This window comes from Anoplopoma fimbria, chromosome 24 (genome assembly GCF_027596085.1).
Source record: "Anoplopoma fimbria isolate UVic2021 breed Golden Eagle Sablefish chromosome 24, Afim_UVic_2022, whole genome shotgun sequence".
In the NCBI taxonomy this organism is placed as follows: domain Eukaryota; kingdom Metazoa; phylum Chordata; class Actinopteri; order Perciformes; family Anoplopomatidae; genus Anoplopoma; species Anoplopoma fimbria.
This window is the reverse complement of record NC_072472.1, coordinates 14,186,441-14,245,733: the sequence shown is the minus strand read 5'-3', so window position 1 is coordinate 14,245,733 and position 59,293 is coordinate 14,186,441. Positions and strand designations below refer to the sequence as shown.

General features: G+C 39.5%; 2 protein-coding genes across 3 annotated transcripts; one reads left to right on the top strand and one right to left on the bottom strand.

Moving 5' to 3' along the window:
• Positions 1 to 8,301: 8,301 nt before the first annotated feature.
• Positions 8,302 to 45,703, bottom strand: LOC129113382 (replication protein A 70 kDa DNA-binding subunit-like). Its single transcript, XM_054625634.1, has 17 exons — positions 45,591 to 45,703; positions 44,991 to 45,041; positions 44,501 to 44,579; positions 44,275 to 44,383; positions 44,084 to 44,175; positions 43,892 to 43,993; positions 37,720 to 37,936; positions 35,456 to 35,558; positions 35,257 to 35,325; positions 32,437 to 32,629; positions 26,983 to 27,119; positions 26,250 to 26,398; positions 24,000 to 24,129; positions 16,716 to 16,892; positions 16,447 to 16,554; positions 16,114 to 16,200; positions 8,302 to 9,059 (listed from the first exon to the last, which is right to left on the bottom strand). Exons 1-17 carry the CDS (start codon positions 45,669 to 45,671, stop codon positions 8,958 to 8,960), a joined length of 1,986 nt encoding a protein of 661 aa, XP_054481609.1. The 5' UTR covers positions 45,672 to 45,703; the 3' UTR covers positions 8,302 to 8,957.
• Positions 45,704 to 45,783: 80 nt separating this feature from the next.
• On the top strand, positions 45,784 to 53,207 carry smyd4 (SET and MYND domain containing 4). Of its 2 annotated transcripts, XM_054626001.1 has the most exons (11): positions 45,784 to 45,838; positions 46,016 to 46,155; positions 46,437 to 46,581; positions 46,893 to 46,982; positions 48,010 to 49,045; positions 50,129 to 50,374; positions 50,965 to 51,173; positions 51,297 to 51,444; positions 51,570 to 51,686; positions 52,441 to 52,564; positions 52,723 to 53,207. In XM_054626001.1, exons 2-11 carry the CDS (start codon positions 46,019 to 46,021, stop codon positions 52,844 to 52,846), a joined length of 2,376 nt encoding a protein of 791 aa, XP_054481976.1. In that variant the 5' UTR covers positions 45,784 to 45,838; positions 46,016 to 46,018; the 3' UTR covers positions 52,847 to 53,207. The 2 variants fall into 2 exon arrangements, with proteins under 2 accessions (XP_054481976.1, XP_054481975.1); XM_054626000.1 differs by lacking the exon at positions 45,784 to 45,838 and having other exon boundaries at positions 45,882 to 46,155.
• Positions 53,208 to 59,293: the final 6,086 nt, after the last annotated feature.

Genomic DNA, 59,293 nt, shown 5'->3' with positions numbered 1-59,293 from the left:
ATGATTCTGTGGATGATATACAAAATTATTTTGTGGGATACATACATACAGTGCTTTGTTTTAAGTAGAAATAGATGCTGGATAAGACCAGCCTGAGCAATCATAAGAAGCAGTGCTATTTGGATGTATTATACACTGTGTATTTGTGACACAGCATGCAGTTTTGTTCTGTGGCATCTTTATTATTTTAACAAGTAATATGTGCATGAACATTAAGATTGGTTAAAGGACCAACATACAGCCACTAAAACAACTCTAATGCTCCTTAGCATATTCTTTATACAAAAGAGAAAAACTATCTTTGCTATCTTAAAACTGTTTCTTGCATTGGATCATCAATGTCCTACAACAATGCATTAACGTATTATATAAGCTAATTTAATTTAAGGTTCCACATATTCACTCGCGGCAACACTGCACCTCCCACACAAGGACATGAGTTTCCTCCTGAGAGAAGCTGTTGTGGTGAATCCACTTCCAACTTCTCTGTGTATCACAGATTGAGCTCCATGAAGCAGAGACACAATTTGATGGATAATGACTGATGCAAGCCCCTACCGCATTCTGATAATATATTTCTCATAATCGCACCCTGTTTCCAACTTCAATTGTGCCACATGCCTCCAGCGATGAAATATCTAAAAGTCAGCTGCCACAGCATGAGCGCAGGCCTCTGCACCATTGATTCTTTACAACAGAGCCCAGAGACATCAATTTGTCCGTCGACCGCAGCCACAATAGACAAAAGCATAATACACTGCTTTGACTAATGCCTGCTGCTATTCAGACAGTTTTCTCATTCTGTTTCTTTTAAATTTATGATTCTCCTGCTCTCTTAATAATTGCCATTGCTCCATTCACTGACATCATAAGAGCAACAAGTTATCCTATTCTATCACTTAGGGACACTGGAAGGCCTTCTGGGAAATCATTAACCAAAATGGAGGTAGTCCACACTGTCCCAATTCAACACTAAAAACATGTTATTGCACACTGTATTCACCAATACATTACATGACTCTGGTTTTTAGATTAGTTGAAAATAAAATAAATAATTTTGATGTATTTGACCATTTGCTACAGTGTGGGATTGTCTGGGTAAAAATCATGCTGCAAAATTAGTGATTGGTCCATGCAAATGTGGCGTTGTTTTCACTGAAAAGAAAAAACTAACCAAAAAACTAAACTTCAACAAGATTGTGATTTGTCTAGCTCGTCAACCCAGCCGTGGACTTTACAGAACCCCTCGCTGCTTCATGTGTCTGCGGACTTAATACTCGCTGCACCCTCTCTCCCTGTGAGGAGGGACCCTCTGCTCTACCGACTCATCCTGAAACACAAACCCTGTCACCATGTCTCGTTTATCATGCTTTGTGGATGTGACTTTTTTGCCTTGTTATCAACATTCATATCCATACAACCAATGTGTCTATGATTCTTTTTTTTTTTTTTTTTACCAGAGCACAACATTGTTAACAAGACCACAAAGGTCTTCATAGATCTGGCTGTTTAAGTTTGCTTTCAAACTGCACTAGTTTGATGCATTCAACTTTAAATTGTACAAAATTTTCACCTAGAGGGTCCAAGGTCCCCCAACCAAAGTACCACAAAATCTGTGGGGAAGCACTGGGTCAAATCAGAGTCGGACTGGACATCAGGAGCATTGCTGGGCTAACTTACTAACTTCCCATGATTCCCCAGTGCCACCTATGATCCATGCCCTCCAGAACGACACATTACTTACAGAAGGTTTCTCATCAGATCTCACTATTGACAGGACAAAATCAGTTTTCTAATGTGACACCTCTGTAGTAAATGTTCGGTTGGCTTTAGGCACAAAAACAATTGTGGTTGGGTACTACATTGTTAAGGTATTGGGATCTTCGTTGCATGGTTACAATAATAAAATGCTTGGTAATGGGTATAATTAGAAATGTTGACTGTCAGTTGGAAACAGGAAACAAACGGTGGTTTACTATGTTAAAGTCTGGTTTGTTTGTTGAACCATCCAAACCCTTGGCCTCTGAGGAGTTTCTAATACAACATTACAAATTCTAAATGAATACGGCCCCTGGAGGGATGTGTCCCTTGAATGTAATCATTGTGTTGTTTTGGGGCATTTGTTGTTGCTCTGGTTTTTTAAAGGGAAGAAATTCTCATATAGCACCGTCGTTCACTTTTATGTAACTTTCGAAAAGGCAGTGAGAAGCTTTCTGGATAGTTCTTCTGAGAATGGCAGCAAAAATAACTGCCCCCTTAAAATCAAATCAAAATATTTCAATGTGCATTTTTAAAATCCCCCTCCGACCATGTGTTGAAGAATAATTTTTATGGAAAAAAACACATCAGACATAGAAATTGCAGAGCAATGTTGTCTGGAGGGGATCTTTAATTGCGGATGAACTCAAAACATAGTACGAATTCTTTTTTTTGCACTAGTCTGTAACCAGGACTTTTTTAAAATCATGTCAGGTTTACGCAACAATCATATACAAATGGCACAGATGATGGCTGATGACTAAAATACCCAAATCAATATCAAGTTAAACCTGATGGATTCATATCTGTGGTTAATATTCAGTCTATGATAATACTTCTTGTATCTAATGGTGTCAATATATATTTTTATTTTCACTAAAATAAATCGCTATTGTGACATTTAATGTTACAGTCCAGCTCCCTCTGACGCCACTCAAAACATTCCTGGGAGTGTTCTTTGATCTAATTATCCATTTATTATGTATGCATGCCATACTTATTGTATCCGTATTAGTTTGTTTCTGCACTATACTTTTGCTCTGGTTTATGCTCTTAGATGCTTGTTTAAGAAAGGAGATGCACTTATGACTTCTAGTGACTAGTAGTTCTCTTGAATACCTATGTTGAATACACTTCCTGTAAGTCGCTTTGGATAAAAGCGTCTGCTAAATGACTGTAATGTAATGTAATGTAATATTAACATGCCATATGCCAGTTATCCCGTTCCTACTGGGATAGACCACTAACATGCAGCTTGAACATCAAATGTCATAACTGCATCCAATCATTTCACCATTCAAGTTATGATCCATCATGTGCATTGATTAATGTTGTACACAGCTTTATAAACTTGCAATTCAAAATCGTTCCATCTCTGGGGCGTTTTTGTACATAGTTACAGGCACATAACGTGCTCAGTGCATGCTGGCCTTGGTGTTGGCATGGCCTCTGGCTCTCCTAGTGGAGCAGGAAAAAAAAAAAAGAACATACATAGATGCCCTCAGGCCAAATCTGCTTGTGGTGGAGGGAGAAAGAGGGAGAGCAGTAGGGGAGGTTTATTTAACTGGTGGTGGGAAGGAGAGAAACAAAGACAAAAGATGAGAGGCAGCGCCGAGTGGAGAAAAGAAATCGATGACCTGAGAGAGAATGATGATGATGATGATGCTGGTAGAAACAATGTGTGAAAAAACATCTGATACTGTAGGTGGACAGCAAAAGACAGATGAGGAGAATAATGTAATAATTAGGGAGTTAAAGGAGGATTGGGTAATTTATGTAAAGAAGGGGGGGCTGTACAGAAGAATGGCCGCCTACAAGAGAGAGAAGTTGAGAGAGAGGAATCTTCCTTTTAGGCTCACTGCCATGAACATGTAACATGAAAACTCCTGAAGAATACCTGTGCTGCTGCCTCTGGAACCCTTTAAACTGGGATGACTGAGATCATACAGACTCTCACACACAGGAAACAGAACCTATAAATACCCTTAAGAGAGTCAAGTGTCCTTGATATCACTGAGAAATCTTTGAGCAGAAACAGGCAGTCAAAATGTTCTGGAAGACTTGCAGAAATGAAGTTTGCAGTCTTTGCCGAGCTTTGAGGCAAGCACATGTTCTTCCTCCTGCCAGTGGATGAATGTGTTAGATGAAACAAGACTTCTCACGTTGTGCACATCAAAGCACAACATGTAGATAGTTGGTTGGATGCAATGTTCACTGGCTTAGTTTATTTTTTCCCCCACAAACTTTCTTCACATATTTGTTCAAGTCTGAGGCTATAATCCATACTTACATCAATGTATCAAAGGACATAATAAAAAGGGGTCGCACATGAATATATAAACATTTCCCTCAGAAGTTGGTAAAGTTTCAAAACAGAGCTAAAAGAGAGTGCATACTGGCCACATACACGACTCCAAATGAATGCTAACGTTGCTCTGTAACTGCTGGATGTGTAAACCAGCAACTGTTAGCAAAAAGTTTGCAAAATCAACTTAAAAGGTCAATGTTGTGTTCACAACTTGTTTCTGCTACCCCCAAGTAGCCAATAAATCAGTTATTACGGCTTTATGAATATATTAGGTAACTTAATTGAATAACATTTTTTATTTATCAGATAACTAATTTGACTTTAGCTAATAAGAGAATAAAAACAATTAAATATATCTTTGTTTGCTTCCGAGGCTCAAACATATTCAGATTTGTGTCCTGTATTAATACAAATAATATTTCCTCATAAACTAGATTATATTCATTTGTTCAAGAGGGGTATTTGTTTCCACAGCCAATACACAGAAACATAAAGATATACATGCAGCACAGCAACATACTCATCAAATATAAACACTATTGAAATTCTTTACCTATGCAGTCATCCATTCCAGCCCATAACAGTGTCAGCAGGCGGATTGTTCATAAAATTGATGAAGCAAGCGCTTCTCCATCTAAGTGTTCTGCATAACTCTGCTGCAACTGCCCATCTTCAAATAACAAGTATTCAAAAGTAACCCATAAGTGGTTTTACTTTCCTCAGATTAAGAGTGGAAAGAGCCAAGGAATAATTCATCTTAATGATGATTGCTCTAGATTCATATAAGGCAACTGAGGCAAAATGCATTATGAAAACACACAAAGGGTAATCTTTACATGGGCGCTTATTGCCACTCAAAATCCAGGTATTTTGCAGTGAAGGAGAACTGCATTAGTCTCTATCAATTTCCTTTGTTTATAGTTTAAGCTTTGTTACCTTAGCGATCATATTGTTATAATTATCTGACACAAGCATAAGTCACACGTTTTATTCTCTACTCTAAACACCAATAGTCTTCATTCACTCTAAGACTCATCATGTGTTTTGGGCGGATCAGATAACAATGTGTAAATGCATCAAAGATTGAAATCTGATGGGTGCATTCCAGCCAGATGAAAATGTATAACTTCAACCGTCGTCCAAAACGAAATCTATACTCCTCCAAAGTTTAACTACGTCAGGAAGCGGTCTGTGGAAGTCTGTCCTGTGGTAACAACAGGTGAAAGTAGGCTGAAATTTGACAACTTTCTCCTAATTTTATTATGTGACATCTTTTGTCACATAATCAGCATATTTTGATTTTAACACATACAATCATACAAAAGAGTTGTTGTAGCATGTATCTGACCTTTAATCTGTTCAACCACTGAATGATCTAGACGAGGGAGCATTAATCTGTATCGGCATTGAAGCGGCAAGAAATAAGATTTGAAAAAAAGAGCTTTTAAGTTAACTGCTAAAGTGCAAAAAAATGTCTTCTTTGAGCAGGTTTTGGACAGTTATCAAACAGCTTTAGGTGCATTTCATCCACAACTTGAATAAGGAGTGTAACTGGGGGCGCAGTCCACCATGCAGGTGTTTTCTATCATGCATTAAATAAAACAATTACACAGAAAATCAGGATTTTCTACAAAACATGGTGTCAAAGCTAAGAACCAGTCAGCTCTTTCGGTCAGACAACAGCCAGCGTTTCCCATCATACTCTGCTTGCAGTTGATAAAGAGCAACTGCGGCGCCTGGCTCTAAACTCAGGTTATCGTTACCCACAAGTCAGGATCAAGTCAGACAGAAACCTAACCGGCATGCATTATGCGGTTATCTCCATTTACCTCTACTGGTGACATTCAGATTCCCTGTCTATTCCAATGGGCGTATCTTTTTTTTAAACATCCAGAGAAAAAGCTATGATTCTTTCATATGATGTTTTGACATGTATAAGTAATATAACAACTCATGTTTACTTAAAACACAGTTTAAACACAAATTAAGTACCACAGCATATGATTAATAGATTAAAATGTGCCTTACTCTTCCTCCTTTCCTCACAGTCGGCCATACTGGATAAAAAAAATGGGTGTGGCTATACCTGCAGTCCACTTTAGATGAAGTGAGACACTGTGATTGGTTTATAGACATCCAATCAAATACGTTTGTGCATTTGGGTGGAGTCAGATGACATCAATCATAAATCTAGACATACTAGAGTAGTACTGTTCTTTGTCATAGTCTTGAGATCTGAATAGGTAAGGTTTTGAATGAAGGACTTTAACTTGATGTGTAGAGTAGTATAGAGTATTTCCACAGTGTTGTATTAGTACTTTTGTTTACTTAAAGGATTTGAATTCTTCTTCCACTGCAGCAATTTAAAGGGTCATTTTTGTTATTAGGTCATAGAGGTTGGTAATATCATGTTATTCCCAGCATAGCTCCACCCAACGCCAACCTGTTTAGAGGTCTAAACAAAGGGGAAAACACCTGTGTGGGTTTTCAGGGCATTTGAATGTGGTCATATTTGACCATGTAACCAAATGTGAATGCCATATGTAAACAATACCTCAAGGAAAGGCTTCTTTCATGTGTGGAAGGCCTGTGTCTCCGCTGTAAATGTTACACAATGTAGGTGTTGCATGTACTGGTTCTTTAGAATGGTGGTCTCTTGCAAAGTCTCTCACACACACAGAGCAGGGCTTGACTGAACTACAGTGTGTTTAAAGATTAGACTGCAGTCATATAGACTGTGATCAGGGCTACGACCTCTGTGATAACCGCAGCTCATTTCCATTCGCTGTCCTTGTAGCCTCACATTCTGCAGATAGAGACAAAACTGCATATTCAACGGACTGAAGGTCCCGCATTCCCAGAAAGAAGATACGACAACCTCACCAGCAGCTCAGTTCACCACTGCTTAGCATGTCACATTCAGATAAAGGTCTCTAGGAGTAATACAAAAAAATGTATTTCTCTTAATCTCTTCACTGTGTCCTCCTCTGTCCCATAATGCCTTGGGGCTGCAGACTGACATGTCTCCATCTTAAGTCTCAATCACCAGCAAGGCTTTAAGTTGGAAATGACTTTCTGATCTCACAGACTCCTTTTAAGATTTTGCTGAACAGAACACAGATTTACACCAGCTGTAGCTGCTTACGCAAGAAAATTTATTTTAAAAAATGTCCTGGCAAGGTTTCAGAGTGAAGCGAACTTCATAAGTTGTTGTCATGTGAACTGTTATTGTTTCGAATTGTGTGGGACCATTCCCTTTTGTTTATCGGTAAGACATAAATCAAAAGCAACCCTTTATCATTCACTTAATTCCTTTTATACTTTTCACTTTGGGTTTGAAATGCAGTCTGTATTATACGTTATTGCCACTAAGTTGCACGCATTAAGTCTTATTGTGTTGTTGTTAAAAAGAGATGATGAGAGACTTAGAAACACTGAACAAAAGAAAAGAAGGAAGACAGAGATAATAGAAAAAGTTAAGGGAAAGGTGACACTGGGATGAAAGGATCAGTGTGTGTGTGTGTGTGTGTTTAATCTCCCAAACCTCCACACACTCAGCATGGCAGGAGATGCTACTGATGGTGCTCTGAGTGAGTGGAGTAGACGGCTTGCTGCCGACATAAATCAGTGCCATGCCCTTGAGCCACACCATAAGCAGAGGCATCGTCAGAAAAGCACTGTCCTTGTTTTCAATGTCTGAACGTATACTAACAGTGAACAAAACGTAGTTTGAAATGTCAATACATAAAATTTGACAGTGATTTTAACTACAGTGTAAAACAGCTACGAGTGGTAAAAATAGGTGTAATTTTTAAACAGGATTCCTGCTTGGTTTAACAGGAGGACAAAATAATCTAATATTATTTAGCATTATATCACATTAATCAGTACTTTCAAGCAGTATATATGAATTATTCCTGATGATAAAAAATTAATTAAATTTGATGGATAAATCAATAAAATATGAATTGATTGAAATAAATTAAGGTATTTTCTAAAAATCCACACTGGGTTGTCTGTGTTCAGTTACTGATGCTAAAGTAGCTGATGGGTGGTCAGTAAATCCCTCGGACTGCTTGCTAAACCTCAATGCCTTATTTTCTATTCCTACACTTAAAAAAAAAAAAAAAGATGTGAAGTGTGTGTGTGTGTGTGTGTGTGTGGAGGATTGGGGAAATCAAATGTATTGCTTTTCAAGAGTTGTGATTTTGTAACAGCATGAAGACAAACACTCATTTTATTCTGACATCCTTTTAATCACTCGTTTCTTTTTTGACATTTTTTGGAAGTCCAGAAACAAACATGAATTTTTCATAAATTCAAAGAATAATTTTAACAAGCTGTAGACACTGTGAGTAAAACAGTTAAAACAAATGCCAACACGTGAATATCCCACGCACTTTGGCCACATTTTCCATTTAAAATGGTACAATAAAAATGTAATCAAAACTGACTCATCTATGTCTTACTCAACTAACACTGAGCATCACCACCACAGATTTGAAACAAAGACATGAATCATTTGTTTAAATAAGAGAAAACCCTGTGAGCATGTGCGATACATGAAATACAATAAAAATATGTGCAGATCTCAAACACAGTTATGTGAAATCAAATAGTTAAAGCTCTTTGTTAAAATGCCAATAAATTAAAAAGGTAAAAGTAATTTCCATCATGTTCCACAGTTTCACAAATGGCCTGTTGAAGGAAGTGGACAGTTAAATATCAGTCCTTTGTCTGGCTGTCTTTTCATCAGATGAATCACTGGCTGCCCCGCTGCCTCTGTCAGATATGCTGTTATCTTGATGGTGGAAAAAGTCGGACACCAGTCAGGGACCAGTAGAAGACACGTGTAATCACATGGCAGCTGTTTGGATGACTGGGACTGCATTCAGCTGGCCAATTTGCGGATGTTGCTGAGGAGTCTCCTGCTGTATTCCCTGTGGTCGATTGGCTGGGCTTCAATGACGGTTACCTTCACTCGACTCTCATCCTGAGGAGGGAAGGAAAATCTTGAGCTAAGTGCAGCAACTTATGATGAAGAGACATTTCAAGCCTCTATGATTAGCATCACTCAAGAAATAAATGCTATGCGAGAATGCGATGAAACCAAAAGGTCTCTGTAAGTGGATGTGTGTAAATGGTTTAAATGGCTCGAGTCAAGTCTGTCGCCCAAAGACTAAACACTACTGAACAGTCCATCTGCTGCTGGCTGGTCTTTGGTGCCAGCTGACGTGACTTTCTGCTCCTGAATAGGTATTTTCCTAAGCGAGGAGAGAGCGAAAACACGTAGTCTGACTCCAGTGGCTAGCAAGTCCCTGTCTTGTTTTTAATTTATATCAGGTTTGAGAAAGCACGTATGCCAATCTCCCAACATCTGTGCCAAACGCTGTTAATCAAGTAATTGCAAAGATACAATCTAAATTCTATTCCTTTGGCATGTTCGGTCATCTCAGACTGATTCAGTATGTCTCTGAGCTATTTTTATAGTCTTTCTATGGCTTGCTTGGATGGTCACCATTTGTCACTGCACACCTGGAAAACTGACGAGCATGTTGCATTACTATGACCATCATGAAAGTTCCTCTGCATTTTATTTTGTTATTTTTTATTGATTTTGTTATGTATTGCTTAGTTCTTCTGTTTTTGTACGTTTTGTGAATATAAAAAAATGTAGTTAATGGAAGAGTTGTTAAATTTTCATGTGGTGAAACTTAATTATGTTTGCATAATAAAACTATGAAATGAATAAATCTTGCAGAGTCCTTCGCTTGTCATCAAGGCACTCACTTAGGGAACCACTGATGTCGACTACAGATCCCTCTGTGGATACAAATTAGGAATTCAAGGATTTTTCGACAAACTTGGGTCTATGTCGGCCTCCAACTCGGAAACCTTGAAAACCTCTGTGGTGACTGCAATTAGTGAGCGAACAGTGTGTAGGAGGTGGAAATGCCACTTCTAAAAGTCATCAAAAACTGCTTAATTAGTCTGTGTATTTAATTAATAAAAAAGAGATAAAATAAAAACATGTTCTAATTGAACTTATTGCACATTATTGTTTAAGAAGAAAATGCCACATGGGAATCAATTATTATAATGTGCGTGCAGATTTACCATTAGAAAGCTAAAGCCCAACAATTCGGTGTCATTCAGTCACATCAATTTGTAGTAACAGCCACCATCAGCGGGATGTTAATCACATCATATATCATCAAATAATGCAGGGGCTTCTCATGAAGACAGGAAGCCAAAAGCTCATTTCCATTATAATCGCACTATAAGAAGGATTAATCCCACGACATATCATAAATTAATTAGCAATTCAGCCAGCATAACCAACATCAAGGTCTTAACATTTAACCATTATCTAATATATGGTTCAACACCTCTATTAGCATTATCAATTTGCATATATACCTGAGGATAGCAGGAAAATACGGATACGAAAGGACAATACGGGGGGGGGGCCGTCGAGACAAAAGGTTTCACTTGACAAAAGGTGACAAGTTATTTTAAAATAATGGTCTTCCAAAGGACGGGAAACTGTGAGAACGACGGTTTGTTAATTTAATGTGTGTATACTAATATTCCAATCACATCTGGAGAAAACGATTACCCAGGGGCCTAACATTCAACCTCTTTTCAATGACTCAATTTCAGTCGCTGGGGTTTTTTTCCCTGAAGAATTAACGCAACGCAACTTCTGAATGTTGGCACACTGACAAACTATAAAAACACACACCTTCAAACACATTCAACAGAAGTCGAATTGACACACACCTCTTAGTGCTTCACAGAGAATTAATGATATACTGTAATGAACAACAAAATCACATGGAACTGAGGATCTTTGCAGAGAAATTCTACGTAGCTGTAGACTCAGTGTCTTACTTCATTCGTTTGTTTTACAGTCAAATAATTTTATTTTTATTTTATCAACTTTAAAAGTTGGCACCATCGCTAGATGTGACATAACAATCAATCAATAAAATACAGAAACAGTGCCGATTACAATACAGCAGCCCTATTTTTATTTTTTTTTACTTTTTAAGAGTTACATGAACTATCTTCTGTCAAGTTAAATTAACATTTCTGCTTCAATAAAAAACAAACACAATGAGCTTCATCAAAAGTATTCTGAAAGGCTGCTGTATCGTTAAGTGTTGTTAATTTGTTTACCCATCTCCGTCATAATTGCTCATAGTAAGATAAGAGTTATAGAAGAAAGTAACAGAACCAATTATGTTAATGTCATATCCATAAGGCTTTGAGTTGCAGCCTCAAGGAATGTTTCTCTGCATCATTTACACCGGTGGCGTTCACTTTCAGCCATATAAGAATCTTCTCAAACCCTTTTCACATGCACAAGGACGGGTGGTTTGTCGATGACATAAAAAGATGGCCTGCCTCTGACACTAATGTATTTATTGACACAAAATCACTTCTGACACATTCCCACGCACATAAAACCTTAAACCTCTGCATACATTTAAAACGAACAACCATCCAGCTTGGAATAGACTCAAACACACGCCAAGAATGGGACTCAATACATTGTATCTCATCTGAGCTCAATAAATCCAAACCTTCAGGCCAAATCTGATCTTTACATCATCTGAATTCCATTAACTCCACTATGAGCTGAGATGGACCTCTACTACACTAAAGTGTCTGATTCACTGCCTGATCTCGAACTTCTGTGGGGCTCCAACTTAATTAAACATGACACACGTCAAGATTTCATTTTATTTAAATACTCGATTGCATTTTTGTTTATTGGTTCAGACTCTAATTTCCATCCTCCTGAAAGTTATTTGGATATTTATCAGTTTAAGGTTTAAACCAGATGTTGTCATAATACACAATACAGTTCTGCAGCTGTATTAATATCATAAACTATCAAGGTGGAAAATGTGACATTTTTTCTTTTTCTGGCAAATTTACTGGTAATTAGCGGTCACCACAGTGGTGATTGTACTGTGCGGTTTCAGAGATCACTTGACGTGGATATCATGCTACAGCAACTATCAAAATATATTCTTTATGAACAGAAGGATGGAGCTGCTGCTTAAACATACAAAACAACCACTTCCTGTGTGGAACATCAAACGTTCCAATCTTCAAAGCTCCGGACTCACACGGACTACAACAGCGATCAGGGGCCAGTATGCTTCAACAGGAGGGCTTGTCAGATGGCCGAACAGCGTCTGAAATCCTCCTACTGCACGCCTTTCTGACGCCTGACTTAGGGGCTGGCTGTTTCTAACCATTTTGGTAACTTTTCACAACCGACAAAATGACCATCAACACCACTTCACGCAGGGTTGGACAGGAGGGCAACGGTGAGAAAAGTAGGCAGGGAACTTTTTTTTCCATTCGAACAGCTGAGTGCAACTGTTTGCCTGAGGGTGCCTTTATTTATATATGTATTATATAAAAAAATAAAGAATAATAAATAAAGAATAAAAAAAGAATATATATATATATAAATAAAAATCAATCAATAATATATAAAAAACCTTATTGCCTGTGCCAAACACCTCCAGATAATCATTATTATAAAAAAAAAAGCTATATTAGGTCAAAACGTAGAGTGGGGGGGGGGGGGGGGGGGGGGGGGGACTGTGGCTCAGTGGAGAGAGCAGATTATACTTTAACCACAAGGTTGATGGTTTAGTCACTATTTTCGACTGTCCATGTGCTGAAGTGTCCTTGAGCACTGACTGAACGCCATGTTGCTTCTCGGCCGCTTTATAGCAGCCCACTGCTCTTTAGTGTTTAGGATGGTCACATGTGGAGATCAGATTTCCCATATGCACATGTATGTATATCACAATCACAATTGTAATGAAGTTCAAGTCTTATAATATCACTAACTGTGTAACATTAAGCTATAGGCTTGTGCAGTTTCATTTTATAGTTGATTGCCCACAACTTAAGGGGATTTGAGTGCATTGTGCTTGTTAAGTCAAAACATTGGTAGTTTATCATCTTTGCTCTTTTCTAAAATAATTCAAACTTGAGTTTCTATGTAAGGGAACAAACAGCAAATGAGCACAGCGTTTCTTTTTCTGCCTCATTTTTATGAAAAATGACAAGTCACACGTTTGTTACTTCATTAATCTTGTTAAGCTCTGACATTTCATTACATTGTTCTATTTTTATGAAGACACTGTGGAAGATGTCGGATCTTTTTTTGTCCTGTGTTACACTCAAAAGTCTATGGGAAAGAACTGAAGCTCAGGTAGACAGACGCTCTGAACAAGTGAATCACATCCTCTCTCTCTCTCTCTCTCCTTCTGTTCTGTGCTCGTCTTTTTGAATCAGAAGCTTTGAAACAAAAACAGTAAACTTTGACTAACATCCACTGAAAATAGAATCTGAATACAACGATAAGCCCTGTGTAGAACATGTATCTGCTCAAACCTCATTATCTCTACTTTGTGGCGTTCTGAAATTATCAATTTTTATGTTGTTCCCGTTGGGCTTAGGATCAACACGATGAAAATATGCCAATTAATGAAAAAATGCAGGAAACTAACAGATTTTAATTTGTAACCAGATGTGTTAATTATGTTGTGCTATTGGCATCCAATCCAATGTCGCCAACACTTATTCAGCACTTTTCTGGTGTTTTGCACACTTATGCGATTAGCGGTTTCATCATTTAGAGCAGCAGCATCAATTCGACACCTAGAACACGTTACATATTTTTACAGTTCTAGCTGTAGATTGGGGGGTGGGGGTGTCTAGCGTTAAACTTTTGTTAAATAACGCATCTGTCTCACTTTCTCTGCCTCAAATACTGGCATGCACTGCAAAATACAGACTCTAGTGACAAGTGCTTATTGTGCCTTGTTGTGCAATTCATTTAACGCCCAGAAGAGTGTAGAATTTCTGGGGATTCACAGGCAGAAATTAAATATGATATTCATAACAATGTATTCATCGGTGTATAATATCCTGAAACAAAGTTTAGAATGAGCCTTTCTTTACTACATGGGGAGAGGTTCCCCTTCACGCAGTCCGGTGTGCTGCACCGCCATGTTTCTACAGTGGCCCAGAACGGACAATAAGTGGCTCTAAGTAGGAATGAGTGGAGGGGTATTTACTTGGTGGAAATCTTCAACCACACCGCTAGATGCCACCAAATCCTTCCCATTGTGCCTTTAATGTGTTATGTTAAATTGATTCTTACTTAATGATTTTGTAGACATGTTCTAAATTTTCATTTCTATTTTTCTGCTCTTTTTCATCTATGGATTTGCATTTCTATGTCCAGATATTCACTGAAATTTGCTGTGGATGTTCTTGGTTCTCAGAGGACGGTTTACAGAGAACATCCAGACATGTATCCTGTGACTCTTCCTGTAGCGTAGCCCTGAAGACAAATTGTATTTTGAGCTCTACTACTGGTAAGGCTGTAAAAAAAAATATCAAAACCATCGGTATGTTGTTTTATGTTATGACCAACACTTAATGAAAATTGCAGCCTCCAGCATCTGCTGAGGCTTCAGGCTTTTTTCTTGTTCAATGGTGAGTAGCAGTTGTGTGCTGACATTTACTGTAAATGGACAGTCAACACTGTTTCATTATGTGAGTGAACATTCCTCCTCATGGCAACAAATATTACCATATGTTAAATTCACCAGCAGCGACAGAAAATGTGCCTTTGTGGATATAAAAACTGAATGTCAATACTTTCCGTAGACTTTGTGTAACTCCTCCTCAAAAAGGGTTTTCATTATACCCCAGACTATAAAGAACGGTTTATGAACTTTGCATAGCTTTCCTTGTAGGTTCTCTTAGGGTCGGGACACACACCGTTCAGAGCTCATCCTACATTTCAATCATTCCACTCAGACACTCGGCATGTGCCCCCAGTATCAAATTAGCCACTGAATAACTAAGCTAATTAGGCTTAGACAGACAATAGCTAAATGCTAATTAGTGCCTAATTAAGAGAAATGAATCCACAGCTGTATTTGTTTTCTGTTACCCAAAGTGCATTGGTGGCTACATAATAACTCCCTTGTCACTGTGATACTAATTGAAATGATTTTGGATTCATGTTGTGTGACTGACAGTGCGTTGTGATTGTGCTGCATTTTGCGCATCTTGTTTTGTGGCTTTACATGCTTGGGACTGCAGTTCAACCGAAGATAATAATCAACGAGTCTGGTTGTTACAAATTCATGAATGGTGCAGGCAGCCTATTAATTAAAACAGCATACCACAAGGTATCATGCTCAACACAAAGTTATGCATCGCATAAAACAGTAAATGTTCACTTTTTCTTTGTAGTATTTGTTGTGAATATTTCATCAAGCAAGTTCCTTGTTCCCCTTTATGCTTTTCACTATTTGGAAAGAGTCCCTCCCATCTCTGCTTGCAGCCACTGCTGATCCATAAAAACACTGTGCCAATCAAAATACTAAATTAGCAATCACTGCAAGCTTTGCCTCATCATGTTGTTACCATATTCCTTTATCAGTCACCAGAAATATTCAGGAAGTTCTACTTTTACATCCAAAAACAGAATCTTGTGTGGTTAACAAATATTAAGTACTGCAATTTCCAATTACAATTTCATGACTGAAACAAGGCAACTGTAAAAAAACAAAACTGTTTTAACACACAGACTTACACACAAACAGAGCTTAAGTCTTCATACTGTAGCTGGTCCAACTTTTGGGTTTGATTGTGAAATTGACCCTAAATAAGACCATTTACTGTTTTTACAACAATGGCACTTGTTGTAAAAACATCCTGGTTATTTTGAAAGCCCATTTTCCCAGAACCATTATTAGTGCACTGCTGTTGTTTTTGTTCAGAACAGCGATAAGACAGCTGTTTGTGACGGACATACACTAACCAATGAGGGTCGAGTATTCCTGCAAGCAGAGATCATTGGAACATTTTTCACAGCTTGCAGGACAATGACAACCACTGAACGTTATTTTATTCTGCTCTTTCATTCCCGGGAAACTAAATTGCATTGCATTGTATCAAATTCTATTGTGCTCGTGTTTAACGCAACTTACATTGTACGTTTCCAGCTTGACTCTGTTTCTGAAGATGCGAGTTGTGAAGTTGGTTTTCTGAAAGACTTCATCGAATGCAGCTTCGTCCTAGCGGACACACACACACACACACACACACACACACACACACACACACACACACACACACACACACACACACACACACACACACACACACACACACACACACACACACACACACACACACACACACACACACACACACACAACAAGGTAAATACAAAGTCAGGGCAAATGGTTTACAGGAAACAGTGTGTGGTAGCATATCCTTTTGTGTGTGTGTGTGTGTGTGTGTGTGTGTGTGTGTCTCACTGTGTCTCTGAGCTGTCCCAGTGTTTCTGCACTGTGACCTAACAGGACCTCAGCTGTCTCCTGGAAGCATGTCACCCACTGGTTATCCCCAAAGTCTGCTAAGTTGGCCTGAGAGTCAGACAGAGAGAGACGATGAAAGGGCGAGAGATTATTCATGTGTGTACGTTTGAGTGTGCATGTGTGATCACATGAGTTACGATATTCCTCAAAGTCGCTGGCACAGCATGTGTGACAAACAAGCATAAATGATGTGCACTGGATGTACTTACAGAAAGTAGGAGTCTGTATTTGAAGTTGGGGAACTCTCTGTTACACTTTTCGCAGCGGTACAGTCCGTTCTGTTGGTCGATGACCTTCTTGTTGCAGTCTGCAGACGGGCAGGCCTGGTACAGACAATTCTCCTTACGGATGTACAGCACTGTCGCCACACAGCTGAAATAGTCCGCCTGAGAGGAGAGAACAAAAATCGGAGAGGAAACAAATGTTATTACGGGAATTAGAGCTGCGAGATCAATAAAAAATAACAAATTACATCAAACTGCTGCAATTTGAACGTCTAAGAAGCTGAAGGTAATTTGCAGGTGCTGCTCCTTTAGACAATATTGTGCTGAGGGGAAATTGAACCAGCAAATCAAGTTACATAATGGAAAATCTACCGTAGCAGACCTTAAACGCTTATTATAATTATTTAAACGTAATTATAGAAAATGTTTGTGCTGCAATATCATGCATTGTATTGTATTATAGGTTATTCTAAACCCGGTTGCACCTGCTTTGAGAATGTGAAAGTAGTTGTCTGGTCAAATGACGTGCCTTAACCAAATCCTGACTAGACATATTTCAAGAACATTGCATTAAATGCAACAGTAGCAAGGCGAGAAGACAATTTAGCAGCATGATTTACCAGCTCCACATTGACTTTCAAAAGCGGGAGGAAGGAAGTGATGATATAGGAAGAATTAGGGTACCAGTGTTTTGGATCATCTAGTCTCCCTGTTTAACTATCAGCCTTTGAATGTGTTGCCGGTTGCTTGTAGTACTGGCCGATGTTAAAAACAGAAGATATCTGTAGCAGTCCTTGTGAATGCCTTATAGTTGCCTTGTTTCCTAAAAATTTCAGAACATAACCAATTGATTCCTTTTTTCAAAATTTTAGAGAATTCAAGCCTAAACCACTGATATAAACAGCGTTTCCTTTCTGACTGTATGTGAGAGGCCACATGACTAATACACTGTAAACTATGCAGCAAAATGGCCCTGTGACTAATCCACTTGTGCAATCGCAACAGATAATAGTCAATGTATTATTATTTTCTAATTATGTTAAGCTACCTGGCACATCTTTAATAACTATTAAATAAATTATTTACAGAATCAGTAGGTACTGGCCCACATTATGAGGGACATAAACAGGTGAGATTGTACAGACATAAACAAATCATGTTTATGTGTGGCAGGAGAACAAGGCTGTGCATTGCAAAAGATGCCGACAAGTTTCTGAAAAGCACAAATCTTAAAAGGGTGTACAATGAATTGACCGGAACAAGAAACCCCATCAAAGTGTTCGTTATGCAGGAGGCTGCTTCTTGCTAAATGAAAAGAACACAATGAGGTTTCACTAGTTAAAATCACAAACAATGGTCAGGTACGATTGTAAATTTCAGAACACTCAATGCTTTTAACCTCTTTTCTGCAGAGGTACAACAGCAGACGAGCTCAAAGTGTCGCTCTCCTGCCCACTAAAACACATTTCCAGTGGGCGAAGAAACATCAGTAAAAAACTGTCAATAACTGGAAAAAACTTTCTCTGGTCTGATGAACTCCAGTTCCAACAAGTTCAGTCAACCACATGAGGCAATACATGGCATGGTAATAATACATATATTGTGCAGGAATGGTTCATAATAATGCTGTGGTATCAGTCCCATTAAACAGCTCTGTGATAAAGTCAAACCCAGCACAACATTAGAGAGAAACATTAACTCGGGGGAAAAAAAAACTTTTTGTGGAGGCTCTGTTCTCAACAAAATGGTATGAATATTTTCTTGTTATTTTCTTGAATAACTATTGGTGCTTTTATATTAGAACTTTGCAGCACACAGCAAACCAAATCCCATCAAACTGAAGTTAAAAAAGGAAGAGATGAAGTTGAGGAAAAGTGATCCTTCTAGTGCAGGCAGGACATCCTTCAACCGTTTTAATAATGTGAATAAACAAGCTGCTTAGAGTGAAAAGAGAGACATTAAATAAAATAAAAAAAACTTGGTATCATCAGTAAAACGGTTGCCAACAAGTCAGTCCAGCTGGTAGATGTCGATGTTTACACATCTCTATTTGACTTCCAAACAATCTTGGAACAGTTTAAAAAGAGAGCAGAGGGAGTTTGAGAGTTTTATGCATAATAGATGCAAGATGAGACGAATCCCTTTCTCCCTCTCTAACACATAAATTGTGCTAATGCGCACACACACGTGCACACACACACACACACACACACACACCAGCACACAGACACAGACACATGACTATGCAAGGTTATATGCAAAGACCCAAACTTACACGTTGGCAAAACAGCTACAATGGGCTAAAATTATTTCAGTTATGAATATAAATTTAAGTGTAAACAGTCAAACAGAATCAAATTAAAATGCAGCGATGTTGCTGTAATTTAAGCAGATATTAGCACCTAAAGCAGCAGAACTCACACTGTGTAAAATCAACAGCTAGAAAGGAAAGAAATTCTAATTCTTGGGGGGGAAAATATGCTGTTCTCTCATCCTGTGGAGAGGCACAGCATTCAATTACCATAAATATAAATAAAAAGAATGCACACAGCAGATGAACTGTGTCTCGTTGTGTGGAGGCACGCACGTGTACACGCCTGCATGCAAACGCACTCACATGGATATAAACAGGCACAGCGCAGTAAATACGATACACATGCACATGTAAGAAACCACATCAAAAAAATCATTTTTCTGAGCTTCACCGGAGGGTTTTTCTTCTCCCAGGAGAGCAGGCCTTGAACAAGATGTTGGAATTACAGCCAGCATTTAAAATGCATTCTAAACAACAACTACAAGGAAGCGCTGGGCCAGACTCATTACTAATGTTGGCCCAAATGAGTCTATCAAAGACTCTCTCTAGGACGCTGGCCAAATTCACACACACCGACTGAGCAATGCTGCCACCGTTATACAACCCACACTTTCTGCAAAGTGTTCAGTAAGAGCATTGAATTTGAAAAAAGGCCATTGTGTTCTCTGCATCCCCTGTGAGATGGTTGATGTTGTCCTGTGTCCCCACGACCTCTACCGATACTGTCAGTCAGACTTAGAGCTCTCCGACACTTTCTTCCCGCTAGCTAACGTTGACTCACATCCTCATAATCTGTCCACCCATCTATCCACCCAGTGCCCATGCCACACAGCAAGAACCCCCGGAAACACTTACTAAGAAGGTTCTTTTAATTAGGAGAGTTTTTTCCCCCGTTAGCAACAGCCATCTTCCCCCTCAATCCCCGACGACGCTCCACTCCCATGTTTCCGCCCGCGTGCCTGCCTCATCACATTTTTCAGACTTGGGCAGATGGGAGCGCTCAGAGGCTGAAGAGGTGGGAAAGCAATGGGTGGGGAAGGTGTTTGGAGGGTGGACGTGGCAGGAAGAAAATAAAAGAACAGGACACTTTCTGTGGGGGCTTGTTGAAGGATCGTGATGTTGGCAGATGCTACACAGAATGTGAGGATAGAGGTCAGCAGGATCTGGACCATAGCGCTTCCATCACACCACTCAAAATGAACCCCCCTGCATTTGTCATCATCTCTGCCCTTCAACTTCTTCTTCTTCTCCTGTGTCTTTTTTGTCACCCTCTGTATTCCGGTGCTTACACAGAAGCCTTAGGGCAAAGTCTTAAACTTAAGCACACTGAGGAGAACCTAGAAGAGCAGCATGAAGAACGCTGCACACAAAGAACGCTCACAGACAAAAACACTAAAATATGTGCGAGACTAACCAAAAGATTCATACACATGCACACATAAAACACACACAGACTGAACAGTCTGAAAATAGTTTTCATTTTTATCACACCAAATCCCCTTGTCACCTTCTGGCACCTAAACGCAATTAAAATTTGTATGTGGAAGGGCAACCAAGTGAAAATCTACTTCACATAATTGACGTGGCTGCACATGCCAACTTAAATGCTTGTCCCAAAACCCCAACACACAGACACAGAGACAGACACAGACACAGACACACACACACACACACACACAAATTGCTACATTAATTAGAAATGGCTTGTACACATACACACACACAGTCAAGCACATACATAGAGGCAAACAGGTAGAATGTCAAATTAGATTCCTTCAAAGTACAAGCCAATGATTTTGGATTCCATTATTATTAATGAAGCTTCAGCCTCAGTGTTTGATAAACAACCTCTTCCTCAAAGCCGTTCAGTTACAGGAACGGTGAGGGGTACACAGGGCAGGGAGAGAAAAAAGAGGAGAGGACAAAGAAAATAAGTGAAGGTAAAAAAAATAAAAAGGAGAAAAAAATATCAGAGCCTGAACTAGTAACATATTCTTATTTTTAAACACTCTTTTCTTGATGTCTGCGGGTTAACCGTTCCTATTTGCATCACTTTCTATATAACCCTTGTCACTTCTCTTTCTTAGTCAAGAAACTCTTCACTCTGTTTTAACCTTTTTTTTGTTGTTGTTCCCTTCCATCCATGAAGTCTAAGTGTCTGGATTTTCTTCCCATCTCTCACTCTCTAACACTCTCAGTCTGCAGAACTTGCCTTCTGGTAATGTTATGCCCTATAGGCTTCCTCAACTCCATCACATAATTAGAAATTTTCATTAGAAACGACATTGATCTTGAAGCTACCCGTAAGTGGCTTCTAATTAAACGTGAGGGATGAGGGAGACTAGTCAGAGATAAACCTAATTAATTAGATAGAAAGTTTATGAGTGGCACACACCACCTACACTCAGTCTACTTTTAGTTGAAATCATTACATTATTCTGTGCTATGACACTTCTTAAAATGGCACAAGGTTCAATCTGAGCATGGCGTATGGTAGTTCAACCAGTCCTGCTAATATGTGAGCATCATGATCTCTCTCCCGCAGCTAAAACAAGAGAAGCATGACTCTAATCCATGAAGTCAAAGAAAAGCGCAGCCTGAAACAGCTCTATTTACAAATGAATGGAAGACTGACTGTGGATTTATGTTTGACTAAACGCTTACATTCAAATGAGACAGACAAAATCCGTGTCTGTTCACACAAAATCTTCTCTGGTTTTAAGTAAGAAGCCATCAGTGTAATCTCTATATGGCTAAACAAAGATTTAAAACTGTTGTGTTATGACCCCGTATAATGTTCAGTAGCAGGGGTTGTTCTTAGCATGACTGATGTCCATATGTGTGATTTCCTACATTTTTGCTTGAAAATGAATTCAGCTGTGGGTTAAAATGTATGTGTGGCAAGAGGAAGCATAAGCCATAGTAAGGGCATGTAAATGAAATGTGTCAAGAAAATACGAGTCACGCTCTTGATGTTGTTCCAGTGTGACTGCAAAACTTTGGTTTTAAACAGTAAAGCTCTAACTCTTTGATTCTCAAAACCCTGTGTTTACTGTGCTCGTCTTACAACACTGAACAACTTTCTGCTATCAAACACTCCTCTGCTTTAGCTATGCTGGTGTTACATAAGCTGAAGTTTTGTTTTTTTCACTCGTCCTCAAACAGTAGCCAGCTGCCCAAGTGATAGAAGGATTTTATGAGTCACATATCAATCTGCTTCCAGAAAACGTTTTCATAAAGAACCGGCTAAGAGATCCAAATGCAAATTCATTGCAAATGGGTTCATTTCTACCTGATCTACTATAGATCCCTGTTCTGAGACTCAAATGCTAGGCAGTATACCAAACTAAACCTCAAAACTTAAGTTACAGACATATAAAATCAGGTTAAATTGTTAGTATCAAAGTTTTTTCTGTGACATACACTTTAGTTTTTATTATGGACCTTTTTTGTTGATTGCACTGAATCTTGCAAGTATGTAAATCAATCTTCAACCAAAGCCAAAGAAAGAAATAATGTAAATGCAACACATTCAGGGAAATGAAGACATTAACCCTTAATTTACGTCTTCATTGCCTGCAATTTACAGCACTGGAAGTTATGTTTTTTGAAGTTCATTCAAAGTATGAATTCCAAATCCATGAATAAAAACGACATCTGATTTATAAACATCCATAATTCCATTTTAGGGCTGGATTGACAAAAGTAATTATCAAAATGATAATAAAGATAACTTATTAGTTGCAGCTCTTATCTTTTTTGAAGCCATTTACGTTGACAATACAGCATCTGATATTAAGAGGGCCTGGGAATTAATAAGACATCACCAAAAACTGTTTTATGCAGTGCTTGGAGCGGGCCGGTTCTCACGAGTATGCATTACCGGCACTTCTACATTTGGCTCTTTGGCGTACAATGACTTTTCCCTGAGCACCGACAATTCTCACAAGCTGCCGGTACTCTTTTCTGCCATCTCCGTATCAGGAAAGACCACCTCCATATCAGGTTCTCTGGGCGATTCATAACTGCGACTCATAACGAGGTTTTATAACAGCGCAGCACCAGTGTTATAAAAAACAATGTTGAGAGCATCTGGACGAGCCGACGCACGGCAGGGCACAATATTAGAGTCCTTTTTGTAAAATAACTGTTTGTCATTACTTTTTTTTTCTATTTGAAAAATGTATATATAATTATTGAAAGTGCTCTTTTTATTTAAAGAATATGATTTTACAGGGCAAACATTTTCAGAAGAATTAAATGTTCAGAAGATGGTTGTGTTATCAATAAATATTAAGATAATTATTCAACTATAGAAAGTTTATCTTAAATGGTGAAAAATTGCATAGTTTTAAGTTAAAACCCAATTTATCTTTTAATCACTGTATTAATTCAGATCGTGTCTCTTTATCGTGCTTGTGTTGAAGCATCCTCACTGGGACACTGCTCCTAAAACCTGAATGAATAGCTCTCTGGTGCTGCAGCTCTGCATGCATACCTATCTGTCATGTTTGCTGAAATCAGCCTAAATAGAAGATTTATATCCCAAGTATAATAATGATAATTAATAAAATTACAACTGATTGTGACTGAATCAGTGTAACATTCTTCAAGAAATAATAAATAAATAAGAATAAGTAAGAGAGGGATGGCTTATAGATCAGCCAATATACACGCCAACATGTGATTAAGGTGAGTACTGACACTTATTTTTTTTCCCACTGGCTTAATGGTACATCTTTCTTTAAAAGGTCAATTAATCAAAATTACCAACACAATTGTGTCTAGCTACTTCTTTAGATGGTTACCCTGCTATGTTGTTGTGTGAGGCTTCATATGTATGTATGTATGTATGTATGTATGTATGTATGTATGTATGTATGTATGTATGTATGTATGTATGTATGTATGTATGTATGTATGTATGTATGTATGTATGTATGTTTGCACTGCACCTTCTCTCCTTGTCCCAACTGTTCATTCTTGACGTCGCTCAGTGTTTTCCAGTTCATCTTTGCTCCGCTGCCCACTGACCTCGTCTCTGTCAGGGATTGGCTGTCCGTCGCATAGCCTCCCTGGTCATACCTATAGTGTGGACATTAAAACAAACAGCACATGTGTGCTTATAAATGTATGCGCAAACACTCTTTCACACCTTACAAAGACACAAATAAGCGTGAAATATGGCATGTACTATTAATGTGGAGGGAGACAGAAATAAAAAAGAAAGGAGGGTTTGTTGAGTCAAATTAAAAACACAGAGCATGCATGAGAACGCGATCCTTGGAGACTGAGGTGTTTAAAACACACAAGATATAAACCATCAATATTAACACCATGTTAACGTGTTCATGTGTATGAAGGTGCGTTACATTAACAGTTTTGTTATTAGATACTGCACTGCACACTTCAGATCTTTCCTGTGAAGGAGATTCTGCACTGTATCTGCTATTATCTAAAGAAACCGCCTTCAGCCATGACAGAATGACTCCCTTAATCCCTTAACTGATTTACAGCTACTGCATCTGTACCCTGCTATCTATTTTATCAGACACATGGCTGTCTATCATGGACAGATGCATTCATACTTCAATCAGCTTTTTACATTTACATAATGGATTGTCCATAAACACTGTTTCTTTTCTTCTTGTGTACCCACTCCATCTATTCATCCATCTTTTTAATATTCCATTTAAAATCTTAATGCAACAGTGTGACTCCTGCTCTGTATTCTAGCCACGCAGAGCAATCTAATCAAGGCATCATCCAAATCCATCAGTTTCCTTCAATTATGCAAGCAAGCCTTGTCAAAACAATCCTACAAAGCACCACATCGCCACAGGAACTGGAGTCAGACGGATACTTTTTGTCTTTTATAGTGCAGACCAACATAACATTCATTGTCATCGCTTCACCGCTGTCAGCGTGTAAATTGGAGAGGTCTAAACAGCAACAGATATGAAGGGTAAAAGTCAGGGATTAGAGAACAATGGAAGGAGGAATGAAAAGGAAGGAGGGGCACTGTTTTTTTTTTGGAACGTCAGGATGCGATGGTGTATTGACCAGAGACTAATAAGATCAAGATTAAAGCTGGCGCAAAGGAGCCTGTCCCTCCACTCTCTCCCTCTCTAACACAAACATACAACCGCTAGAACTAATGCAACACACACAAAAATGTCTAATGAATATAATGGAGCAGTTATCCAAATATTCATAAACCAGAGATTAAACACTAAAAGAGACAACAAATGAATGCCCAAAGGTGCCAACCAACCTTAACCTATATTTACTGCATTTGTACTTTGAAGCTATGGGTGCACTGATGTACTTTTCTGCTAAAGAATAGCTTCAATGTAACATGCAAGCAATTAAATGCACACTGAAGCATTGATATGTACACACACAGCGGATAAAAGGAAAAAAAGCATTTATATTTCAGCGGTGGCCAGACTTGGGAACAGCCTTAATGAGTGAATGAGTCATAATTTAAAATCCCTCCACAGGAACTGCTAATAAGAATCCAGTTTGATGCGGCTCACCGTATCCCCGTCTTTCTGTGCTCGTACAGCAGCAGTTCAGAGCGGGAATCCAGAAATATCTGTGTTCTGCTTTTCTGTTATTCCTTCCATCCAATCCTGCCTACCACCTGTCTAGAGTCCTGCTGGGACTGAGGAGGCACATGGCACCAGTCTCATGACACGTGATCATCAGGGCTTTTCACTTCGGTTTGTTCATCAGTGTGTGTGTGTGTGTGTGTGTGTGTGTGTGTGTGTGTGTGTGTGTGTGTGTGTGTGTGTGTGTGTGTGTGTGTGTGTGTGTGTGTGTGTGTGTGTGTGTGTGTGTGTGTGTGTGTGTGTGTGTGTGTGTGTGTGTGTGTGTGAGCATAAATAAACCCTGTGTTAAGTATTCCCTCTACTATATTTAACATAAAATAAGCATCACAGCAACAAGAGGAAACAATCTCTCTATTTGTAGTGATTCGTCCTTCTGTTGACACATTATGTTTCTTGTGGTGGCGCTAGAGATAAAGCGACTGGATGTTGGTGCACACACTATGCATACCAGCATGTGTTACCTCTCTGTATATAATTATGAATGTGTGTGTGTGTGTGTGTGTGTGTGTGTGTGTGTGTGTGTGTGTGTGTGTGTGTGTGTGTGTGTGTGTGTGTGTGTGTGTGTGAGCATTGGGCACCAGTGTGACTCACCAGGCCCGCAGACTAAACGCCTCTGGTAAGTCTGGGTTGACCATGACTGTTGAACTGAACAAAGCAGAGAGAGATCTGCCTCCGAAATCGGACAAGCGCGCTCCTTTGATGGCGACCACTGGCTGCCGAGAGCCGTCAAACTTCTCGGCCTGGAGAAAGAACAAACTGTGTCAAAGACGGTGATTGAGGGGAGAAATACGGAGAACAAGAGATGGAAATAAGTTGTGTTATTGTCTCTTATATGTTCAGGCTGTTTCTGCAGTTTACAGACACCAGCAACTAATACGTGGTATAGTTTGCTTTTATAATTGGACAACCTACAAGTTAATTTGAAAGTCATTTCGGGATTTTGGCAAAGAGGAGGGATTAGCTCTTGCAGATTGAATGAGCTTAGCGAATAATAGTGCCATTTCATGCACATTCGAGAATTATTTAGCCTTCCGTCTCAAAGCAGGGACTCTGGTCCAAAACACTCCTGAAGGTCACGGGAATGATTTGACCGATCCAAATTTAACAGCCCAGAAAAACCCAATCAAACGGCTCTGCATGCAAGTGCAAACACACACACACACACACACACACACACACACAGATATGTTGAGCATATAGATGGATAGGCACCTTCATAAACGCACGATTAATTACAGGATATCCCTGAATACAGAGTGAGGAGGGGGAAGAGAGAAAAAGAGTAAAAGAGAGTGAGAAAAAGCGGTGAGATTATAGTTATTACCTCCTCTCCCCACAGTGTGACCATAACAACTTTGCCAGTTGTGTCTATTAGGTTGAGGGCCCTCTTGGAGACCTCTCTGCTGGTCTTGGTGGTGATACGGGATACATCCTCCGCACTCTTACACACTCCAATCACATCTACGGGCAGACAGAGTCATTTAACATCTCCATCCATAGATAGCTTGTGAATACAGGGAGACAAATATTCTTAAGAAAGAGAAATATGCTGTGTTATGTGAGGGGATCATTTTGAAATGTCTCTTTATGGTGTTAAGTGTAAAAATGCCTCCTCGATTCTACATAAACATGAAGTGGTACCACATCATAAAGTAGTAAAGAACCTACACAGCAGAGTTTACACTCTTCTGATATTGCAAAGTCACAGCAGACTGACATAAATGTCATAACAGGCTGGCTAACACCCAGGCCCACACTGCAGATCACAACAAACACACTCATTCCTCATTCATGTTTCCTGTCACGCTCAAGGCCTAAAAACTTCATTCAGGATTACTGCACTGAAGAGCAGCCACTGCTGAGCTCTGAGAAGGTGTAGAGCCCGGTCTACCATGACTCAAATAAAAAAACTAAAAACAAGTCCCAATAATTTATAAAGTGCTCATGTACAACAAACAGGCTTATCACAAGGTTACTGAAAATAATTAAAATAAAGGATTAAATCAAGAAATTGTGTGACAGGATTAATGCATCTGAATGATATGGCATAGTTTAGATAGCCTGAGTGTACAATTTTATTTCTATGATTGAACCTTTAGTCTATAAAATGTAAAAAAAACTAAACAAAAAATACAATGATAAATGACCATGACTTAAAGCGTCTCCTTTTTTATGACTAAAAACATTTACAAACCGTTTTCATTAATTTGAACCACGAGAAAAAGCGGCCAAGTTTAAGAAGCTGTAAGCAGCAGGGGTTTGTCATTTCACTTGATGAATAACTTAAAGTTGCCCTCTGGAGTTTTCTTGTAAACAAACAAAGTTGTGTCAACACTCAGTGTTACTTTCCATAACACACAGTTTGGGACCTGACAAATGTGTTGAATGCATTTCCTTAATAATGAAACATTTGCAAAGTGATTTCTTTAATATTGCATTGTTTACGTTTATGTTTACAAGCTCACAGTCTGGTTCCTTGCCTTTGTGGCCGTATGGCAAAGTTCCTTTGCTGCCATCTGCCGAACACAGAATACTGTGAAACCTGCGGCAGCTACAAATGTATTGAATTGTGTATTGAACACAGTCAAAACAAAGACCCACCCACTACTAGTTGTCACAAATTCAACAGGGCCTCTCTGAATGGCTCAACAATGATCACATTTGTGTTGGTTCATTTTCTGTCCATCATCTCATGGCATCAGACCTTGAGCCCATGTGTTATAGAAAATGACGGGACGGAATTATAATAAAGAGTTTGCAAACCAGTCATTCTCTGAAAATCATCCTTCTGCCTGCTACTTCTACTAACCTTCCTCTAAACTCTCTCTCTCCCCCTCCTTCCCCGTTACTCTCTTGCTCTGTCTGCGCTTTTAATTCCATTATGATTGAGACGATGTCACCCACCTCTGAACTCCATTATCACCAGAGGAACAGGCTGACAGTTCTCATTACCATGCCATAATCCCCTATTTAACAAAGGAGCGAGGAGAGCACCAGTGGAGAGAGAGTGAATGTAGAGACAACAGATGACACACAGGACATGTAACGCTGCCCCTCTGTGTACAAACACACTCCCACAGGAAACCACTCAGCACATCTCTGTGTTGCTGGGCTGGCTTCAATTTCTCATAGTTTACACTTATATAATCATGAAATATTACTGCTCCGTATGTAAACCTACATGAATCTTCCACTTAGTAAGTTGCAGTATGCCGTTTGCACTTCTTTGTGACCATTAATATGTTTTATAATATATGTGCAACACTTGAGAGAATTTATAGCCCTTCTTGTGCTGCCTTCCAGCAGTCTGCTGGCCGTATGCAGTACAGCACTGCAATATTGTGCAATGCAACATCACATATGGATGTGTGATCACATGTACAAACTGTGCTGGTGGATGTGGGGAGAAAATGCATCAGAAATTGCCCATTAAACATCATTGTAGTTATGCAACTTACTCCCATCTTAGCTCAAGGTCACGTTGTTCTGAGAAGGTTTTACTTTTTTAGCAAACTAGGGAAGTGTGATTAAACGATTATTTATTCTGTGATCGGATAGCTAAGATTAGGTTTAGATTCAAATTTGTGCCAAATTTAGAAAACCATGTTTGTATTTCTCAAACATGAGTAATCGGGGGAAAAAAACAACATATTTTTGGTATTTGTACTAAAACTCAGGAATTGTATTGACAGTAGTAATGACAACTTTTAAATAATGCCCAGCCCTGATTTTAAGTAACAAAAAAAAATTGATTAATGCAAGTCTAACAATATGACCAATCAATTGAAGGAGTCAAAAGCTGTAACATGAAATGTTATGTCCTCACCCTTCAACTTGCATTCAGACCAAAAGCAGTTTTTTTAAATGACGTCCTCTGTGCCACAACTACAGAAACATCGTTGTCATTCCTGTAAATCATGTCACTAATAATATTGAGCAGACTGACAAAAGCATACGACGAATCACTAATTTCAACCCAAACCTTTTATACGTGGACCATCCTAATTTACCTGTCACCGAGATAAGACATTCCTGTCAGGCACAGAGGGCAGGCACTGCAACTAACCTTCACAAAAACAGTGGAATGAGCATTTGCCTCATTTTATCTCTCCTCTTTACCATATGCCTGAATTAACCTTCACTCTGACCCTGTCATAATGTATTCTTCCAGGACATCTGGTACGTAAGAGACTGACACGTGCCTGTCTATTAGCTCGTTTTTCTTTTTTTTTACTATCTATATCTATAACTTATAATTGCCTGGGTTGACGGAGCAGTTGGAGAGATGATCCAGCTGATAACCGAAAAGTTCTAATCCTGGCAGCAACTAGCCTCAGACCACCTGGATTCTCAATGGGCCTTGTGCAAGAATCCGAACAAACAGATTTGTTCTTAAACTGCACAAAAAAGTGATCGAAGAGAATTTGTGGCACTTACAGATCTATTTTTGTCTGTTTTTCTTCTGTAAAACTAAATTCAAACAAATGATCCCGTCCAGTCGTACTAGTCAGTACAGATAGTCAGACTACCTACATAGTGGGCGGACATCACTCATCTGAATTAATTGGAGTTTAAAAAGGATATTACAATAAACAAAAAAAAAATAATAATAAAAACAAAAATATATATATATATATATTTAACTTTGCAGTAAGCTTCATCATATATATAAATATTTATATGATAAAGCTTGCCGCAAAGTTAATATTTTATTATCATTAACATGAACTGCCAATAAACAGAATTTATATTGCCGTTATTTGGCACAAAATCTTGTTCAGTTCAGTAGTTGTGGGTAAATCCACCTCCGACAGCCGCCTCAAGGTCTTTATGCAGGTCGCTGTTGAGTATATTCCTCTGTAGCATGCAACAGTGTCATATTCCCTACTGTAGGCTATAATTTTCTCCCGTCTAATATCTCCATGACCGCCTTTCATATCAGTTAGCCATGGACCTCTTTTAGCATTTAACTCCATCTCAACCATTCCCTCTTTATTTATGTCATAGTACTGCACTGCTCTGAAGACAGCTCATCGAGAAATCTACTAATTAATATTTTCTAACAGTTCCAGGTCCTCCAACACCACTTCTGTCACTACTGAAATTAGCATGTGCTGTTTCCAAAGCAGTAGCTGGAGCCACAGTGTGAAATATGTATTTTTTTCTTCTTATTTCCCCCAATTTCTGGTTTTCATGATTTGCTATAATTGTTTTTTCTATTATTGCAGGACAGGAGACAATAGAGGAGGACGACATTAACAGTGAGTACAGGCCAGCTGGCAAAATGTTGTCAGACGTGATGTTGCTTTGTGTGTGTCTGAACTATGTGAAAAAGCCTTGAAAAGGAGATAAATGATCAAGCTGCAGAGCACGGCTCTGACAGCTCAGATATACCATGATTGTCATTTTTGAGCAGTCATATTACAGTGGAGGAGGAGTTTAGAAAGAAAAATAAATATATGTGCATAAATCAAAAAATGAGAAAAATGAGGGTGTGTGTGTGTGAAGGGGTGACTATGTAAAAAGAATACAAAAAGGAAGTTTTAATATTCATGACAAAATGCTAAAATCAGTAATTGACAAAAATGTATAAATACACGGTATGTTCACTTGTGAATGAAACAAACAACAATTAGCGTAACAGGCAGCCTTATGTGGCATTCTTAGAGTTGTAGATTTATGTAAATGCACAAATCTCACATATGCGAATGCCCTAGTGAACAGATGGCATTCATCAGGATTAAACGAGCAACAAAAATATTTTTCTATAAAGAGATGCCAGTCTAAGTAAAGCATAACATTATCGACAGCCTTTTTACTCTTCACACAGATACCAACATGAGCCTTTTCTTCACCTGACTGGACTAATGCTCTGCTCGCTGGGCTGTCGATGGTCTTTGCTTATGATTTTCAAAATCGATGGAATTAGGTAAAATATTCCCGTTACTAAACACCAAAATCAATATCTAAATGAATTTTTTAGCAAAGAATGCGACACACTCTTGCTGGAACAAACTCAATTTTCTATCTTTAACAGTTTGTTTACAAAGTTTGGAGCTGGTGTGAGTCAGGTAATCATCTGAGCCCACACCACAGAGTGTTGATTGAGTTTGACACATACCTATCTCAACCTGTTGATATGCACGTGAGAAGTAGTCTGGCTTTGTGAAGCTAAAAAAAAAAGCCTCAAAGCTTTTCTCTGTTTTTACCCCGGCTGTCCTTAGCACTAAAATGCTACTGACTTACTCTCTGTTAAAGCTGAGATTCAATTAAATATGCCTTTTTAAAGCTTTTGGATCGCATCACTTTTCATATTGTGCACCTATTTAACAATATATGCAAATTCATTTTTAAATAAAAATTAATTATTTGTATTTTCATTAAAAAAAAATGTAATAACTTTTTTTATTCCTGTAAAACAGAATATGACATGTGCTTACATGAGCGTGTACCAACCAGTTTTAATCAATAATATCATAACATCCATCCAATCGATCTGCAACCAACAGGGAAGGTGAGTGTGGAGCCACAGTCCTCTGGAGCTTCATGTTGCTCTACATTCAAAGCCTGCACACTTTTTAGCAGTCCAACAAAATGCTTGATTCAAAACTCCTCTTGTAACTGTACCAGCACTCAAATATTCTGTTTCACCTGGGGGAATACTCACAAAAAAGAAGCTGAAGATGCTCTAATTTCTGTTTTACTTGGACTTTAAATTGTCCGTTCATCAGAAAATGGTAGAAATGTGCAAGTCTCATTGATGAAATTCTTCTCTTACCAATGATGGCGTCCTTGTCCCTGTTCTCCAGCTCAGCGATGGGCACAAAGTCACAGTGCAGAGCGGGGATGTCTTGGCCGTCATCGCATGGCACGATGGATGACTGAGCATGAAGGGTAATCTCGTAGTCGTTCTTTAGTGTCGTGTACTGTTTGTTGGCCACCTTCAGTGTAGCCTTGGTGATGAAGTACACCTAGAGAGAAAAGGCGAGCAAGGTGAGCTAGCATTATAAAATTAGACTCTAATCAGTTATTATCTGTGAATTTGAAGCAACTATGACCAATCGCTTGGGTTACCACATTATAGATCCTGCAAAGGAAATTACTACAACAAAGCTTCTGTTCCACCAAAAGCTTTTAATAAGAAAGGAAAAACCTTGAGGTCCAACTAAGATGTGGTGTCATATCAGGCCCATCACTTCTCTAATTCACCAGAAAATAAGTAGCAGCTGGGAGCGAGCCTGCTAAACAGCACAATTTATCCTCAATATGTGAGGCACACACACTTCTTCATTTGCTCTCCCAACTCCCCAATATCCCCTCTCTCTCTCTCTGCCTCTGAGTTTTTCTCTATGGCTTACTCTTTTCCTTTCCTTCCTCCCTCTCTCTCCGATTTACCCCACACGGAGATAGGAGCATGAAACTAATGTGATAAGCATTCTGGCTGCTCAGAGCCGGTCACACCCACTCACTGTTCTGTCAATACTCGGATCACGAAGGGAAGACGGATTCATTCCTTTATTTATCTTCGGAGGGCAGAGGGCACAAATTGGATCTGGGGCTGTGTTGGGAGTCCCTGCCGGTGGCTGATACCTGAGCCAGTGTGACTAGCGAAATGATGGCCGGGGTTAATTGAGTTATTAAGCTCTGTGGGCCAGACTGAGTTGAGCAAGAGCTTTAACATATAGGAACATGCAAAGGCCATGTTCTAGGTGTTCAGACTGAGCACCACCCGTTTTTTGCACAAACAACACGCACAGTATTCGTCTGGCATAAACAAAAGCCTGAGACGGGTGCTAACTTACAAATGTTGATATCTGTTGTTGTCTGCTGTTATACATCTGTATACACCATCTGGCGTTTTACTTTTTATCACATGAATGGTGTTTTTATGTGTTTAACCCCTTGGATGCAATATATACTGAGAACTTGACTTCATATGTGGAAAAACATTCACAAGTTCTATTTGATGGCACTACTGTTTCCTCATATATTTTAATAAGGAATTATCAAATATGAATTGTTCCTTAATATTCATGATTATTTTAACGATCCCACTGTATACAAAATCTTGATTGGTGTGCAGGCCTCCAGCAAGGTCAGAGGTCAGCATTACTGTCAGTTATGTAACAGCAGATGGAGCAGGTGGGCATTACATTTCTTATGAAAGGACAACGGAGCAACCACCCTCTGGTTCACCCGAATGTAAACACTGTTAGCTCTGTCACCAATGTTGCCATTGATTGCACTGTTCGCACCGTTAGCTGTGACCCACCAGCTCGGCCATCGCCGTGTTGATAGTCGTGGGGAGGCCGTAGACGTGCTCTGATTCCGGCATAGAGAACCTTAAAGACCAACTGGTTTGTCAAAAAAGATTCATGTGCAATAGTGCAATCTGACTGGTATTCCTCTATATGATAAAAGTTAAAACACCTGAGGGATAGGATTTGAATATTCACATGCCCGTGTACATAAGGAGAGTAATGAATCGTTGTAATCGTTCATTGGCTCCACACTTGCTGCGAAGAGATCCCATTGTGTCGTTACTACACTGGAAGAGAATGGTGACAGAATCCAGTTCCCTTGAGTTGCTCAAATAAAAGTAGAAATATTTCAAATTTACAGTCTTTTTAGAATGAAATTCCTACTTTGCTTTTATCCTGACAGTGTCTCCTTACTGAGTCGTGCCTGAGGGATACATCTTGGTAGTTACGTTGCCACGACACAACATTGGCAATAAACCTTTACATGAACACCATTAGGATTAGGATACTTATTTAATTATGCTAGTATGCCAACTATGCTGGGATTGATGAAGCCTCATATTATCTTTTTTTCTCCCCATATCTTCCAATTTAGTTGCTACAAATGGATTGCTTTATCTCGGTATGGAGATGGGGAGTGCTTACAGTGACCCATACAAATTCTAATCTCTGTATCAACTACTTATGACAGAAGAGAACCTTTATAAACACATCCACCATGGTGAACACAGCCTCCAAGACTGGCAGCCATTTCTGATACAATAAAAACAACTTTAAGCTACCACTGAAACAACAGCAAAACAATATCAACACACCAGATTGGAAGTCTTTTCTCCAAAGCACACTCTATACCTCACTTATCCATTCAAGTGCTCACTAAATCCAACATATACATTTCAGTAAAATATTACAGCACTTAATACATTCCCTGCACAAAATCCTCTAATACTTTCCCCTGGCTCATTCATTCAAGTCCTGCAGGCATGAGAGGATTTTGCAGAAGGGTTTATTATGTACTATTTTACCTATGATAAATTAGTTTGAAGCGTTATGTGCATTCAAAATGGATGGCTGAGAAAGTGACTCTGCAAGTAGTTTGTGAATTTTTATAACCTTTATATATTATCTTACTGGTACCAATCGCATCAAAGAAATAAAACGGCTAAAGAAGTTTGGAAACTCGTTCTGAAACAATGTGAATACAAACATTCCCCTGGTGCATTCAAAGCTATTGGAAATGTGTAATATGTACAAAAGTTGTCATTTTTAAGTGTAGCTTCAAAGAAGTTCTTATCGCTTCAAGTGAGGATGGATATGGGTGAGTGGGATTTGCTCACCTTGCCTTGCTCCACTAGAGAGAAAAACTTATCCACTTCGTTGTTGAAGGCTGTGATCTTGATTTCCCCCTGTTGAGGAGCACATTTCCATTAAACAACATTTCGGTTCACGGATAAAACCAAAAAAAGGCCATGTGTGACATATGTTGACATGCATGCACATGAACAGATATTCAGGCTTCTCCACTCCTCTACTCACACTCTCATCCACCGTGTCAAAGGAGAAGACCTTGCCATCTCTTCTAGAGTTACTCCAGGTGCGGATACTGGATTTGTTAGTGACTCGAGCTCTGATAGTCCACCTAAGTATTAACACAGAGCAGACACTTGTAATAACGAATCAGTGCTCACAAAGTATATGTCAACAAAACAGACTACACAACATGCTTTAAATTATGAACAAATTTACCCTTAAAAATACCTTAATTAAAATTGACCTTAAAGCTTGGGCTGACATTGGAGAAACCAGCAGGCGTAATTTAGATTTTAAAAATTATCCAACAGAAAACCCAGCCAAGCATTTCCAACTCTTTCCAACAGAAGAAGCTAGCAACACTAGCTTCAAAAGTTGCTGACGACCTTTCCCTTCAGGTCTCCCTCGTAAGCGACTCCCATAAAATCATCATTATGCATGTAAAGATATCATTATGGAAGAAATAATTGGACAGGCTTATTACAGTCCTTCATCAGCCAGGTTGTCCTTGTTTTTATTAGAGCATTTGATTTATTGATTGAAGTTGGGATATAAAGAGAATTTCAAATGATAACATGGTTTGTGGGCATGTTAACAAATGTTTTACTTGAATGTCTATCATGTTTTCAATGCACACAGCACACTTAACATAAATCCTTTGTTTAAAAAAAATAAAAAAAATGATTACAAACGTTTTCTTTGACCAACACGTGTGGAACTTAACTATAAGAGTTGCAGTCTAAAGGTCAGCACATACCAAAACATATGTCGCAGAGACACTTGCTTTGTTGTTAATGAGCATCCCAACTCAGCTCACATGAGTCACCAACGTGAAACACAACTGCGCTAAACAACAAATCCCAATGAAAGTGTCCTTTCAGTCTTTTTAAAGTTCCAGAAGAAAAAAGAAAAAGCATCCAGCAACTTTCTTTTCAAAGAGCGAACTTGGTGTTGTACATCTGCCAACTCCTGGTTGCATTAAAAATGTGCTTCTTGTTCTGCTTTTAACAACAGCCAGCCGAGCTCGGCAGTTTATGCAGCAGTGAGCTTTTTAACTGCATTGATAATTGTGCAGTGGAGGATATTCATACCATAACTTTGCCTGCAATTAAATCCCCTATCATGAGAGCAGCTGCTGGCCCAGAGTGAACCCCATTTCCTGCTCAGTATGGATAAGGCTGCTACACCAAGGTTTATGGCAGCCAAAAGCCAATTATAGTCTGCTCTAGATGCTATTACTTAACACCAGCAGAATGGGATGAGAGAGCCATGCAAACAGCCATAAAAGACCATGTGAACATACACAGCATCTCTATATAATCCACTGTGCGAAACACTTTGAGTCTCACACACACCAGCACTTTTCATCTCAAACAAACACACGTGGAAGAACCACAGCTGCTGAAGTCATCTGTTTCACTCACTGTAGGTACTCCCCAACTTCAAAGTTAGAACAGTCATCAGTTTATTACAACACCTAGAGGCACAGTTATCTTTACAGCTTGCAATGTCAAACAGGGCTACGTTATCAGAGCCCATAAATGGAGGGAGAGTTGACAGGGTACCTTTACTCTAATCTGAAGAAACTACATCTTGCCATACTGTGCTTTTGTCTTTTTGTGGCCAACTTTTAGGTCAGAGACAGAGACTTAAGCCAAATGAAAAGATAAAAAGAGAAGGGCGAGAAAAAAAACAGCAGTAATATTGAGCCTAGGAGGAGGTAAAGAAATTGTGAGAGGGAAGGGGGGGGGGGGGAATGAGTTTGGTCAAATCCCCACCGGGCCAAAATAACAGAATCAAAACCTCCACAGCTGACCTTAAAGACCCTGCAGTACCTGCCATTTAAGTGTTAGTTTCTGAGGCATGATCGGTCATTTAATTCAATTTCTATGCAGATGCGCTGACTAACATGCACACGCAGAAATCCACAAATCCACACACACACGGGCGTTGATAGAGAAAAACTGAATGCTCACGCATACATGCACAAGCACGTACACACACACACACACACATCTCCAAACATGCCCTTAAGTAATACTAAGAAAAGGCAGCAAACAGGCAAGTAGAGTCACAGCAGGAGAGGAAATGGCTCAGCTGATGAACGAGCAGAAGAGGAAAGAGAGTGTTTGCTTACATTTTAGGAGGAAATACATGCAAGTCATAACTATCCATTTCAGTAGTTAAGCCATGTTTAAAGAATTTTACAGATACCACACATGTATGGGAAGGCAGGCACATGCAGAAATGGACACACACACTTTACTTACTTGCTTATGTAGGGGTTGAGGTTTGCAATAGGAATCACTTTTGCTAAGGAACTTGGAGAAGCGGGTGAACCCTTCATGGGTGAACCCTTCATGGGTGACGCATTCATGGGTGAACCCTTCATGGGTGAACCCTTCATGGGTGAACCCTTCATGGGTGAACCCTTCATGGGTGACTTTCCCACAAAACCTTTTCCATGGCCTCGGGGAGGAGAAAGAGCTGCAGGGAAACAAGGTGATACTTACTTCATACCAGTACTCCAAATTTACAAGCTGGATATTTGATAGTAGTAATACAATAGTTCATCAATTTAACTATTTTCTGAATTATTAAAACAAAACTTGAATATCTTCAGGTTCAATTTCCAATGACCAATCACTAGAGACCGACGTATCCACCTGAATTTAACAGCAATTTAAGATGAAGATGCGTTGCCATGACAACAACTATGTGTCGGTGTTAAGTGTGGAGCGAGTTCAAAGAAAAAGTTAACAAAAGGCAGATATAGTCCACGATTTTGGGCGATATTGAGAAGACATGCCATATGTGTAAATGTGCCAAATGCCAGACAAATCAGTCAACTTGAACACAGTGGAGTGGGCAGATTCAAAGGTCTTGGCCCAGGCAAGCCATTGTCATCAGAATTAAACAAATAAAAGAGGACTGCACTGATTAGCATTGCACTTTAACACTGTCTGTCTCTTAAAAAAAAGTATCAATGTTATGCCCCACCAGAGGTATTGTCTTTTTCATTCTCCACATTGTTCCTCGAGCAGAAATGAGGAGAGTGTATTCATATTTCACGTGCAAAAGGTTATCAACAGACAAATTAATCTGCAGATACTGATACGTATCTGATAGAGCACCTCCCAGTGTGCCAGGCTCTACAAACTCAATTAAACACTTTAGAAAAATGATTTCAGATATTAGAAAATGATAAAGTACTGTTACCTGATCATGTATGCGGCTGCCAAAATGATAAACTGCCTGAGGAAGTTAAACTCTCCCCACAGATCTCCCCGTAGAGTTTCTAATTTCCCTGTTAACATCAGTTTGTGCCAATGACTTTTTATACAAGACTGCCAATCAAATATTAATTTCATAATTACTGTACTTATGCCTTATAGTCGTAGGAAAAAGAATAATAAGGATTAGTTATCAGAATATCGATCAAGGACCCAGACATTCATTTGTAAATACTAGTCTTTTAATTCTATATTTAGTTTGAGGAAAAGAGTGTATTACGCTCATTTTCAAAAAGGTAAAATGTTTATTTCAAATTGGCAGTAAAGTATATAAAAGTATGTATGAATGAGGCAGCCTTAAGGTTATAGGTTGTTTCTCTCTCAGTTGCTTCTAATAAATCAATCACAATATATTTATCATGGTGTGTTAACCTAATGTCTAATCAATCAAGATGAGCCTTATTTATAACAGAGTATGCGGTCCTCATGTTTTAAATTGATTTACCTTTTTTATATCATGTCATCTGTCATTGTAAGGTGTGCGCTTTCTCTCAGAGCAAATATATCTCACATACATAAAAAACACCACAACTACTAACAAATAAAAGTTAAGAATAAGTTCCCTTTGTTTCAAAAACAACTGATCAGGTTTTACATTTCTTTTACAAATGACAGTGCCAGAAAACTTTAAGAGTTTGAACCGGCCCCCAGAATCACAAGGTGTTATTCTCACCTCCCACAATAAAGTTGCATCAGCACCATCAGTAGTGATTCAGACTAGATAGTTGGCTGTTGTCAAAATATATTTTAATGCATCGCCTCATTTCAGCATGATCGTGCCGTATTGAGGAACAGATATTTGAGGGAAGAATTGTCATGGATAAAAAGATGTAATTCCACAGAGATCACTCCCCTATAAGCTCCCGTTCTGGAGCACAAATAATACTCACCTCTATGATACCCTCCTGTGCAGATGTGTGCAGATGTGTGTGTGTGTGTGTGTGTGTGTGTGTGTGTGTGTGTGTGTGTGTGTGTGTGTGTGTGTGTGTGTGTGTGTGTGTGTGTGTGTGTGTGTCATGAGCAGATTCCTTGGGGAAATTACAGATTGAAGCACTATTTTCTGGGAAGGGGTAATTAACATCAATATTCATACACACGCAATCCGAATGGAGTGTTCAGAGGGACGAAGCAGAAGAAGAGAGGAAGAGATAGGTTAGGTGTTGAATTAGGGGGGATATTATAGGAAGAGAGAAAATGAGAAATATATAGACAAGAGAAAGGCAATAAATAAGGAAAGTGAGTAAGAAAGCGAGTGTAAAAGTGTGTGTGTTTAAGAGAGAGAGAGAGAGAGAGAGAGAGAGAGAGAGAGGTGTAGAGGGAAAGAGTTGTGAGGACAAAGGAAACCTGCAGAGAATGGTTAGTGATGAATAATGAATATTTTTTTTAACTGCACTTCAACGAGTGCAGATCTCTTTGTGGAATTTAAATATCATCTGCGTAGCAATTTGAAGGCAGTCTATTTCAATGGTTGCTGCTGAAGAATATTTAAATGAGAACACAGACCCGTCAGTGACTACTGTGTCATGACCTTTGGCTCTAGACCCAATGCAGAAGGAGGAATGGTTCTTTTTTTTCGAAAGTCATTTCAGAATATTAATATTGTGACTCTTTTGATTTTACAATTTCGCATGTGACTGACAAAGCTTACCAGTCATCCCCAAGACAATAATAACCAAACGAAAAGTGAAACATCTCCTTCAAACTCTGCTGACACCAGAGGAAAAATGCTTTCCGAACACATCCTCCGGCTCCAACAATGTCAGACGCCAGGCTTCTCTACAGAGCAGAACTCCTGGAGCTGATAGCGAGTGCTTTCCATTCAGCTAATTGCATTTCTCCTGTCCTCTAGCCACTTGACCTGGAAACTAAACAAGGTCATAGATGATATGTCAAAGAGAAGACAAGGAGCGTGGAAACAAAGGTCTATTCTATATGGGTACACCACCAACACCATTTAAAATCAGATTCTGTTGAGTGATTGTTCGGCTTATCCGATGGGACAGAAAAGGAGCAGACAGCAACATTGTTGCATAATTTAAATACTCCAGATTGAGTAAACTACCAGTAGACACAAACAGCACCAATGTCAGCTCGACCCTTTTTCATAGTTATCCAGAAAATAAAGATTATTAGACGCGCGTTTAATCTGAATCACATATGTATAATAACGAACTGCATTTTCATAAGCCAACAAGTTGTATTTTCTTCCTTTCTGCTATAAGTGAATCTTGGCTCATTCAGTAAAAATGTTAGTCCCAAAGAGCTGCACAGTTGTAGTTATTATTAGTCCTGCATAGAATAGATTTACGATACCTGCAGCCTTTCAAAGACAAATTTATGATTTAATTGCGCCATCTTTTCTGTTCTTTTCTTTCAGCAATAAACACATTTACTTGTCTATTGGTGTTATTTCTTTCACGCCGTTACACAGCAATGGATCTGTAATTACTATTTGAGCAGCAGGCATCAGGCAGCTGAGATGCTGTGTTTCAGGAGTAGTAACCTTCTCTTAAAAATGACCTGGAGAGAGCAAGGATGTCCCGTTCGGTAAATACAATTACTGTCTTTGCATCCCGCTGGGATTAGCGACGAAACGAGGAAGCGACTGAGTTGCTTAAGGACAGCGAAGTCTTCACAGGGGCTTGAACCCAGACACTTAAATAAAACAGCAGCCTACCCAGCCATTTCATGCCCCACAGCTCATTGGAAACAATCCATGTGTTGCACTTAGCAATCTTGTAAATGCATATAAATGTATAGATTTACTGAAAATGCAATTTACAAAAACACGGAAAAGTAATTGAAAACATTTAGTACGTGAAAATAGAAGACGTGAAGGATGAGGCTTGTTTTTGGCTCTTAAAAAGAGGACTGCAGGACCATTTCATCAGCAGAACAATAAAACAGGGCAGCAGGTTTGTTTTATCCGACAGGATCTCTGAGGTAACACGATTCAAATTATATAAAAGAGGAAGGAGTCTGATGAACTACTTAATGCTAAGCCTCATCTTTGCTCAGTCAAATTAGTTGACTCCCTTTCTCTCTCTCTGTGTTCCCCTCCGTCTGTGCATCAATACGAGGGGATTCAGACACAATATTCATGAAGCCATGAACTGGAGGAGCCATCGGCCCACACAAGCTCCCTCAGTCGCACACACACACACACACACATGCAGACGCACACCTACACAGTCACAAACACACAATATATACCAAGAACTCATTATCCACCCACATGCCTACATCCTCCACCGAGGAGGACTACTGGGTACGTTTCTGCCGAGAGCATTTGCTGGTATCAAACAAGTGAGTGAAACAAAGACTAAGCTAATAAAAGAAGATCCAATAAAACACGGGCTACTTTAGGCATGATACATGGCACCAGCCATTTTGGCAGAAAGCCAACCATTATTTGGAGGTCCTATTCCTTCGTAAAAAATGGTTGGTGGTAAAACAGTGAAAGGTGTGAGTTATGGACTCCACCAGCCGCATGGCCGGTGGGCAAGATAGTTTCCTGCTCTGATAGCAGAGCAGTAAATATGATAAAAGTGCACTATGTCATATGAAAATAGCACACTTGAGCTGAAGGAACTGTGTTGTTCCATTAATTTGCGGTTTGCTTTGGCTACCTTCAGATGGTTGAAAACCATGCTGTGTTTTATGATCCTGTTCCATTTAGTTCTGAACTCAGTCAGACTACATCCTTTGAACACAGAAGCGCTATGAATATCAAAGGAATGAAAACCAGGATTTGCTTTTTAGGCCATTGTGCTGGTTAAAGAGTGGTTTGGTAAATGAGATTGAAAACTGAACAACAAACACTCTGTTGGTCCCAAATTATGGCTGAAGAACAGTATTGAGCAAAATCATTGAGGATTGCAAATCATCTGTCAGAAGACTTCTTTCAAAAGTTACATGGCTCCCCCTGCTGGTTTGACAAGAGTTTGTCAAATTATTCAGATTTTCTCTAGGACATAAGTTACAATCTAGCCAGCTCCTAAAATGTCCTGTTTTTCTGAAACTATCATTGAATTCTGACCACAGTGTTAAACACCTGGTAATGAAGGGTGTGAACAATAAATGTTATTATGTTGGGATCTGAGAAACAAGAATGAACTTTGAAATGTGAGGGTTGTTTACAAAAGACAATAATTCATCACCTAACCGTGACGCTCATATTTTAGTCCAAATTATATTGAATTTTAAAACCCCACTTGTTTCCCTGACTTCATATTATTAAACATGAATATGGTTTGTTCCTCTGTAATCACTACATTTCAAGAGTTCCTTCTGCATGACTTCAGAATAAAGAATCAATTCTGTGACTTCTAGTCAACAAAACTGCATTCAGCTTGAGCAAAGCCCTACTGCTCAGTGAATCTAACTTTGCGTAATGAAGAAATTAGAACTTGTTTATATTAGTGAGGTTTTTAATTGCTGTAATCTGCACAGCAAATTAGTACTATAAATCTATATGACATGCAATATCATGAACGGAGAGCTTGATGGCCTCTGGGTGCATTGTTTTGCTGCATTAAAAATTATTTATGCAGACATCTCTGCCTTTCATGCAGTTGCTTGGGAAAACATCCACATATTATTATTATTATTATTATTATTACCACTCTCAACAGGCTTAAAAACACACTATAGAGATTTTTTACACCTAAATTACTGATAACTTTCCCAACGTCTGTGTCTGTCAGTGTTGTATTGAGTCTGCATCAACCTCATGCTACTCTCTTGTACATGGAAAACAAAGGTTCAGCTGTTGTATATTCTGGCTATATCTAGAATGTCAGTGCAGAAATCAATAGGTGTGTGCTTGAGAGATACAAGTTACATTCATCTAATTTGTTGGCTGAAGAAAAGTTTCAGAAAAAGAAGTGGCGACTTGCTGCTCCTTGTGCTCCAGTTAGGAAAACTAGATTATGCTCAGAATGTACCACCACATCACATATGATACAGCCCAACACCAAACACATTTGTCTTAAGTTACTGCTGCTGCGCATCAGAAGACAGAAACCTGAGAAGCTTCATCTGCCATGTAAGTGACTGTGAAACAAATATCAACAAGATATCTCAGAGATTCTGTTGGATTTATACAGAAGCATGAAATCACATACAAAATCTTAGATGAGACACTCACTGCTGCTGTTGTTCTTATAGGAGGGTCCAGGTACTGCAGCAGATGGAGGGGAAGCCGGGACAGAAGAACGTGAGTCAGACTTCTGTGGAGATGACGTCTTACCTGTAAATTGGAAAAACAACATAAGAGTCCTGCAAAAGCTGTTTATTACTGTTACTGACTTCATGCATTTGCATTTTAAAAGAATAATACCAGTTGAATTAAATGGAGTGGGATTTCCAATCTTCCCTCCAGTTTCCTCGGCCGATTGCAAAATCTCCATGTCCAGCACAATCACCACATGCCTGGAAAAGAATTACAATAATGCCAACGGGGGATTACACGCAACAAACAAATACAGAGAAGGGAGCGGGAAGTAAGGACATGCAAATGAAAACACATACCTGCCATCAGATAATGTGTTGTTGATGGTCTTCTTCACCATACACACACAGTTGGGTACCAGGAGGTTCTCTTCTTGCAGATTGTTTAATTGTGTGGCCAACAGTAAGGCTACATACACAAACACATACAAATTAGTTCATGTATAACTAAAGAAAAATGTTTCAACTTATCCATCATTAGTACTTGATTATCTTCTGGTTTATTGGCTATTAAAAAAATACTCACAAGACAAAGAGTGCTGACCATCACTCATCATGAGCCGGAACCTGGGTAGGCCAGAACTAGGGTTGACCTGACGGATGTTCTGACAAACACAGAGGGAAGGAAGGATTTTTAAGTAAAACACTCGTATCACCTGATACTGGACATTTGACAGTTCCATGAGGATTTATTAATTATACTGCCCTGTGTACATAACAATAATCACAGTAATATTAACAATAAAAAATAGTCCTCTTACAATCACAATTTTATGATATTTGGCGGCATAGAGAAACACAGGAAATATGACAATGGTTAGAGTATATGGTATGGGGTTTTAACAGTGGACTGAGAGAAGCTCCCTTTTTGGGGCTGCATAGGGCTTTGCTGCAGCAGAAGGAGTGGGGGATGAAGTCAATACTTAATTGGTTATTTTTGGATATTTATTAGGAATGGAATATTTCAAAACACTATAGCTGGATTGGTTGGTCAAGTGGACTTAGAATGTACTTACCAGCAGCTGCAGCACGAGATGATCGTCCACCTCTGAGCCATTGAACAGTGCCTAGACAATAACACACATGGACTTGTTAGTATCTACTGCCTGGCCCTATCCTGTCCCATCACATTACCATGCTACTAATGCAAAGTTACAGCCAAACATTAATTGGACATTAATGAAGTGGCATTTGTGTTGTACCACCCCTGGCAGGTGATGGTAAGCAGTAGTGGACAAACAGAACAGCACTAGGTAAGACTGTCCTGGTGGTTTTTTTTTTAGTTTTTTTCATCATCTCTCTGGACCCCTACATGATTGGGAAGAAATGGCCAAAATTCAGTCTAACCTCATAACTAATGCATTGTTCTGCAACAATATTTGAATAAATGAAGCGACCTGCATTCATTTCACCCCATTAACACAGAAACTTACCACATCCTGCTGGGCTACTTTAACACTGACGTTAACGTAGAATCAGCTGTGAAGTATCGTATTAGCTGAGGTTGCTAACAGCTGCAGCTAGCAGAGGTACACTGATAAATACTAAAAGCTGGTATTTCTGGTCAGTAAAAAAAAGCAATGTTTATATTCAGTTGTATATATTTTTATGCTTACTTCAACTGCTCCCTTTGTGAGTTGTACACTCATGTCACACGCTAAAATGGTTCTCCAAGCAAGCAGACTTTCGCTTTTCATATGCGTAGTCAAGTTAAAGGTATGCAACCTATCGCGAGAGAAGCGAAACAAACGATATTTCACTTCAACACCGGATATGATACATTCATGTTTTCAAATTAAAGGCGGAAATAAGCACAGCAGACATGATGACCAGCTTCTTAATGTAAAATTGAAAAAAAAAAAACGTAAGTTACCACCCTAAACTAAACTATACTTGAACAAAACACCCGGTGTTGTATGTTTATGGTTGTGGTGAGAAATTCCCTTTTCATTCACGCTTATTTTGAAAGTCCCGCTCTGTGTGCTCCATCGGACTCGAAACAAACTCTGAACTGTCCGGTACTCATGTGCTTTACGTGTAGTTCATGATGGATCTTCCGTGCGTTCAATGGCAAGATCATGTTGCACAGAAATGGATCGGACTTGACCCCGAGCTGAAGGAAACGTTCACATCCCTGCTTGAACTAGATGATCTTTTCAAATGTGCCCAAACTCTGATAACGTGAGTAGCTAACGTTAGCCTACTTCTCTAGTGTGTTGCATATGAGTTTCCACTTTATATATAGTTTATTATTGAAAAGGCATAAACTTTAAAGCGCATGCTGTTCTGATCAACTATTAGGGAGCAGTGACTTTTGTTTTTAACTAGGAATAAACAATGAACAGTAATCCAAAGCTTTCCTGCTGCTGGAGAAGATTTTGAACCTCGAGGCACTACTTCAGTTGTGATCATAGAGAAAGTTTATCTGTCATTTGTCTCCATTTATTTTCTGTTTTTAATAGCCAAGATGATCTGGACTTCGTGCAGTCGATCTCTTCAGGATACTCTGTACAAAAGGATGCAGAGCAAGCAGCCACATGCAGGGAGGTGGGCAACTCTAGCTTCAAGACCAGAGACTACACTGCAGCCTCTCTGCACTACTCACAGGTGAAGAGAAAATATTATTCTATACCTCCACATAAAATATAAACCTCAATGATACTGCAATGAAGCCTTGGATCATGAGAAAGGCCACTATTCCACTCTATTATATTATGGCTATAACTATAATATAATGTAAACATTTGATGAAATTATTGTCACTGTAGTCTGGTTGAAAATCAGATGTACTGTACATGTAAATTGTTTATAATTTGAGAACAGTAGTGTAAAAACAATTCGGGTTTATATAGCAGTCTACCTTAAAGTCCTGAGTGATGTGCACTAACAACCAGCTACTCTGTCTCCCGTCATGACAGGGCATATGTTTTGCTCTTCAAGGTTCGGAGCAGCTGTCTCTGTGCTACGCCAACCGCTCTGCCACGCTCTACCATCTGCAGCACTACCAGGTGAGACGGCACCATCAACTAATGAGATACTGTTGCACTTGTGGTGTCTATAAAACTTGCTTCTTATTTGTTGACTGAAAACAGGCCTGTAGGCATCTAACAGATTGTGTCACCATTGTGTGATCAATTTCAAACAGCACTTGATTGCATGAATCCTGCGGGGGGGAAATCACCATGTTTTAATTCTATGTAAACAGTATCATCACATCCTTAACATGCTGTTAAGTCAACACAAATAGCAGATGATAAGTGATTTGATAATAATGTCTAGGGATTCGTGGGAAAGCTGTTATCTTTGAACTTGACCTTTTCACCTGTATCATATACATTAAAAGGTTCATTATTTAGTAGGCCATCCTGGTAATATTCGATTGGAGGACAGACATTTAGTTTCGACCCCAGTCTTTCTGCAGACGGTGCGGTCAGGAAGCACCTCTATACCCATCGGACATACAGTATGTTTCACTATAATTTAGCCTGTTTTCACTGTATCAACCTTCTTCAGGAACCCATGAAATATCATTAAGATATTATTATAGATGTCCAAGTACTTCTGAAACCAGGGGCTCATTTTCTATAATACCTGATTTAAATGAAGCCATGATTGGCTAATTAACTATACTTTATTTCCCCAATAATATCGCTAATAAAGCACGTTGGACACATTTCACTTTTCATTGGTTGAATCATTTAGCCCAACACAAGTAGAATCACCAGCACATAAAAGTCTATGGAATGTGTCCAGATAATAATCTATTCAGTGGCTTTTTAAAATGCACCAGTGATGAACCTCCTGCCACTACTTATGTAACAATGACGACTCCTTAGTAATACTGAGTCTCCCACAGACGATGCTTAATCATCCCTCTCTCAGCCTTGTCAAGTCTGCATTTCTGGTTTAGATTTTGTTTTAAAGATAAAATGCTGACATGAATACGTTTCTAAATCGTCAGTCATCTTTGTTTTACTCGCAATTTTAGATTTTGTAGTTACTCACACTCCAGTGTTTCTTTTTTTTTCCTCTCAGGAATCCCTTGATGACATTGACAAAGCTCTAAAGAACGGCTACCCGTCTCATCTTTCACACAAACTAAAGGACCGTCGCACACAATGCCTCAAGCACCTCTCTGTAGGTCAAAAGGCAAAAGAGGATCATCACAATCCTGCCTCAAATAATCCCAAAGCTCCAGACAGAGTAAAAGAGGCATCTGTTGGACTTCTCACATTTGGGATTTGTCCTCAAGCTGCTGTCGGCTTCAGCTTGGAGAAAGGTCGACACCTTGTGGCCAAAGAGAGGATAGCAGCTGGGGAGGTGGTCCTTCACGACAGGCCGTACAGCTGTGTCCTCATACCAGGGATGGAGGAAGTGAAAGGGAAGGGAGGAAGGCAGGACGCAGGGAGAGGAGTGTTGTTTGGAGTGGAGCACAGGCACTGCCACAGGTGTTTGACTGAAACACTGCGTCCCGTGCCGTGTGAGGGGTGCAGCTACAGCCGATACTGCTCAACTTCCTGTCAGCAAGACGCTTGGGAGGAACACCACCGCTGGGAGTGTCCGCTGGGAGCACACCTGAGGATGATGGGTGTGATGTCACAGCTCGCTCTGAGGGTCACTCTGAAGGCGGGGTTAAAAAACATCCAAATGGCCAGGGATCCAATCAGAAATGAGCACACGGAGTCAGAGCCAAGTGGTCTAAACGGAGAGTCCAGTGATTCCTGTCCCGGACACTCAAATGGATCCGATCCCTGTGCTTCATACTACGGTGACTCTTACCCAAGCGTGTTTCACTTGAGGCATCACCTGAACCGCCATAGCCCTGATGTGCGTTTCCTGTGTGCGGTTACTATAGCAACACTCTTCCTAAAGCTCAGCAAAGCAGGACCCCCACCTGCCTCTTGGGATCTTGGGATCTCTAGACCTTTGGTGGCAGACAGCCAATCACCAGACAAGGAGGAAGGTGTCGCAGATTGGAGCTCAAACCTGTGGCTGCTGGGAAGTGCAGTTCTGAGGCACATGCTGCAGCTGAGGTGTAACGCCCAGGCAGTCGTCATGGTGCAAGATACAGGTCACTGATATCACAAGTGTTACTACCTTGCTTTAAATTGAGTTTTGTTTTAAATTGAGTTTTACAGTATGTCTCAAAGTCAGAAACATGAAAGCAGATTATGTAGGGATGAACCGATCTGACTTCTTCAGTCCTGAACCCGATACCTGGGCGCTGGGTTTCAGTCGATACAGACTATCGATCCGATACCAGTGTTAAATTAATAAGCTATATGCCTCAGTGTGTGGAATGGGATAATTATTTTATGTGTAAGGCAACATTGGGCTTTGTAAAACAAAATGTAACAAAGAAATACATAGGTATACATTCATTCAGTTAATATTTATCAAATAAAAACATGTACATGGTAAACCAGCATGAATTAAAATCAAAGTCTAAAGTTTTTTAATGCAACAACAAATTGGTCATAAGCTCAAACAGGAAATAAAATTCCTTATTTAATGTATACATATAGAATTGAATTGACTAGATTGACCCCATAGTCAGTATCAGACCAGTGTGTGATGGTCAAAATTCAGAGGTATCCATTTTTGTTTTATCACAGAAGAATTAGAAAAATGAAAACATTTGAGAAGTTTGAACAAGTGAAGTAGGGGCATTTTGCTTAAAAATGTTACTTAACCATTTATCTAAACTGTCGTAGATTACTTTTCTTGTGATTGGCTAACAGGTTCAGTACTAATGTAATTGTCTCTATGGTACAATCCCCTACAAACAGTTTAAACGAATTGCATTTCTAGGCAACAGCTTGGGTCCATGTTTACTTCCTCCGTCATTCACATTCACTGCTACAGGAAATAAAATGGGACATATTTGTAATGTTTACGTTTAATGCACTATAGACCTTTTCAAATTTGACAACTTGAACATTATGAATTGGTCCCTTTTGTATTTCCTCTTGCAATGTTTGCTAATGCAGTAGCTGACAGGAAGTAAGCATGGACCAAAGATGTTGCCCAAGCAGAACAATGCCAATAAAAAGGTATTTTGAAGAATTCAAGCTTTTCCAATAATTGAATAATCAGCTTTAAATGTCCTTGAGTTGCACAATGACCTTTAGTTTCTGGTTCTTGCATCTTTCAGGAGCAGCAAACTCACTTGTGCAGCCCAGCAGGGAAATCCGCATTGCTACAGCAATATTCCCAACTCTCAGTCTTCTGAATCACTCCTGCTGTCCCAACACCAGTCTGGTGTTCAGCGCTGGAACCAGTCCATCTGCAGACTTCAGTGAGAGCATGACTGAGTACAGAAGCACAGACTGCGGAGTCACTATGACCGTCAGAGCATCCAAAGTTATCACTGCTGGAAAAGAGATCCTGCACTGCTATGGTAAGAAAAAATGCTTACGATTGCAAAGTCCTATGAGTCCAAAAGGATTGTTAGGTTGCTGACATATTTCTGGTTACCGTTTGTAGTCCTTGTAGTATTGACCAATCACGCTCCAGCAGGCTTTGGGTTAATGCAGGTTAACAGTCCACGTGGAGAGCAAAAGAGGAGGAATGCATTGGCCGAAATGCAATCTCAGAACCAACCGGCTATCGTCTGATGATTATTTTGGATTTCTTTTTGCTGTGAAATTAGCTTGTAAACTGGCTACGAGTCACATCTCAAGTTGCCAAGTGAAGTGTTAACGACAAGCAATGCACAGAAAATGAAATCTTGGTGGCTACACTGTAACCCCAGAAATAAAGCCCCTTGACCCCAGAGACTTATCCATCGTCAGACCGATAGCCGATGGGTTCCTGGCTTGGGTTAAAATTGATCTATTTCATTTTGTCTGTCACCCAGCCCTGATGCACTGCACACAGACATTACTCTCCACATAAATAAGTGTGCCATTGCTTCCAGCAGTGTTGTTCTGTTACTTTTCTTCTGTGAGTTATTACTTGTGGCGTTATCCTCCCTCCTCCTTCCCTCAGGTCCTCACAGCAATCGGATGGCAACCCAAGAACGGCGGCGTCTCCTGCAGGAACAGTACTATTTCCTGTGTCGGTGTGAGGCCTGCACCCTGCAGCAGCAAGAGGAGGAGGAGGAGGAGGAAGGTTCAGAGGGCAGACAGCAGTGGTCGGGTGTTGGAGTCAGTCCCCAGTCTGGACTTCTGTGTGGAAAGTGCAAAGGATCTCTCAAAGTAGGTTTTTGTGGATATTTTTTCTTACATTCATACAATGATTAATTGTACTGCTTATTGATAAACTCATTTTTATAGATCAATCTTACTTTGGTTCCATCTTGATCTTTATGTGATTTTCAGAAAAGCAGTAACGGCGGAGGGAAAGGATTAATATGTTCACAGTCATCCTGTGCTCATCGTGTGTCTTTATCTGAAGTGAACAGCAGGCTGCAGGAGATCAAGGCCGACCTGGAGAAGGCGGTTGACCTCATGGAAAGAGAGAGGCCAGGTTGTTGTAAAAAACTACATCCAAATGCTGAAACAGAACGCAGATCCAGTAATGTGTCATTATCATTTGTTCAGGAAGGTCTTTGTTACATCCCCATGTTATACTTCTGCTCCTCCCTCCCTCAGATGAGGCTCTGACACTGTTAAGAAGGACCCAGAGTCAGCCTGGACTGAGCCTTGCAGAGACACACCCAGTACAGGGGGAGCTGGAAGATGCAACAGCCAGAGCATATGCTACAATGGGTAAGAGTTATAATGCATGAGCATTGTGGTTAAAACACATCTACTGTTTTGTGTGTTTAAGGCGCATTTTTACGATTAATGTACATCTGATGGTTGAGCATGTTAACCGTAACTACCTGGAAGGTTGCCACTTGTAAAGGTCCAGGGATTTTGACATACTTCAATGGAGTTGCTAGAGATGGCTCACTCCGTTGAGTATTACATTTTTCAACCAGATACCACCACTACTCAAACGCTCTACCAAACAGCAGAGAAACCTTCTAAAGGGTTCAGGAAGAACAGATTAACTTTTCATACACATCTACCACTGATAGTAGTGTTTTCTCAATATAAGGCACATGCTGTAACACACGTATACAAACATATCATTAACTTTGAGTGACTTTCAGCAGACATTTGAAATGTAAATATTATTGGCCCTGCTAACAATGTGGCTGCTTATTTTTAGGTCATAAGAAAATAACTACCCTTGACATTTTTTCCAAAAACTTAATACTGTAGCTGACTTTCATTGAAGAGTAGTACTAGCAGCTACTCAACAAGGACAGTGATGACTGGCCACATGGTGCTGTGATAGTTAGCCTAAATGCTGAATGTTTAATTTAAGATCAAGTATGTAGCCAAAGCCAAGTGACCAATACCATAATTATTAGCCCCCTCTAAATCATTATGACCTTTCTATTAAGTCGTGACAAGAGTTAAGAGCAGTTTGGATTTCTGCACTACTTGTACTGCTTTTTTGCTTTTTCTGTAGGTGACTGGAATAACGCAGCATCCCATCTGGAGAGAAGTGCTGTAGCTATTGGTTCCCAGTACGGAGAAGACAGTATTGAATTGAGTCAACAACTCTTCAAATTAGCTCAGCTACACTTCAATGGGTGAGTGAGTTGTAAAGTGAACATTTTCAGGGCGTGCAAACTAAAATGTCTGATTTTAAAGATGAATGCACAGTGCAACTGTCCTACTATTGCAAGATGTTGACTGGCATTTCTAAAAATAATAACAGGTCTGTGTCTCTCTCCTCTCCTTCCCACAGTGGTGCCAGAGGCCCCGCCCTCTCTGTCATCCCCAAGGTCAGACAACTCCTCTGCCTTCACGGTGGCCCTCTCTGTCACGAACTACAAGAGCTGCATGCTATGGAGAAATGTCTACAGGGGTAGTCTTACTTATGCACAATTTTCACAATATTATTATTTTCTTAACTATCACTATCACTTGACTGATTAAAAAATGGAAACTTTTCTGATCGTGGGTCTTGTGTGTTTTTCCCTTGCTTGTATAAAGACACTGATTATACTACTGTTTATAAGCACTTGTGTGTGTATAAACAGGTTATTTTATACTGATTTACTAAATTGGTCAGTATAAAATTATACTGTTTTTGATGTGACTTGCAATTCTAAACAGCCACCAAATGAACACGGGTATACATGCAGTTGATTGTGTCTCTCTGACCTCTTGGTGTCTGAATTGTATCCATCAATAATTTCAATTTCATGCTTCACTGGTAGTCCTGCAGTGTGAGCCAACTTATCCTCCAGGTACTTCCTGGTTACATGTACTTTTCTGAATTAAACGGAAGTAGCTGTGTGTGACTTGTTTTTGTGGGCAGTTTTTTTTTAAGCCAGTCAAAGGTAAATCGTGGTTTACACTGAATCAACTTAATCAATCTATAAAATTTGCAAATACCCTCAGCTACTACATTCACATACAGGTAGTTATCTGACCTTAAGGTGGCAGCAGTTATCCACTGACAAATTCAATTTCATGCTTCAGTGACCAGAAAGCAATATTTAGCTCTGACCTTTACACCTTCAACTTAAAAGTCTTTATGAGTCAGTCCTATTGAAGTGTTATGTGATGGTTTTTAGAGTTGTTTTTTTTCTTTCTCTCCACTTGTAATCAATTAGTAACCTTCTATGTAGCTGTTGGATGTAACTGGAGAAGAGTGAAAGCTCCTGTTGAGACAATACAATCTGTATCACAGCTGGACCTCCTGAAGGCTCTGCCAGTTTGACTTCAGCAGTATCTGGAGCGCAGCCAATCGGACAGATGTGGAGGTCAAGGTCAAGAAGACAAAAGACTCAGGGGAGAAGCAGTGGGTGAAATCAACCGAGGGGTCCTGTGAGAACTCCAAAAAAGAGCGGGATCCTGCTAAATATTGCAGAGAGAAGGTCGCCACAGTCTTGGGACAGAAAAAAGTAAAGCCATTCATAAGCTGCTGGGACTAAACTTTGAGGCAGAAGAATAAGACAATATTACAGGCATTATATCAGTGGGGCTTTGTTGAAACCCATGAAAAGCAGAGAAAACTGAGAATAGGGTTGCATCTTAATTATTTTCATCATTTTTTAATCTGCTGATTATTTTCTAAATTAATCTATGAAACATCCATATTCTGATGTCTATAAAACATCAGAAAACAGTGAAACATGCACGTCACCATATCCTAGAGCCCAAAGTGTCATCAATAATGTCTTATTTTGAGTGACCAACAGCTCAGAACTCCAAAATATTTAATTTAACTCTAATCTAAAAAAATTAAATTAAAAAAAACTTAAGATCCCCACTCCTGGTAATTTCAGATTCAACTGAAATCCTGGATCCACTATACTACTGTGTGTGTTTGTTTGTTTGTTTGTTTGTTTGTTTGTGTGTGTGTGTGTGTGTGTGTGTGTGTGTGTGTGTGTGTGTGTGTGTGTGTGTGTGTGTGTGTGTGTGTGTGTGTGTGTGTGTGTGTGTGTGTACAATCAAGTAGGATACTTGACTGTTCTATGAAGTGTTTCATTTAAACCTTGTGTCCTTTTCTCAGACGGGTAATGACTATCTCTGCTCTTTATTATGTTCATGTGAATTCACAGATATAAAGCAGATGATACAAAAGACATAGGATGTATTTTGAGATTGGAACATTATCAATAATAAGTAAATTAAAGACAGAAATGGAAAATAGCACCAGGATTTCTGTAAACCACCTGGTTCTCTGCTACACACTTTTGGTTTGTCATTTTGTTTGTTTGATTTGTATCAGCATGTTCTGTTTGGTTTCTAAAACAATAGTGTACAAAGTAAGATGCTTTGTCCAGATTATGTTTTTTTTGTACCGTTTTTCATCTAAGGAGCTGCAACATGACATGCTGTCAAATACTGTCTTCTTACAGTGGGAGAGTCACTGATGCAGACTAAAATCTGCAAATGTAAAGCCAGAGATAACATTGCTTACATTGAAATAAAGCGATACAGTACTCAATAGGCTATTGCTAATGTAGTTCAATACCCCCTAATGTAGAGCTAGTAATAACATAGTTGCCAATCCTAAATATTATATAGCTACAGTATTTGAAAGTTGAAGGTTTAATGAAAAAGGCCCCCAATGCAAATTCTTTACATATCAAGATCTAAAATCACAAAATAACCTGCATATTCATGTTTCTGAAGAATTTCTGTTTGTTTATTTGCTTGCTCCTCTGCTTTTGTAAGCTTCTTTATCAGCCAGGAGCTCAGGGAGAAAATGTGAGCTCATGCTCTGAAGGAGAAACACTAGCAAACTAAATGTTGGGAAGAATGGAGGGTGAAGGAGAAACGGCTTGCTGCCGACATGATAAGCTTGCTGACATCTCGTTGCTGCTGCGGTATCAGATCACAGGTTCGTTATTTAACTGCCCAGTGCCATTTGAGGCCATTTCCAGTGGCTGTGATCTCGGGCTTATCAGATATCTTGCTATACATAATGCAATCAAAATCGGCCAGACCGCAAACAAAAAGCTCTCACATGTGTATTTTGTAACAAGGCCTGCGTCAATATCTGAAACACAGACCGACAGAGTTACTAACAGCTGGGTTGACCTGACTTAACTTGTCTCCTGTAAGCCGCTGGCCATTAAAATTACAACCAACCCTGCATGAATTATACACACAGCTGGTAACCATGACAATGAACTCTGACCTTCAGTTTGAAGGTGTGGCTGGAACGTTAAAGTGAAAGAAAAGACCAAGATACTAACTGTGAAGTCCACAACTGTCACACATTTTGGGTACTTGGTAGTACCAGTGGGTCTTAGGGTAAAATCATTAGAATAATCAGCAAATTGGATGGCCGTTGTCGAGACATTTCACTTTAAGCCACAATTGTCAACTTGCTGGAGGTGCTGAAAGAAAAGTCAAGGGGAACACCAAAGTCAATAAGATTCATCCTCTGGGGACCATGAAAGTAGAGTATGTACAAAATGTAAGGTCAATCCATTGAATAGCTGCTGATAAATTGCAGTTTGGACCAAAGTGGTGGACTGACAAGATATTCTGACTTTAAATCCTCATATGGATCCTACAATTACCACAATGCAAAACTAGCTTTTCTTTTAATCGATCAGATCCTCTTTGCCTGGTAAACGCCTGCATCTTTCAAACACAGCGCTGCCCGTTTCTAACACAGGTTTTTTTTTCTCAGACTTGACAAAGCTCCCCCAGACACTCAGGAGACATTATATAACTGTTTTCTCGTACTCCTCATAACTAGTGAACTGATCTTGGTGTGTAAAATTGCCCCTTTGCTTGCCTTTTGGTTTGTTTTTCTAAATTGCTTTTTCTGAGTTGCTTGCTTTGGAGCTTAGTTTTGCAGGCATTGCTGTCAGTTTATCTGACCAACAGAAGAGCAGATAACCAATTTTTAAACCTTTGCCACTAGAGCACAAAGGTCACGTTCAGAAGCACAACCTAAAAGACGACCCAAAAGTGAAACCAAAAGGAACCTATGCAGTTATGTTGAAACTCTTTACATTTAAGCCCTTTTGCCATCTTTTTTTACATCTTAAATCGTTTGTTGGTACTTACTTAGACAGTAACAATCTCATTGAGCTCCCTTTCACCGCTTATCCATCAACCCTGCACTTTCACTTATCCCATGCAGACCCCTTTGGAGGATCTCATGTTCACCTTTTTTGGACAAAATCTCCCCTCTTGCCTTCTTCCCAGCCTGATAGTTACATGAACCTCTCACTTCCTCTCTGAGAGCTCCGGCCCCCTGAAGCTCTCCGATGTCTGCATCTGCCTTTAAGTGGATTCGTTCCTTTAGTCAGTCTCCTCGAAGCTCGATCTTTCATCCCCTCTTTCCACAGCGGAGGACATCTGATACATGATGCAGACGATGGTAATGTGGCTGGTGCTCATGTAAAAATAAAATCTCCATCAATCTCTCAAACAGGCAAGGTTATTACAGACTATTATTGAAAATGGCTGACAGTAAATAATAGCCCCTCAAAATTGAATGTTAAAGTACAAAGATGTATTTAAAACAGTTTGGAAAGATTTTTGTGTTGCACCAAAAATAGAAACATTTATTAGTTTTTACTTGCACTTGCAGGCTACAATGTCAACATCCAATTCATTATTAGAAAGAGAGACAGAGTGCTTGTGGGTTGAATGAGAATCGCAATCCAAGTGCTTGAGGCTAATGTAATTTCATCTGCAGAGAGAGGCTTGCTAAATTTGGCACAGGTGCATGAGAGGCGTTTTCACTGCTGGACAAGGTGAGGGCCGGCAGACTTACCGGCAATCACTCTCCTCAAACTGTTGACTTTGCTGGAACACAGCCACACACACCTATGACTAAGCATCCTGAACCACACATGGTTAGGGTTTAAATGGCACGACAATCTTCTGCATTTTAGCCACACTTGCCTCATGTCTCTAGGACAGCAATATTGGCCTGTCAGTTGGTGGGTCGGTACAGGACTTTGGCTCCGACTGAAATAATCGGAACAACTGTTTCTACAATTTGTGCAGATTTCCATGGTCCCCAGAGGATGATCCTCTGTCTTTTTTGCAGCGCCACCATTAGGTTAACAATTATGGTTTTAGGTGAAATGTCTCAACAACTTTTAATGGGGTTACATTTCATAAAAGTCTCCCTCATGATGATTTTTATAACTTTATAGTCTTTTAACTTTTCTTTTTAACTTTTCTTTTTCCAATACTTTGGTTTATGAGCAAATCCCAGCAAAACTCCAGGCATTCCTATCAGCCTCAGATGTACTGTGTGATAATTAGCCAATTTTAGCATACTAAGACTACTTCTACAGCCACGCTAGCGGCTCTGTGAGGCTTCACAGTGGTACTTTGAGCTTAACGCTAACTTCAGCATGCTAACCACATAGCCTACGGCATGTCAGCATGCTAACCACATAGCCTACATGATAATAATAATAATTAAGCCTTTATTAATCCCACAATGGGGAAATTACAATTCTCTGCATTTAGCCCATCCCGGGGGAGCAGTGGGCTGCTGGGGGTTGACTGTAGAGGGGTTCGAACCACCAACCTTGTGGTTACGGGACGAGCGCTGTACCTGGTGTGCCACAGCTGCACACATGATGCTAACAAACTCATCATTACCATGCTACCATGCCGATGCTAAGCAAGTGTGATCTTCAGCATGATCACCATCTTACGCTGGAAGTTAAGTTTAGCCTTAAATCAACTGGTTATCGACATTTAAATCATCAGCAATTTTATAAGCTTGTATTTACACGAGAGCAGTTTTTATTCATCATAATTTTGGTTTCAATGTCTTCACATAATCTCCCACAATGACAGGAGATGCTGTTGATAAACTCCTGACTAGTGACTGCTCTCTTGTTATGATGTTCCCAGATATGAAAGCTGATATTGCTGACATTATTCATCCACTCCAGGGAACAATAGCCCAGGGGGCATACTTCAAAACCTCAAAAAGTAAATAAAAATATTGAGGAATACTGAGTCGCCCTTGGGGAAAGTTATTTATTTACTTAGTTTATATTCTGTGGAGTCAGCATTCCCAGCTGTTGCCTGCGGCACTAAATATATTAACTGAAGAACTGCACTCTTTCTTTTTTAAAACTGCCATAAAGTATATTCATGTGGCAAACCAATGATAATTTAGGTAGTAGATATTGTGAGTTTGATAAGTAGTGGTTTGGCGGAGTCGGGCTTGGGGTTCTAAACCAGGCTCACATAAAACTGTAGATCTATCTTGTCGACCAGCCACAGAGGTAAAAACTAAAAATAGGCCCACCTCTCTCTACTCTCCAGATAAAAATAATGACTTCCCCCTTTTTAATAAGCTTCACCATAATAAATGTAAGATAATCCTTTCCTCCTCCTCCTTCTTCATCTATCCTTGCCTTCTTTTCTCTGCAAATGTCCCGCTCTGTGCTCAGACATAATGGCACAAGTATTTTCAGCACTGTGGTGAAACGTGGATGGATGATGAAGACAATGACTGCTCATGCTTCTCCTCCATCAGTTATGTCTCCATGTAATGTAATGTGGTTCTTTATTGCTCTCGGTAGGAGAATTTACTTTTCACTTTCTCCCTTCACAAGAAGAGCGCAGAATCCACTAGCGAGCAGGTTGGTATTTGGTGTTGTGTTCAAGGACACTTCAGCAGGGATAATAGTTTCTGGTCCTCCTGTTGATAAGTGGTCCAATCTAGCTGGGGCTAATCCAATGGTTCCCAGCCTAGGGATAAGTCAGCCTCCAAATGATCAAAAAGTAAATCTCGGGGGTAATGGGATGAAGAAACAAAGCTTCACAAATTTGTATTCTGGACCTTTCTCTTATATATTTGT

Bases quoted from the DNA above. Each gene is read 5' to 3' on its own strand.
- LOC129113382 (XM_054625634.1), bottom strand. From the start codon at position 45,671: ATGAAAAGCGAAAGTCTGCTTGCTTGGAGAACCATTTTAGCGTGTGAC. The intron at 35,559-37,719 runs GTAAGTAAAGTG...GTTAATACTTAG, and splicing joins CTCAACCCCTACATAAGCAA to GTGGACTATCAGAGCTCGAG. The intron at 32,630-35,256 runs GTGAGCAAATCC...TTTTCTCTCTAG, and splicing joins CTCTAGTGGAGCAAGGCAAG to GTGTACTTCATCACCAAGGC.
- smyd4 (XM_054626001.1), top strand. From the start codon at position 46,019: ATGATGGATCTTCCGTGCGTTCAATGGCAAGATCATGTTGCACAGAAA. The intron at 51,445-51,569 runs GTTGTTGTAAAA...TCCCTCCCTCAG, and splicing joins CATGGAAAGAGAGAGGCCAG to ATGAGGCTCTGACACTGTTA. The intron at 52,565-52,722 runs GTGAGTGAGTTG...TCCTTCCCACAG, and splicing joins GCTCAGCTACACTTCAATGG to TGGTGCCAGAGGCCCCGCCC.